General features: G+C 38.2%; 5 protein-coding genes across 7 annotated transcripts; 2 read left to right on the top strand and 3 right to left on the bottom strand.

The window, feature by feature from the left end:
- Positions 1-21449: 21449 nt before the first annotated feature.
- On the bottom strand, positions 21450-24604 carry LOC146625462 (inositol monophosphatase 1-like). The gene is made up of 8 exons (XM_085362100.1): positions 24539-24604; positions 24242-24381; positions 24043-24147; positions 23873-23918; positions 23681-23789; positions 22706-22814; positions 21738-21889; positions 21450-21577 (listed from the first exon to the last, which is right to left on the bottom strand). The coding sequence occupies exons 1-8, from the start codon at positions 24599-24601 to the stop codon at positions 21450-21452; spliced, it is 852 nt and encodes a 283-aa protein (XP_085218226.1). The 5' UTR covers positions 24602-24604.
- Positions 24605-35233: 10629 nt separating this feature from the next.
- LOC146625461 (uncharacterized) lies at positions 35234-41099 on the bottom strand. 3 transcript variants are annotated; one of them, XM_085362099.1, is made up of 10 exons: positions 40969-41099; positions 39428-39516; positions 38953-39071; positions 38434-38850; positions 38125-38350; positions 37796-37945; positions 36883-37100; positions 36641-36794; positions 36450-36559; positions 35234-35545 (listed from the first exon to the last, which is right to left on the bottom strand). In XM_085362099.1, the coding sequence occupies exons 1-10, from the start codon at positions 41097-41099 to the stop codon at positions 35234-35236; spliced, it is 1926 nt and encodes a 641-aa protein (XP_085218225.1). The 3 variants fall into 3 exon arrangements, with proteins under 3 accessions (XP_085218225.1, XP_085218223.1, XP_085218224.1); XM_085362097.1 differs by lacking the exon at positions 40969-41099 and having other exon boundaries at positions 39428-39495; XM_085362098.1 differs by lacking the exons at positions 38953-39071; positions 39428-39516; positions 40969-41099 and having other exon boundaries at positions 36883-37097; positions 38434-38535.
- Positions 41100-41339: 240 nt separating this feature from the next.
- On the top strand, positions 41340-44184 carry LOC146625460 (uncharacterized). Its single transcript, XM_085362183.1, has 4 exons — positions 41340-41731; positions 42717-42815; positions 42950-44050; positions 44164-44184. The coding sequence occupies exons 1-4, from the start codon at positions 41351-41353 to the stop codon at positions 44182-44184; spliced, it is 1602 nt and encodes a 533-aa protein (XP_085218309.1). The 5' UTR covers positions 41340-41350.
- Positions 44185-46780: 2596 nt separating this feature from the next.
- impa2 (inositol monophosphatase 2) lies at positions 46781-55580 on the bottom strand. Its single transcript, XM_085362096.1, has 9 exons — positions 55541-55580; positions 55105-55222; positions 53124-53257; positions 51509-51613; positions 51216-51261; positions 50921-51029; positions 50626-50734; positions 49751-49902; positions 46781-47151 (listed from the first exon to the last, which is right to left on the bottom strand). Exons 2-9 carry the CDS (start codon positions 55165-55167, stop codon positions 47033-47035), a joined length of 837 nt encoding a protein of 278 aa, XP_085218222.1. The 5' UTR covers positions 55168-55222; positions 55541-55580; the 3' UTR covers positions 46781-47032.
- Positions 55581-60616: 5036 nt separating this feature from the next.
- LOC146625458 (ADP-ribosyl cyclase/cyclic ADP-ribose hydrolase 1-like) lies at positions 60617-66160 on the top strand. Its single transcript, XM_085362095.1, has 9 exons — positions 60617-60716; positions 60831-60954; positions 62371-62497; positions 62620-62755; positions 64866-64948; positions 65080-65153; positions 65231-65323; positions 65724-65810; positions 66019-66160. Exons 1-9 carry the CDS (start codon positions 60617-60619, stop codon positions 66116-66118), a joined length of 924 nt encoding a protein of 307 aa, XP_085218221.1. The 3' UTR covers positions 66119-66160.
- Positions 66161-71377: the final 5217 nt, after the last annotated feature.

The raw sequence follows: 71377 nt of genomic DNA, 5'->3' as shown, positions 1-71377 counted from the left end.
GCAAGAAAAATGAGCTTTATCTAACTTGCATGTAGTGTTGGCATCATACAGAGGAGAGCATGCTTGAAACTTAGCTTAGAGGAAATATCACCTGAAGCCCCCTTGGCTTTATTTTCACAACCACGTAGACAGGCTGTATATATATCCAGCTGCCAGCTATCTTATTTTACATTATATCTGAAATCTCAAAAGTCTGAGATTTAATGTGCTCGGGTATGTGTCATATTTTCTAAAGTTTCCCTGCATTTTAATACGGTTTCTGAAAACAGAACATGGTCCACAGAGAATGCATCATGGCACACTGTAGCATTCTTTTCAGAGGAAAGTGACAACCAGCAGGCAACATGACATTTTCTCTACACTAAAACAGGTGGGTTGTACATAAAGTGCATTTCACAGGACAGTGGAGGAACGTGGCATGAAGGCACAATGGCAAAATGGCAAGGGAAAAACAAAAAGGATGCCTCGCTGAGGTATTACGTCTAATCAAGGCAAGAACGGTGTACGACCTGTATGTCAAGAACAATTGTATTGTCCTTGAAAAACACATTCCTCGTTACAATAATAGCTCCTCGGTTGCTCTATGTTTTGATTGTTTAGCTGCCCTTGATGGGTCAGCAGCAGTCACTCATTCATGAGCCACTTTCATCGCACCAAACTTGGTAAAACAAAGTGTAAGGGGGAGAAAATTGCCTTCTGGAAGTAATTAACCATAAACATGCTGTTCAGTAGCAATTGGTGGCATTAGCTTACCTTCACTCTTAATCGCTGTTTGTTTATAAGCACCCAAGGGTTCTCAAAATTTAAAAACAAGCACGCGCCGAAACTTCAGATGTGGCTTTATAGATATGTATGGCACATATAAACAACAAAACAGACCATCCTCACATGGCTTTTTGCACAAACGAGTGCGCTTTATGGAGATTAGCCTTGTTAAAACAAAAAATACAAACACGTTTTGTTATGTATGTGTGTCTCTGTATGTGAGTGTGTGTGTTATAGACAAAACTGCTTGCTTTTTCTTGTGTACTTGGCCAGCATGTCAGTTCAATTAAAGTAAAAGATGTGCACATCAAATCCCCAATCCATTGTTTTACAAATATGTATTCAGTGTGAATCTAATTCTGTTTATTAGCACCAAGAAACCAGGTTGCTCATTACACTCACCTATCGATCGCCTCATCCCCCAGAGAAGGGAGATTAGCGGTCAACTTTCAACACCTCAATCAATAATCATCTCCCTAATTGGGTATTAGCAACAAGAAAGTAGACTCACTTGTCACACAAACAAGAAAATAAAGGCTGAAAATTCAACATCCAGCGCCACAGGTTCAGGGTGTTATTCAGCCAAAGCCTGCTCTCATCACTTTAATTAAATCAGGGTGCGACTCCAGTTAAAGATTTGGTGTTTGCGCTGTCTCGTCATCGCAAACGTACTGAAAATAACACAAGCCCATAAAAATTGGTACATATATTTCCAGGCTTTCTAATGGAGTTGCATTTCTAAAGAATTTCATAGATGAACCAACCAGTCGACAATTATTGCCATGACCCAGCAGCTTATTTTGCGGTGTTAATATGAGCTGCAAAAACAAGAGTTGTTGGTATTGTTCAGATTTTCTCCACAAATGGTCAGTGAAACTCAAGCTGTGCCACTTCAACTGAGTCCAGAACTACTGATAAGCATTTGCATTCTTTTGGTGCACATGGCATTTATCTGTAATTGATTTGTCTCAGCCCCTGTGAATGCCATACACCCATTGGCAGACACTCTGTCTCGCTCTCTCTCTCTGCCTACCATGCTTCCCATCTGGCTTCCCATCCAATAAGAAAAGATTCAAGGGGAGCACAGAGTCACACAGCTTCTCGCTCTATCTAGATAATTGAAACAAATGCCCATTTGAAAGCAAGAGTGTCTGCTTAATTTACAGAAAATGCAATTCTAAAGCATTTTTAGAGGCAAGAGCCCTCCATCACTGTGCCCCATTCACAAGTGTTAACAATGTAGCCGCACTCAGAGGCTGCTTGAAACGAGAAGAGAGCATAATGTTACAGACGATTCTCGTTTCCTGAGGAGTTAAATACAAATAAACAGAAAACATTGATCAGAATACATTAGTTTTAATTGGAGTCTGTTCGACTGAAATTTTGCAAAATGAGCACATTGTTTTGAAATTTAAATACATGCTCTGTGCCCATAGACTGGAAAAAATACATTCTCCCCACTAAAGCTGGTAATAAAAGCAAGATGTAGTCTGACAATGATGGAGGGAAAAAATAGCAGGATTGTAGCTGTGGGGGAGATGTGGGAGAGGAAGCTATTGTAGCGTGTCAGTTAGGTTTAACCTTGAATTTTTTTTAAAATCTGCTTTGCTTAAGTAGACAGTGTTGTATGTATACCATTTTAACAGCATTTTACCAGTATTGCATCTTAAAAGGTCACTGTTGACCAATTAGCCCATGCCTGGCACGTCTGGTGTTTCCCATCCCACAAACCAGTCAGGTCGCTAAAAGCCAGCGGTGACCTCCGTGACCGCAGGCAAAATAATCACAACTCACTGACTTTTACGGCTGTTTAGTTTGTTTCAAATGCCAGATCCTGCATTTATCACAAATACACTCGATTTGTGATATTATCTTTTATATTCATTTTTTAACATAAAATTCTTGCTTCCCAAGTTAGCTTTTTTCCCCCTGTATTGTAAAATGCCTTTCATTATGTAACCATGTTTATATGTTTGAAACTCCTTGAAGACCTCATTAAAAAATTATAGCAAGTACCACAATAAAGGCCTGCATTTTTGACAGGCTTCATACTTAATTTTTAAATGAGATTTCTTGAAACTATGCGCTCACTGGACACTGTTAGGTTCACCTTGCAGGAAGCAGGTTGGGCCATCTTTTGTCTTCTTTACAACATGGATTAACAAGGTGCTGGAAATATTCCTCCGAGTTGTGGTGCATATTGACATGATAGCATAGATGCTGCAGACTTGTTGTCTGCACATCCATGATGTGAACTTTTCATTCCATCACATCCCAGATGAGCTCTATTGGATTGACATCTGGTGACTGGAGGCCATTTCAGTACACTGAACTGATTTTCCTGTTTAAGAAACCAGTTTGAGATGATTTTGGGACACAGTGTGTATCCTGCTGGGAGCAGCCATCAGAAGACAGGTCAAAGGAAGTCAAAGCGATTGAAATTGCTGTCAACAATACTGAGGTAGGCTGTTGTGTTTAAATGCTGCACAGGTGGTACCAAGGGACCAAAGTGTGCCAAGAAAACATTGCTCACACCATCACACCACCAGCAACAGCCTAAGCCATTGATAAAGGGCAAGGTGGATGCATATTTTCTTTTTACTCCACATTCAGACCCTGTACTATGAATGCTGTCACAGAAATGGAGACTCATCAGACCAGGCTACAATCTTCTGTTGTGTGGTGGGTCTGTGGGAACTGGAGCCTCAGTTTCCTGTTCTTAGCTGGCAGGAGTGATACATGGTGTGGTCTTCTGCTGCTGCATTCCATCCGCTGCAAAGTTCAACGTGACGTGCGTTCAGAGATGCTCTTCTGCTCACCTTAGTTTTGAAAAGTAGCTATTTGAGTTACTGTTACCTTCCTATTGGTTTGAAGCCGTCTGGGAATTCTCATCTGACCTCTGACAGAAATAAGGCATTTTCCCAGAAAGCTGCTGCTCACTGAATATTTCTCCTTTTCAGGACCATTCTCTGTAAATCCTAGAGATGGTTGTGTGGGATAAATCCCAGTAGAGCAGGAGTTTCTGAAATACTCAGACCAGCCTGTCTGGCACCAACAAACATGTCTCATTCAAAGTGGTTTAAATCTCTCTGATGCTCAGTTTGAACTTCAGCAGGTTAACCATGTCCGCATGCATTGAGTTGCTGCCATGTGATTGCCTGATTAGATACTGGCATCAACAAGCAATCCAACAGCTTGCTGATGTACCTAATGAAGTGGTTGGTGTATTCACAGAATGTGTATTCTCATATTGATCAAAATATGAGTTGGTTAAATACAACTCTAATTTTCAAGAACATTAAGCAGGTATTTTATCAGTAGTCGTTTTATGCGTGGGGTAATAAGGAGGAATCAAAGTTGGAATAACAGGGAAATATGAAGTTATTAACACTTAAGTGCCAAAGTATTATCCAAGTAACAATCAGTAAGTATCATATTAACCATGATCATGAGTAATATCTCTACCAAACCATCACTCATCATCATGTATATCACATTAAACGTCTAATTCCTCATGTAAGCACAGCTGGTTGAAGTAATCTGCTAGTCACATGTTTAGGACATCAGCCTCTGTGGGTCTGATTATAGTTTCAAAATACCAAGAAAAAAAAAACCTCCACAATTGTTCAGTAAAGCTGCCAGATTAAAACTTGTGTAGCATCTGTTTCTGAAACTTTCTACGTGTTGTGGTGGGTCGCTGTCTGGGTCCACCTGTTTATCTTTCTTTTCACACATGAACTTCAAACAATTTCCTTGTTTCATACATTTAGCACACAGCAGGAAATGGTGCGCTTCAAAGTACTGGAAATAATAAGTGAAATTAGAGCGAGTGAGCTGCTTGGATATAGCATGCAGGTGGCAGTAACCATGACACCCACATAAAGTACCAGTCAAAAGTCTAGACACATATGTGGAGGATAAGAAACTAGATTCCTTTATGAGTTTTTTCATTCTGTTTCTTATGTATCGTGACATAATTTCTTTGTTGCCTTGACTGTGTTGCTGTAGGGAATGTAAAGAACAGAAATGAGCAGTAAGGGTTTTGTTCAGTGTGGGTCAAGTTACTTGAAAAAAGTAATCAGTAACTAATTACGGATTCAGCTTCAGACCAAATCCATTGCTGTGTAAGCTAACTTTTGCTCCTTACAGAGCTCTTTAGCCATTCGTTCACAATTGTTTGTAATGGCATGGCGAGGTGCTTGATTTTATATACAGTGGGGCAAAAAAGTATTTAGTCAGCCACCGATTGTGCAAGTTCCCCCACCTAAAATGATGACAGAGGTCAGTAATTTGCACCAGAGGTACACTTCAACTGTGAGAGACAGAATGTGAAAGAAAAATCCATGAATCCACATGGTAGGATTTGTAAAGAATTTATTCGTAAATCAGGGTGGAAAATAAGTATTTGGTCAATAACAAAAATACAACTCAATACTTTGTAACATAACCTTTGTTGGCAATAACAGAGGTCAAACGTTTACTATAGGTCTTTACCAGGTTTGCACACACAGTAGCTGGTATTTTGGCCCATTCCTCCATGCAGATCTTCTCGAGAGCAGTGATGTTTTGGGGCTGTCGCCGAGCAACACGGACTTTCAACTCCCGCCACAGATTTTCTATGGGGTTGAGGTCTGGAGACTGGCTAGGCCACTCCAGGACTTTCAAATACTTCTTACGGAGCCACTCCTTTGTTGCCCGGGCGGTGTGTTTTGGATCATTGTCATGTTGGAAGACCCAGCCTCGTTTCATCTTCAAAGTTCTCACTGATGGAAGGAGGTTTTGGCTCAAAATCTCACGATACATGGCCCCATTCATTCTGTCCTTAACACGGATCAGTCGTCCTGTCCCCTTGGCAGAAAAACAGCCCCATAGCATGATGTTTCCACCCCCATGCTTCACAGTAGGTATGGTGTTCTTGGGATGCAACTCAGTATTCTTCTTCCTCCAAACACGACGAGTTGAGTTTATACCAAAAAGTTCTACTTTGGTTTCATCTGACCACATGACATTCTCCCAATCCTCTGCTGTATCATCCATGTGCTCTCTGGCAAACTTCAGACGGGCCTGGACATGCACTGGCTTCAGCAGCGGAACACGTCCACTGCGGGATTTGATTCCCTGCCGTTGTAGTGTGTTACTGATGGTGACCTTTGTTACTTTGGTCCCAGCTCTCTGCAGGTCATTCACCAGGTCCCCCCGTGTGGTTCTGGGATCTTTGCTCACCGTTCTCATGATCATTTTGACCCCATGGGATGAGATCTTGCGTGGAGCCCCAGATCGAGGGAGATTATCAGTGGTCTTGTATGTCTTCCATTTTCTGATGATTGCTCCCACAGTTGATTTTTTCACACCAAGCTGCTTGCCTATTGTAGATTCACTCTTCCCAGTCTGGTGCAGGTCTACAATACTTTTCCTGGTGTCCTTCGAAAGCTCTTTGGTCTTGGCCATGGCGGAGTTTGGAGTCTGACTGTTTGAGGCTGTGGACAGGTGTGTTTTATACAGATGATGAGTTCAAACAGGTGCCATTCATACAGGTAACGAGTGGGGGACAGAAAAGCTTCTTACAGAAGACGTTACAGGTCTGTGAGAGCCAGAGATTTTCCTTGTTTGAGGTGACCAAATACTTATTTTCCACCCTGATTTACGAATAAATTCTTTACAAATCCTACCATGTGAATTCATGGATTTTTTTTTTCACATTCTGTCTCTCACAGTTGAAGTGTACCTCTGGTGCAAATTACTGACCTCTGTCATCATTTTAAGTGGGGGAACTTGCACAATCGGTGGCTGAATAAATACTTTTTTGCCCCACTGTACCTGTGGCAACAGTACTGAAACCACTTGAATTCAAAGATCAAGAAGCATGGCTCAATACTTTTGTTCATGTAGTGGATGAGTGTGTCCAAATTTCGACAGGTAGCTGAATGGACCGCACTATTAGCTGTTTGTATATCAGTGGAATCCAACATCTTTTTACTCGGGAGCTGGCAGGTTCAAAACCCAGTTTGTATTCTCACATGCAGTGCTGTCAGGGATGTCTAGAAAAGTAAAGGCCTCTGTACATGTGTGAAAACTGCTTGCCTGTTTAGAGTTAATTTGTGTTATTCTGCGAAGAGAGTAGCTCACTCCATTCAATGAATTTTCTTTCTTTTTCTTTTTTTTTATTAGAATTTTTGTGGAATGGCCTTCGCTTCCTAGAACCAGAACACTTTTTTTTTTCAGAAATGTTGGCATAATGGTCAAATCCAGAAAGAGTTACACTACAAAAGTCCAGCTAAATGATTTTCATGCTTCTTCATTCAGCACACAAAATTGGGTTTTTTTTAATGATCCTTTAACATGATAAAGTTGGATTAGAGCTCACAATGTGCCACTGTAAAACTGAATCAGGCCTCTGAATATCAGTGTGGTTATTTTGATAATAATCATAATTCCCAATTATTGTTTCACTAATCATCAATTATCTTTAACAACATTTCTGATAAACTGTTGTTTTTGTTTAACAGAAGGACGTTTCTAACTAACAAAAACCTTGATTATGATTAAGATTGCTTATTAATCTTTGATTGCTTTTATGTAACCCCTTACACCCCGTATATTTTTGCCTTCCTTTAGACACCAGTCTTACACCTTGCCACACTGTTATCACACAGCTTTCTGTAAGTCACGTCTGCAGAAGTAGTTCTGGGTTCTGGTTGATTTCTTTTATTTCCTACCACTGCATTGTTCAATTCATCTAAGACGAACTACAGAATTTCTAGTTTATCATGAAGCTGAAGCCTAGTTCCTGGCAAGACACTGTGGGGGACAGTTATAAGGACTAGCGGCCCGTGCCTTGAGCTGGCACTGACAGTAGGGGAGCCGCAGAAACCCTTCCCTCTACCGGTTCATCCAGCTCCCAGAGGAACCCTGGTAAACACTGCACATCAACCCTGAGGCCAATTAGCCTGCAAGATCAGCCTAGTGAGAGGCCTGCTGAAAAAGGGAGGGGGACTTAATTCAAAGAGCAGACTCTGCGAGAGTTCAGCTATCCTAATCGCTAAAAGAGCACAGGTCCCAGGGGCAACGTTCAAGCTTACTGGAAATATGAAAGAGTTTTATTGTTTGCAAAAAATTAAAAATTAAAAATTTAAATGGTGAATTGATCCACAATGGAGATTTTACATAATCATGGACTGTTATGTTATGAAAAATAACGAGCTAGAGAGGGGTATCTACAGAGGTTTTTAGTCCGTAAACCTTAAAGGCAGATCCGCCCACAACCTGCTCTTCTATCTACCAGACAGCACACTTTTGTTTTTTGCAATTATTTGAGAAATTTAATTTTATCTTTAGTTTAGCATTCATCACAACAACGAATATGGCTCATAAGCTGTAACAGCATTGCAAGTGTGAGAGACTGAGGATAACAGGAGAGGCTGCAAAACACAAAACTGTTAATTAGAATCATACAGTATCCAGGCAACAGTTACAGTTACAGAGTGAGAGTAGCTATTTAGTGGGGCACCATCCTGCTCCTGTTGGCTCTCCATTTGACCTCTGTCCTTGACACTTACTCTGTACCCATCATGTTTTACTGCCAGATACTTGAGCCACGATGCTCCAGTAAGATTCTTTGTGTGGGCGAAGCTTGTGAACAGATTTACAAGATATGACAACTGTGGGTTTTTTTCCTGAGATGTTTTTCACACTATTGTTTAATAATTTGTTTCTGAATAAGTTTATCTTTCCCCTGAAGTAAAAACACAAAACACACACACACACACACACAAAAAGAAATAAATAAAAACTGTGTTCAGAACAATATTGCAACAAAGATTCAAAATATAAAGTTTCCGTTCAGGGAAATTAATCTGCCACAAACAGATTATTTCTTATTATTAGATCTTATTCATTAAATTATTCTGTAATTTACACTTAGCCTACACAAATAATCCTTGTACACATAACATTTATTGAAAGTAATTAAATAAGCTACTTCGTGTGTTTTAATTCTGTTGCTCTGGATACACAGTTGTAGTTCACTTTACACTGTTTGCTATAAATCCAGTGAACATAATGAACATGATCTTTCAGCCACGATTTAGTAATACATTTGCATGTACTGAAAAGCGTACATGCCACATACACTCTGATCCAGTGTGCATATTTAATATAATGTAATTGCTGCTTGGATTGCCTACAGAAAGAGTGTTTTCCTTAAATGAATGAAGCGCCACATTTGAGCTGATCATGTGGTGGAAGGTGTAGAAAAAAAACACTTGACTCTCCTACCAGAAGCCAAGGTTTACATTAAAACTCTTGGCTGTGGTTAGCTTTCAGCAATAAAAGCACTTATGGCTAAATATACAAAATCAACCAAACAAGAGCTGGAAGTTCCTAAAATAAAAATATTAGTGGCTATTAATCCATTTTGCCATCCTTTTATCCAAACAGTGGAGCTGTAGCCTATCACAGCTGACACCAGTTGGCCCTGGACGGTTCATCCAAGTGATAAACAACCATTCTGACTCATATTCACACCTAGAATAACCAGTTAGCCTAACAATCATGTGTGTGTGTGTGTGTAAAAGCCCACTCCAGTACAGAAAAACCACACAAACTCCACTCCTCAACACATCAGCCCCCCAAAAACTATTTTCGGCTGCTCCGTTATTCACAAGAAGTCACCAGAGCAGGGATTTATTTTTACTAGTTAGGCAAATGTGTAAACAAAACTATGGAGGCATTTTTCCAACCCCAAACCTTCTTGCTATTAGGTGACGGTGCTCACGACTGTCTAACTGTACGGCTCAACATCCAACAAACATATTAAAAGTCAACCAGTACGAGTATTAAGCATGAACTCATGCTGTAGTTTACGTCAAAAAAGAAGCCTTTAAGTCACTGAAACATGAATCTACACTTCAATGTGGGCTCACTTTGTTATGGTATAGTTTCTATAGAGTTTGCGCTAATTCTAATAACTCAGATTCTGTGGAAGCCTCGTTCTTGTTGGCCAAGCACTATTTCAAAACCTTAAATATGTCACAAAATGTTTTTTTTTTTGCTTGTTTGGTTTTTTTTCAAGATTGGAGTGGAAGAACTTGACTCGACACAGACCTTTGACCTTAACCCCATCTGATACCTGAGGGATGAACTGGAACACCACTTGCTAGCCAGCCAGTGAACAGCACAGGACCTCTGGCCCTCAGTGATACTCTTATAGCTGAATTGGAGCAAATCCCTGAAGACAGATTCTAAACTGGAGGCTGTTAAAGCAGTACGTTAGTTCCCATGGTTTTGAAATACGTGAACTCTCACAAGGGTAGCACTTGGATGACCAAGGTTTATTTTGTAGTTCCTAGCTTCATACTGAATATACATTTTTCTGGCACATTATAGTTATGCGACGTTGTAGTTTACTTTTTGCAAACATCTATATTTACCATTATATTACCATCATTATTTCAGCTTCTCTGTGCATGCGAGACTAAATATGCTTATTTGAATCGAAGGTTTGAGAACAATGGGGCTTCTCTGCAATACAGAGTGCAAAACCCTCTGTAACATTTTTTTCTGGGCTGTTTAAATAAAGTTGCTTGAATTGATTTGCCTACCCACAATGTCAAGAGAAAATGCGGTGGCCTTATTCTCACCTCCAGCAGCGTTCGGTTGTTTTGCCCGATGTCATTAAGCGAACGTTTTTGGCAGTTCTTCAAACACACTCAAATGCTGCTGAGAGGATCCATCCAGTGTAACTTCTTTTTGTTATCCTCCGTGTCATAATAGTTGATTGTGGACTTTCTGTCCGACTCAGGCCATAAACTTTCACAGACACAAGAAGCCTAACAAGACCCAAGCATGTCTGCTCCAAGACACCGATTCAGTGGCTTCTCTCTGCCTCTCTGTCTGCTTCAGAAAATGAGAGAAGCTTCTCAAAAAAAAAAAAAAAAAATGTGACTCTACAACAGTAGCCTGTGTGTCCCCAAGGATAGTGAGCTAGTACGGTCTGCCAGTCTATCACACAGGAGCACACTGCTTTTGTGACAAACTGGCAGACTAACATCTTTCATTCCTGTAGCTCCTCTGTGCTCTTCTTCTTCTTCCTAGACAATCCTCACAATAACCTCGGTGGTGAGTGCATGACTACACAGTGCTCCCCATTGCTTTCTGTTGACTCAGTGGTGGATATCAGCGCCTGAACATGCCACATTCATTAAGAAAATGCTTTAAAGGCACACCAGAGAGATGTAAAAACATCACAAAAGGTCAGATTTAATTACTTCTCATTGTACGCCGCACAGGTTTGCAAAGCAAAACGGCAACAAAAAAGAAGAAGAAGGAGAAATATATATATATATATATATATATATATATATATATATATATATATATATATATATATATATATATATATATATATATATATATATATATATATATATACATATTATGGAATGCCCTTTAGGAAAATATTATATATATATTCCAACCAAAGTCTGAATATATAGAATGATCTTTTGAATATATAGAATGAAGCTTGAATATATAGAATGAAACTTGAATATATAGAATGATCTCTTGAATATATAGAATGAAACTTGAATATATAGAATGATCTTTTGAATATATAGAATGAAACTTGAATATATAGAATGAAACTTGAATATATAGAATGATCTTTTGAATATATAGAATGAAGCTTGAATATATAGAATGAAACTTGAATATATAGAATGATCTTTTGAATATATAGAATGATCTCTTGAATATATAGAATGAAACTTGAATATATAGAATGATCTTTTGAATATATAGAATGATCTTTTGAATATATAGAATGAAACTTGAATATATAGAATGATCTTTTGAAAATATAGAATGAAACTTGAATATATAGAATGAAACTTGAATATATAGAATGAAGCTTGAATATATAGAATGAAGCTTGAATATATAGAATGAAACTTGAATATATAGAATGATCTTTTGAATATATAGAATGAAACTTGAATATATAGAATGAAACTTGAATATATAGAATGATCTTCTGAATATATAGAATGAAACTTGAATATATAGAATGAAACTTGAATATATAGAATGATCTTCTGAATATATAGAATGAAACTTGAATATATAGAATGATCTTTTGAATATATAGAATGATCTTTTGAAAATATAGAATGAAACTTGAATATATAGAATGAAACTTGAATATATAGAATGAAACTTGAATATATAGAATGATCTTTTGAATATATAGAATGATCTTTTGAAAATATAGAATGAAACTTGAATATATAGAATGAAACTTGAATATATAGAATGAAACTTGAATATATAGAATGATCTCTTGAATATATAGAATGAAACTTGAATATATAGAATGATCTTTTGAATATATAGAATGAAACGTGAATATATAGAATGAAACTTGAATATATAGAATGATCTCTTGAATATATAGAATGAAACTTGAATATATAGAATGATCTTTTGAAAATATAGAATGAAACTTGAATATATAGAATGAAACTTGAATATATAGAATGTATGAACCTCATTTTTAGAGATGATGTGTTTCTGAATTCTCTGCCTTTACAAAATGGCATCAGCTGAACTATTTCAGTACTTTTTAGAGCTTGACAACTGTTTTGCGACAGCTGTTCAAACTGCAAATGGTAGAAATAATTTGAATTTATACTACGTCACCTTGAAGAACACGTTTTCATTATTGCAACATTTCTAGTGCTCATGAATAATGTTCAACAAAATGTTTCTGGGAGAAGATTATGCACACTTCTTGAGGGAATTTATCAATCACTGATGGAGATGTCAACTGAGCTAACACTTCGAGCAGAAGCTGAAGCACATGTTATGGGCTCATTATATCATTCTACATCTCAAAGAGGAAGGTCAAGGTAAGTGATAAAAATGGAAACAAATTCATTCATAATGTGTATGGCACTTGAAAGAGTCAAGAGATGGCAAACAAGATAATGAATGCAAGAAATAAGAAAGAAGTTAACATATTTCTTCTTTCGTTTCTAACTCTTTTAGGTACAACATACCAGCTACTCAGCTGACTGACATGCGAGACTTGGGGTTTAGTTGGATGGCCATATCTCAAATGTTGTCAGTAAATGTTGGAACACTGTACAACCACAGGATACAACTAGTGGACTATGGAAATTTGCAATTTGAACAGCTGTCGCAAAACAGTTGTCAAGCTCTAAAAAGTACTGAAATAGTTCAGCTGATGCCATTTTGTAAAGGCAGAGAATTCAGAAACACATCATCTCTAAAAAAGAGGTTCATACATTCTATATATTCAAGTTTCATTCTATATATTCAAGCTTCATTCTATATATTCAAAAGATCATTCTATATATTCAAGTTTCATTCTATATATTCAGAAGATCATTCTATATATTCAAGTTTCATTCTATATATTCAAGTTTCATTCTATATATTCAAGTTTCATTCTATATATTCAAAAGATCATTCTATATATTCAAGTTTCATTCTATATATTCAAGTTTCATTCTATATATTCAGAAGATCATTCTATATATTCAAGTTTCATTCTATATATTCAAAAGATCATTCTATATATTCAAGTTTCATTCTATATATTCAAAAGATCATTCTATATATTCAAGTTTCATTCTATATATTCAGACTTTGGTTGGAATATATATATATATAATATTTTCCTAAAGGGCATTCCATAATATATATATATATATATATATATATATATATATATATATATATATATATATATATATATATATACACTTTGGTTGGAATATATATATATATAATATTTTCCTAAAGGGCATTCCATAATATATATATATATATATATATATATACTTTGGTTGGAATATATATATATATAATATTTTCCTAAAGGGCATTCCATAATATATATATATATATATATATATATATATATATATATATATATATATATATATATATATATATATATATCCTCAGAGTCACTAAAATAATTTGCTTTCAGCAGGAACATTATGCTTTGTCAAAGTTTGCCACAGGATAGACTTACATGCAAGCTCTACTTTAAAAGGTGAGCTGCCTGGCCATCCTTAAATCCTTCAGAGGCTGTATCCATTACAGGATCCATGAAAGGTGGGTAAGAGGCAGAGAGCATGGAGGGGCTGCTTCACTGCACACCACACAACCTCTCTTTACACTCAAACTGGCAATTGTTAAATTCACACCCATGTCAGTCTTCTTCACAATTTAGAGCCCTATCAGGCATCTCCTGGTGGACAGAGCTTTCTGCCGTCCACGACGTTTCCAAATGAAATAGCAAAATGTTTCAGCAGTCATTATTTGGCACTCCCCCCACCAACGCGCCCTTTATTACACAGCCTTAAAGATTCATGAAGAGAACGCGCATTCAAATAAGCTTAATATCCATCCTGCTTCATACTAGTAACAACGCGGAGGGCAGAGGGAAGTGAATCATAGTGCCCCAGTGACTTGGAATTGCTGCGATATGCAAATGTGTGAGCTGGTGCAATAGATTATTCAAATGCATGAATGCTTTGCCTTTGGGGTCACCCTACTGCAGAGCCGTGGTCACTCCCCGTGTGTAATAAACCCCTTGTGATGTGTTTCCTCTCCGGATTCTGGGGAGTAATGACCGTGTTCAGACATATGGGTGACACAGTCTAGCCGGTGGTCGTGTAGACCACCCACATACCAACGGATGAGTGGTTACTTGACATCCTACCTAACAACCCCCCCCCCCCCCCCCCCCCCCCCCCTCCTAAGACCACTGGAAATAAAATTGATTTTGAAATGTAAATAAAAAATGTTTTTAATTGTTTTTTTTTTCTTTACATTCTGGTTGATCAGAAAATACGTCTGGGGAAATTTAAAAAAACGTAAAAACAAAGCTAAAATTATTGCGCGAACCTGCAAATATTTCATCATTTTGCTTATTATTTCCAAGCATCCCTGGAGAAAAATCTCTTGTTTGAAACTGGAACACAGATTTACTGAAGAGAAGAAAGGTTAAGAGTTGTGGTTTGCGTGAAGCTTTGAAGCAGTTATGCCTTCCACTCTTAAATGCATTGATGTTTGGCAAAACAAGCCAGATTTATAATGCACAGTGTTCGTTTCTAGCTTTATTTACAAGATGTATCCTGGAGTTTACAGGTAGTATCTCTAGTCGCTGTTTTATACCGAACATTATTAGACTGTGTGTGTCGTACACAAGTCATGAAATCGCTATAAAATCTTCTAAAACAGCACGCTTTTTATCCAGAATTTATTTAAAAATAACAATGGTTAAATATGAGCATAAAGTAATCTGGTTTGTGTGCATTAGTGGTGCCATGGGTTTATGAGCCTCACATATGCAGGGAGCAGGAATGGAAAAAAAGCAAAAAGAAAAGAGATGAATAATAAATAGTGAAGACAAAACGGTCCTCTGACTCTGACTGGTCAAGGTTTCCTTTTGTTCTCAAGTTAAATCATCTTTTGAATATCTTGAACACAAAAGATTTGAGAGGAGATTGGAAGGTTAGAAACTTGTGGATTGGCTTCCTCGGGCTTCCTTTGGCTGTCAGCGCCAAGCAAGCTTGCGCTTATGAAAGAATCTTCGTTCCTTTTTTTAAAAAAAGAAAAAAAAAACAGGCAAAATAATTCTTGAAGCAGCCCTGCACACTCCTTTCATGCAACAGTTGGCACTGTAGTTGTTAGCAAATATTACTCTAACAAGAGTATAAGTGCATTCATCGAGGGCTTTTTTGAGCCTTGTAAATAGCATTGTCAACAGCAATCACAGAAATGAAAACCCACTTTTCGTGCAGAAGAAAGAATCTCTCCGGGGTCCATCATTTTCTTTTGCAGACTTTTCAAACACTGGCACACTTGAAATCATGTTTATGAACATTGCTCATAAGATTAATACAAAAAGAAAATTCAAGCCTTTTTCACAAAAAAGAAGAATAGTTGGACTCCTCCTTAAAGTTTTTCAATAACAGTAGAAAACTTTCACCCACCTCTCCTCCATGATTCAAAGTGCCAAAGTGTGAGGTAAGTCAGGTAAATTTTGCATGCTATTTGTTAAATTAGCAGCTAATAAGAAACCATGCCCCACTGCGGTTTGATCCATCTGCCACCGATCTAAGGCGGCAACTGCTAATTGCTAACGCCCACACGAGCATCAGGCAGGCGTATTGATTCCTCATTCTCACATCTCAAACATCTTGAATGACACTGAGAAGCCAGTTGCAACAGACCAGGGTTTTACAGGGCACCATATTGCTGGAGGGGGGGGGGGGGGGGGGTAACTAACTGGGGCCGTGCAGTTACTGCTGTGCTTGCACTAAAAAACTCCTTGGACTGTAACATATAAGGACAAGGGACAGGTGGCTAAAGCGAGGAAGGATGAAAAGTACATCACCGGCAGATATAATTAAACCTGTGGTTTTAAAAAGCAAAGATTAAGTGTGTTTAATGGATCAATAACGATGGACAGACAAGACAAAGAAGATTAATCAAAGTGCTCAGAAAATAGAGCACTTAGGCAAGCAATTAATATGTCAAGGGAACCTCGCAGGGACAAAAAAAATCAGTAAAAATAAATGTAAAAACGAACGGCTTCGAGGGCTATTACTTAGGATTATCACCATTGATTTTGTCTATAGCTGCGTGCGTGTTTGATGTTAATATCCATATTGATTCACCACTTTTTAGCAGCTTTTGATAGACACCACTCACACATTCCCCCTCATAAAACTTTCAGATTTAGATTTCATTACAATGTCCAGACCGTTCCCTCATTTCCTCAAGGAAGGTTATGAACATCGATCTGCCCTAGGTAGAAAGCATAAGTTCAGCACATGCTTTGGTGAAGTGTGTCTCAACTTTTATATTAGCGTAATAGTGCATCAAAAACAACAGGGACTGGAAGCCCCCAAGTCAATATGGCTGCCGGCCAGGACAAGCTAATTTCTTTGGCTTTGCTTCAGATGTTTTGCATAACATGACTTATACTGACTGACAAAAAGTAGGAAGAAGAGGCACAGACAGAGGCAGGAATGGAAGTAGAGCTTACCGTGCATAATAACCCATGCATATCAGCGAGCCAGAGCTGAGCTGTACTGTACAGGATGTACAGTGCTGTGTATTTATTTCGGTCACGCATTTAAAGCAACCACAAGCCTTCATTACCTAATGATGACAGATAATGGTAACAAGAATAAATTAAAGGCTTCCTGTCTTTTCCATTTTGATCAGGGCTGTTGTTGTTGACTGTGGTTTTATATGCCGGACCCTCAGGACTCACAGACTCAATCTCATGCAGCCAGCTTTGTTCCTGGCTCTACTGAAGCAGAAAAGGTGGACTCTTACTGGAAATCTCCAGGCTTTTCTCCTTGCGATGGTCTCCTCCTTCCTCTGTGTTCAATTTCACTCCACTTGACTAACACATTTCTAGACATTTACAGTAAGAAATTAGCAAATCAAGCAGCAGTGACATCTTAGACGGCTGTTTAAAACTCCCTTTTCTCTCCCAGCTCTATTGATTGCAGTGTAAAATACACAGGACACACTCCTCAAGATTCTATTACAATCTGTTTCATCATGTATAATTTCAACAGATTGGATGATTTCTTCTTCCTCTTTTAAAAAAGAAAGAAAACCTATTTTGTATAATTCTACCTCAAGTGTCAAATTATCCTGCCTGACAAAGAAAAAAATATCTTAAAATGACTGGTGCACTTAACTTGAAAATGTTTTCATTTTGACACCATCTGCACTTACAATATGAATAACGGCGTGCTCCCCCCTCCCACACACACACACACACATCTCTATCAGAAATTTCTTGTTATTGCCACTTAACAGTAACTTTATGGACAAACGAGAAGCTACTGCATCATCCAGTTCCCCTTTTCTTTTTCTTTTCTTGACAACTACACCTCTCTATAACCGTCTGCACAAAGATCCTTTCCTAATCGAGCACTAAAGAATAATAAAAAAAAAAAAACAGATAGCATAGCAAAAAATGATGGAGGATCTGTAAACCTGGTACCTATTTTCTTGTCATCATGATGCATGCAGAGGCAGCTGCAAACATCCATCCATCCATCCCTGATCCATTCATCCAAAAGCTATGCCTGCTTTACCCTGGGAAGGGATGGAGTTTATCCCAGGTGGCCAGAGGATAAACTTGTCAACATACTGTAGTCCATCTTTAAATTATTGTTGTTTTTAAAGCAATAAAAATATCATTACAGTATAGGTGACTTCTTAATAATAAAAATAATTGTCTAACTGTAACTGCCACCCATGGTAACTTTGCTTTTATCCATATTAAGCACTTTGCAGTGATTAATATGGCCTTTATCAACGTTAAAGAACCAGCCAACATCTTATGACCACACTAATGGTCCAAATAAACTTCTATTCATTTCTGAGTGGAACAGTGAAGGTAACCTGATAGGATGAGCCACAAAAACTGCATCTTACATTACGATTAGGCTCAATCTTGTTAGACAGGGCCTTGTGCTTCTTCTGGTGTTTTTTTCCTTGTCTTTCCACCCAATCAGCTGCAGTGCATTTATCTGCAGAGCCTCCTAAAAAACATCTGCTACAGAGCAAAATATGGGGGTACTAAGAGGAGTTTTGAAGTCCATCCATCCATTTTCTTGACTGCTTATTCATTTCAGGATTGCAGGGAGTTTTGAATGGGATATCTGACGTATGTGAAAAGATAATGGACACAAGCTTTGTGCGTGAGCAGTGTATCAGCAGATGGTGGTTACTGTAATCCACTTGTGTGAAAGAATGAGGCATCATTTCCTTAGAGTCTGTTTGGGTCTATGTCTCTTTTCTATCTTTTGGATCAAACACTCTTTTTACCTCCTCTGTTACTCTCAATAAGCCACTGAAATCTTGGCAACATCACGGCAGATGTAAATACTGCTAAAGTAAGTCATGTGGTCATTTTTGTGCATCCACTACTCTTTAGATTGCGCTGTCCAAACACAGTTTCCTTCTCTTGATGTGTTGCTCTCCGTTTTGTGGAGTGGTCAGGTTGCAATCCTGTCTAGACGACTTCAGCTGTGATTTTGTTACACGAGTAACAGATTAAAACTATTGTTGGTGATCTGAATATCACACATTGTTAATAACACAGTTTGTGTAGCTGTTAGTAGATGTGTGGATATTTGTAAATGCTTATTAAAGCTTCTCTTCTGTTATTAGTGTATAAACACCAAATAAATGAATGAACGGGTAACCAAATTTCACTTTATGTAATACTATTAACATGTTCGTATACCTCGAAAGTGAGAAACTCAGTGTTAACTTACTGAGATGCTCGCACTATGAATCAAAAGACATTGATAAATTAATAAACTAAATTTCAAAATATCCTTATATCAGTTTATAGCTCAGATACACTGAATTAAAAGTCATCTGACATACATTTAATAACATATATTTAACTATGGTTGTGTTCAATATATGCCATTCCGTTAAGATCAACACGGTGTAATGCATCAGATGTTGCTGCATAAAAAGCAGATGGAAAACAATTTAATTATCAATACCCCTAATGGCCTTAGATTATGAAATAAGCTCATTTTACAAGACAGAAAAAGCTGATATTTTCAAGTAAATATGCTAAATTGACTTTTATGAGCTTGTGTGAGGCTCTCTGACCTCTGTGGCATTTACTGTATTGTCCTACTAGGCAATTTCCAGCCATCTGGTACTCCAGGCAAGTTCAAGTAAATGTTAAGATGTACTGTATTTGCAACTATTATCTGCTAGCCTGTCTCGCAGCACATAATTCCTCTCCGTGCTCCCTCATGACAATAATTTAAAAAACAAAATATGAACATGAGATGGTGAAACGTGGAACTGAAATGGATTCTGCCATTTGAAAGAGTGACGAACAACATCTCTGTTAATTCACATACATCATACACTACAGCAGCGGCAGATGTGTAGGGGCATAATTACACACAATAACTGCAGTTATTTATTATTCAAAGTCAGCAGTGTAAACATGTTCATAGACCCCTCAGCCTAGCACTCCCTACCCCAACCTCCTGCTGTTGTTGTTGCTGCCGCCGCTTCAGCTGCCGTTGTTCCCGCTGCTTTGTCTTGTTGCTCCATTCGCCATTCCTGCTTCCTTTCACCCTCAGCTTGTTCTACCTTTCTCCCACTCCCCCCCACTTTCTCTCCAATTCATTGTGAAGCCAGATGTTATTTTACAGCATGAGCGCAGACGAAATATTAAAAAAAAGACTGGAAGTTGGGAAACTTCTCATCATGGAGGGAAAATGTAGAAGTTTAGCGACACAATGGAGAATTTTGTCTGTTTTTAAACCAGAGAACAGAAGCAGCCTTTAATTTTAAGAAATGCAGCAGCAGGTGGGGAGGGGGGGATAAAATAAATAAATTTAAAAAAAAAAAAACGTCCTTGAAGATCCCACTGAATTCCTGATGCATTATTGACCTCTAGTGGACGACGTTTATATGAGGAATAAATTGTGTGAACAGCAGCAGTGTTAACCACATTAATTATATGACACTTGACCAGATCAGTGTTTATCAAGTGACTCCAACATGGACTCAATTAACTGCAGAGGACCATCATCTCCACTGATAAGAACCTTAGATTAAATTCACCCATTTCCATCGGATTGGTACAGAGATAAACAGCGACTGGAAATCCAGCCAATAAGCCTTCAGCTCTAAGGCTGAATGCTCCCCATGTGTTATATTATACAAATGGAAAGCCATAAGCAAACCATGTGCAAATTATGCAAGTATTCAAAATTATAACCATTTCATCCTTCAGTTGATGACTTACTTTGAATCTATATGTAAAATCTGCAGCCAGTCAAAAATCCAGCACTCATCCACACCTGCTTCATGCCCTGGAGGACGGGGCTGTGGCCCCCACACACCCTCTAGCAGATTATTACATGAAGGAACCTTTTAAAAAACAAAAAACAAGCGCGTCCATGCTCACAGGTGTACACACGGGTGATCACACCCACAAACTACACCCTTTTTGGCTCCTACCTCAAAGCACACTGTGTTCTGTTGATCTTATGTGCTGCACAATAATGTTTAACATTTAGTATTTACTGTCATATTCCCATATATCATTGTGATGTTGTTTATTCTATTACTCTTGTTCTCTTCTGCTTGCTTTCTTTTTTCTTTCTCAGCAGGTGATCCAGGTGATTGATATATGCATTTTTTTTCTCTGCCCGTTCTGTTGTTTTTTGTCTTTTGCCCTTCTCCCCCGTCCCTCTTCTCAGCTGTTTCTCTTTCCCTCTTTCTTTCTCCCCTTCTTTCCCCCAGTCAAGTCTGTCCCGTATTCAGTAAGTGAAAATAAAATAAACAATAAAAGGTGAATCAAATGGACCATTACGGCAAGGCTGGGATGGTCAGTTTGGTAAAGTAAATCCGTTGGGCATCTTTCTTTGCCTTTAGACAACAATTCTGAGGGCAAAAGAGCCAAACGGGACAGGCCAAAAAAAAAAAAAAAAAAAAAAAAATCCAGCACTCACATTAAGAAAACCGAGTACAGCAAAGAGATTTTTATTCTGACAAAGGTGTGAAAGAGCTTTTCTTGTTCCCATTTTGCAGCAGACTTGAAATTCAGTATAAACGATCATCAAGCACCTTCACTTCTTCTCTATTGGAGCGTCATCCCTCACCACTGGGAATATTTCTATTTCCTTGATGATCCGTTTAGCAATAGTCTCATTGTTTGCTGAAATCATCCTCCGAGACATTAGATCGAATGGTTCCCCTATATTGTCAAAACAAAGCCTTTATTGAGAAGGACTCCTGCAGTCAGTGTTTTCAACAAGTAACATATTGCTTTTTTAATGATATTCATTAACACTCATTTCCAAGCACATATGCTTCATAACCAGCTGTTTGAGAAGATTTTTAGAAATCATACAAACCATCAACATCCAGGAGGATTCCTCCAGCTTCTTTGACTATAACTGCACCAGCGGCAATATCCCAGCAGTGGATCCCGATCTCAAAGAGAGCCTCAACTGCCCCGGTCGCCACAAGACACATGTTTGTAGCAGCTGTTCCTGACCCACGTAGCCTGTCAGGACAAAAAAAAAAAATCAAAGGGATACTGGGAATTGCAGTAGCAGTGAGGAAAACATACCACCGGTCAACAACAGCAACTTTGCTGCCAAGTTCAACACTGAGTGACACATGACTCTTCATTTTAAATATGATGAAGCCAAAGTTATGTGGAACAATCCATCATGGTACTTTATATATTTACAGATAAAAAGGGGAAATGCAGGTTTTGTTGCTCTAAAGCAGTTTCATCATCTACCTTGAGTTTGAACTTATTGCATCATTTTAACACATTAAATGTTTTGGTTTCACCCTCTTTACTGTTGGTGTTCCTTGGCATACAGTATGCCTTTCACCACCCTTTACCTTCACTAGCTAGTTAGGAATTTTAAAGTTACTTTGTAAGGTTTAGATAAAGATGGGACTTTGGCTGAAAACACTCCTTTAAAAATCATCCTGTTTAACCTCTGCGATTAAAGCTGAGTCTACAGGTCCTTTACAAACCTCCATATGGGACTTGTCTCACTATTGCTTCATGGCACAGACTTAAAGGACACCTTGTTTATGCGAGATGCCAGCTGCTTAGACAAAAACTAGACTATTTGACACCTAATCAGAGCAGGCTGTATTGATCTGCATACAACAGGCAATACGCCTGTTCCTTTGACAGCAATTTATGCATTTCCCTGTCATGTTGAATATACATAGATTTAAAAAATAAAATAAAATAAAAAATTCAGGCAATTTTGTTGAGTTGTGGCTGCAAAAATCCCTGTGGAAATGACTTTTGACTGCAATGCACAGTATAGCGTTTCAATCCAGGCCCACTTACCCATGCACTGGGATGCAGAGGTTCTTTTGCATTGTGGAGAAGATCTTTGTCACTTTTTCTGGGCTTCTATCAGTTCCATGTTCAGAGATGATTATTGACTGGTTAATGTCTGCAATGAGAGCAAGTCTAACATTCTTAGTATGCAACAGTAGATATACACCTTATTACTAGATTCAGAAGTTTCAGAAAGTGGTACATTGGGAATATTGATAAATCTGGACACAAATGTTCATTTCAAAATGTTGTTCTTAAATCAGGGCACATTTCGTCTTAATTAGAAATTGACCAGTTCTGCTACTTTTGCAGTACATATTAGAATTTGGGGTTTGTTTGTTTGTTTTTTAAAAGCATCTGATTTGGTATTCAAATCAAAACAGGGATACATGAATTTGTATCTCATTTTCATCACCAGTTCGTTCAAAATCATTAAAACAGTGTCCTTAAAACTCATTAATATGCATCAAATTATTCAGTGTTTGAGAAGTCTGTCAACTGTGTCACCCTCGGACAAAACCCCGATAGCTCAGCAACACTCGTCCCCAAAGTGACACAAACACCAAATGTCAATTCCATTAGTAATGTAGCAAGTAATACAAAAAAAAAAGTTTAAGTAAAAATAAATAAATAAGTTGGGGAACGGTTCTAAAGGAATCTTGGATAAGGATGTTAAATCACTCCAGAGTATAATGCAGATTTATGTTTAATTAGTCATCCTTGATAATACCGATGCACAATCCTTTATCAAGCTCAAATTTCCTATTTTCCAAATCAGTTCGATAAAACATTAAAAGTACTGGTAAATAGACTCAAATTTGCTCATGTAGGCAATTTTGTTGGACAATTTTTTAATAAAGAAGGGGGATAAGATTTTACTGGAGAAGTCCATCATGTTACTGCACAACAGGGGTTTAATACGGTGTCCATTTGCCAGTTTTTACATAACAGACTAAACCGTGTGTCATGAGGACATTGTACCTTTCACATCAGACACCTGAATGGGTTCGTCATCACAGAAAGCTCCCTTCCCCCGTCGTGCTTTGTACATCTTGTCCTCCAAGCAGCTGTATACCACACCAAACTCCAACTGAAACAGATTTCATTTTTAAGATTGACTAATCCAGAGATCTGTGCGCATTTTCTCTAATATAGTAGCTTCATTTGACATACCTCCTTATTGACAGCAAATGCAATAGAGACAGCCACAAATGGGAATCTGCAAGCAGTTTCATGTGTATTGCATTAGTTAGTCAGAAAAGCTTAAATAGACACTCTTATCAAAAGTTGTTTGAGCCTAGAAAGTTATATGCATCTTTCCTTACATCACTTAAAAAGCTTACCCATGTACAAAGTTTGTGGTGCTGTCCACTGGGTCTATGATCCATGTAGGTTTGTCAGTCAAGATACATGGCTCGCCTTTGGCAACTGACTCCTCCCCAATGAAACTGCAGAACGAAGCAGCAGTGGATCAGTGAGGAATACCCACATACAACAACAGATATATATAGAAATAGGGGATGGTGGGTATGCATGACTCACCAGTGCGTGCCTTCTCCGAATTCCTCTTTAAGAGACCCGATGATGATTTTCTCAACCCTCTCATCAGTCTTGGTGACGAGGTCCACAGTGGAGCTCTTTGTCATGACTCTGATTTCACTCTCTCCAGCTTTCCTAATTTCCTGATTAAATTAAATTTTGGCACATTGTCAATCCACCTTAAATTGTTTTTTTAAAGAATGCCCATTTCAGCTTTTTAAACATTAGTAGTGTAATGTTTAATGCTGTGTGTACACTTGAAGTTAGTCACCAGACAACAAATGGGTGTTCAAGACATACCGCTCCAGCTTTTCTTGCCACTGCAACAGCAAAGTCATATGCCTTCTGCCATGGATCTTCCATTTTGCTTTTATATGGAGGCTTGCTTAGGAGAGTTTGAAAAAGAAAACCAGCCTGTAAAATTGTTACAGCCAAAAAACATTAGAGCATCCACAAGGCAGAGCTAAACAATGCAACAAATGTCCAAGTTATTTTGTCCATCCTCATGGGCATTCACAAAGAATGTGTCACTATCAGAGTAACGCGTTACTGTAATCCAATTACTTTTTTCAAGTAATGAGTAAAGTAAGGGATTACTATTGCAAAAACGGTAATTAGATTACCGTTACTTTCCCGTAGGAACGCTGCGTTACTGCGTTACTAAAACCCTGATTTTTTTTTTTTTGCGAGAATGTCTCATGACAGTGACATAAGCAAGTGCGATGTTCGTGACAACAGCTGTGTGCAGATCAACAATGGATCATATATCGAGTGCGGGAGAGAGCATGAGCGTGCAGCGTTTAAAGCGTGGAAGTACTGACCTTACTTTGAGTTTGATTCCATAAAAAGTGACAAAAACATTAGTGTCCGTTGTGCGTGGAAAGAAAACGTCTTTTTACAGCGAAAAAAACCCCTAAACTTCCAAGCAAGCACCGAGTGCGCTATGACGTAATGGGAAACTCACAGAGAAACTGCGGATTCTTCAACTGACCGCTGCGGCACACCTGCACCAGGGTAAACCTCCGCCTACCGCAGTCCTGCTTTACAGGTGAAGATAGAGCAACAGGACCGCTGAGTCTTTGACTTTATTTATTTTCTGCTGTGTTTTACTTGCATCTATTTGAAAGACTGAGTGTAAACACAAAAAAATATTTTATTTTATGTTCTGGAATTAAAAGATTAAAACTAATAAAACAAGTTTTAAAAAAAGACTTTTCCATTTGATTACATTTTGTATGATGGATTATGCAGAAAAAGTAGAATTGGGCTGAAAGATCTATCGCTTTATCACCTATTCAGGTTGTAAATCGTGTTTTTAAAAAGTAACTAAGTAACTAAGTAATTAATTACTTTTAAAAATAAGTAATCAGTAAAGTAACGGGATTACTTTTTTGGGGAAGTAATCGGTAATTAGTTACTGATTACTTTTTTCAAGTAACTTGACCAACACTGGTCACTATACTTAAAGATGATGTTTCAAGTCTCTCTAAAACTTCCAACTTTGCAAAACATTTAAAATGCACATAACCAAAATACAAAAGACACAAAAATTGGAGGTACATATATTCAGAGCGTTGCTATGAAATGTTTAAAGCACAATATCTGAACTGGGAGTTCACACACTTAAGCAAACCACTCTTTTCAAATAACTCCTTTAATTTGTGTTTCAATAACCAGTTACCACCTTTCTGCTGGAGGTGCCTGCTGAATTGTGTTAGAAGGATCAAAGCTGCATTACATCAGCTGCAGCTTAAAGGGTGCTGATTGCCAATTGGACTGCACCATGTTCCTCTGGCATTATGTGGAGAGGAAACACTTTCAAATTTGACAGTAGAGACTTTAATCACAACATCAATTTATTTTCATGTAATACTAGGGAGCAGGATACTGACAGGTTTTGTGGTTATCACAGGTGTTTGAATGGCCCTGTCTTTGTCTCTCCCCTTGTGCACCAGAATGGCCAAATCCACCACTATTTACTGCTTTTTTCCCCCCTTTTGGTTTGTTTAGTGGGTTCAAACTCAGTTTTGTTTTTGGTCTGTCAAACCAATAAAATACTGCTATAAGCCTGCATAATTAGCAAACTGTTTATACAACAGTAGATATTTATTGGTGTAAGACTGAAGTTGTGAGCACTGTTATGCACTAATATCAACAACATCAGACAAATGTGCAGTAGGTGTGCCACATATATTGTACCAAAACATGTCATATGGCTGCTCTTAATGGCTGCTGCAATTAGGCATCACTACCTCATATCACATTTTGGTTTTTTAAATATTAATACATAGATATTGTTGCCTGACCACTTTCACCGTCTCTCTCACTTTGGCATTGTTTTGGGGGGTTTTCTTCAAAAAAAAAAAAAAAAGAAAAAACAGAAAAGTGTCCCAGCTAATCCATGCTGCTTCCACCTATCAGAATGTCTGTTTTATAGCACAGTATATCTGTGCTAAGAAGGCTGTAAAAGGAACTGAGCGTATCATTCCTATCATAAATGAAAATTAGTTAGTAATGCACTTAGGGATACATAAATTGCATCACATTTAAATACACTCCCAGCTAAATTGATTTGAGGATTTGCAGACAGCATGCCTGCAGAGAGAACTGCCTGTTACTTAAGGACAAGACAACACCCTTGAGTACATTGTGCCCTGAGGTACTACTGTACTGCAGAACATATAGTGTCTAAGCTCTTCTGCTTCACATGGATTAGATCTACTTCTAAAGTGTGTCCAAGCAGATCAGAGAATGCTTTGTAAAAAAAAATCCAAGAAAAGTTTAATGTGAAGAATTTAAAAAATAAGAAGCCTTACCTTGCGGAGTCAGGTTGCCTCGAGATACTACTGCAAGTTCTTTAGAAAAGCCTAACTTTAAATTGCCTCATTGAAGAGATGAAGCAGCTAAAAAGGCTGGCATGACAAAGTGGGAAAAGTACTGGGACCGCCCTCAGATGGTTCTCACAGCAATCAGAGGAAGAAAACATTCTGTCCCATCTCAGGGAGACCTACAACAACCTGATGGCACATTCACCATAGAGTGAGTGCATCCTTATCCTTAAAAAAGTAAGTGGAAAATTTTGAGTGTCTCCCTAATTCTTGTGGAGTCCCATAGGAAAACACAGCCCGCTGCCATACATTTCTGTGAGTTGTAATCGAATACAGAACAATGCATCCCAGAAAATTCCCACACTCTCAGTCTTGATATGACTGATTTTTAGGGCTCGAAATCTTAGGTTGCTTTTTTGGAGGAATCAAAAATTACATTCCAGCTCTGGACTTTTAACACATGATTTGGTATGACAAACAAAGCTTCGCTTAGTTTTATATTTCCTGGCAGTTTCACATCCATTGAGCTTTCTCTTTATGTCCTTTTATTGTATTCCACTGGTGGAAAATAGTTTGAAAGGTCCCCTGGTGAGTCGGTCTCAATTATGTGTGCGTGCATGGCTGTTGTTCAATGTGCCTGCTGGAAGTTGGATAAAGTCTTTACAGTTTCCCCATGAACTGAGTAGAAGTAAACACAACAGATAAACACATCCATAAGCATCAATATTTATGTGTCTAAATGTGTATATCTCAGTCAGATTTTATATCCAACTGTACTGTGAGGCAACTTAAATGTGAAAATACTCTCGTTTTCTGTTGGAATCATCTGTTTGGCACAACAGCTACAAGACGCTCAAAATGTCTAATAAAGTCTACTTAAGTCTGGCAAAACCAGTCTTGACTGTTTAGACTCAGACATGTCATAATACATATCCTATCTATCTTTCAAATACATGCTGCACTCAGGTCCTGAGGCATTACAAAACACTTTTTGTGCTTTTTTTCTTTTTACAAAGTCATAATGCCACTTCTCGCCCTGACAGTGGTCTTGCGTGGAGCAATTCTTTGCAGCAAGACAAATTGTTCAGTTAAATTTTGCACGTCTCAAGGACGTGATGTTGCATCTCTGTCTGCCTTGTGATTTCAAACGTGACGACAATGGAGACATGTGGCTCGTTTATATCTAAGGACAACAACCCCCGACCCTGGGAAAGTGACCTTCTATATACTAAACAGGGCTAGTAAGACATAGCAAAATATGTGCTGTCTTCTACATTGTGTGATATGTCTGCATGAAGCAGAACAGTCGTTTTTTTTCCAGGGCACGTTTCAGCATGATGCTTGACGTTGCCACACCTTCCATAACTTGCGTTCATGGGTGTTGAATATGTTCAGCCTGTTTCTGCAGTTTGCTAATCTGCAAGTCATGACAACATGAGTGGTGACGCAAATGTTTGGAAAAAAAAAACTACATCTGCAAGGATCCTTAAGGTCTTCACATGACAACAGCTTTGTTAAACAATCTGCTTCATCGTCCCCTTGATGAAGTTGTGGATTTGCTACCTCTGTTGAATTAAAACAGTTCAGAGTGGGATATTACATGGTGGGATTTGTTGAAAGTTTTATTTGACTGGGAGCTGCAGGAGAGCAGTTGTCACCCCGATGTCTCCGTTGTGCACTAAATATAAGATGTTCTCAGAAATGTTGGGAGACACACAGACGAAAGTGACAGGACAAGCAAAACAAATACATCAGTCCTGCTGTCTCCCTGGCAGGTCCGTTATGAATAATTTATCCGGGATGATGGATGTTTCGGATGTTTGGTTGCCTTGAATCACAGCTGTAACTGAGGCCTGCCATGAAGGTCAGCGGTGCACCCTGAAAGATGAGGCTTTATCAAGTCACCAAGCCCCTTTTGATCTATCAATAAGACTTCCAGCTGTACTTGGGGACAATGGGGCTCAGTAGTAGGCTCCAGAAAGACAGCATGCTCACAGTTAAATTTTTAACACATTTTCCACCTTAGTAATATGCTACCCTGATGCACATGGCAAAGTAATTGGTGTTGTAGTAATTTGGTAAAATTAGTAATTCTACCTCATGATGATGCTCAGTGGATGGATTACTGCCTACCAGGCACAAACCCAGCATCCCAAAGAGCAAAAGGCCCCTGATCTAGAGCCTCAGTTTGAAGTGATACTTAACATTTCTTGGTGGCAGTTCAATCTCAGAACCACAAAGGCACAAAACAATGAGACACAGAAGTACTTAAAACTGCAAAGAGACACAAATCTCCTTAAGACTGGGTGTGTTTCTTCTTTGTAAAACCTGTGGGGGACCTTTTGCAAGTTTGCCCCCAGAGACCTGCTCACTTATCCATCCAATATAATACCAATAAGGAAATGATTTCAGTTCATTTTATAGCACCCAGAATATATGAACCACATCGTATGGGAATCTGTCAAATAGTTGGTGGGATTTTTTATACCTGTTGATGGTGCAATAGGAGTGAAACTCTGAGGATTACTAAAGGTATATTCTTCTGGGAACTGTGAGCAGTTCTTCAAAATACTTTATATTTTAGTTTTGTCCAAAGTGGTGAAGGAACTGATGACATTATTCCACTTTTTCAATTCAGGTGTTGGGGGGGAGGCTGTAACTATCCCAGCTGCCATAGGGTGAGAGGTAGGGTACAAACTGGACAGTTCACCAGTCTGTCTCAGTGCTAACGCACAGAGACCAACAGCCACACTCACATTCACCCCTACATCCAGTTTAGAATTAGACTTAACTTAACCCCATGTCTTTAAACTCCGGGAGGAAGCTGGAGTACCCAGATAGATCCTACACAGACATGGCGAGAGCTGGATTCAAACCCAGGACCTTCCTTTTGTGATATGATAGTGCTAACTGCTGCCCACAAAAAATATAAGTATAAAATATAAAAAATGAACCATATAGTAATTCAGTGTTATCATAGGTTCAGATTCCTTTAGTATTTCCATGTACTGAGCTACTTTTTACAAGCAACTTTAGAAATTCAAATTAGCATGGTAGTAGAGCTACCACTAGAGCAGCGGTCCCCAACCTTTTTTGCGCCACGGACCGGTTTATGTCCGACAATATTTTCACGGACCGGCCTTTAAGGTGTCGCAGATAAATACAACCAAATAAAACTAGTACCGGTACCGAAAAAAGAAGATTTATTCATAACACACGTGAAACGACCCAGAAAAAATGAGTAAACGACAAAAACGATAACAAAATAATGCTAAAAACCGATAAAAACCCTGAAAACCACACATTTCACACCCGAACCTCAACTCTCGTGGCCCGGTACCAAACGACTCACGGACCGGTATTAGTCCGTAGCCCGGGGGTTGGGGACCGCTGCACTAGAGTATCTTTAGCGCAGCAAAGTACATTTTCTTTGACTGTAAAAGGCAAAAATTAGGCCATTAAAACATGAACAAGTATTGTATGCTGTCAGCTGGACTTTTGTAAATGTTAAGGATTTCCTGTGAAGTGAGAAGAAATAAGCTACAAATTAAATGTACAGTCAGGGAAGCCAAGATCTAGATTGTTCTTCATCACTTGATTGGAATTTGCAGGCCAGCAGGAGGGCTGCCTCCAATTTCCCTTCTCTGAACAGCAGAGCAGTAGGAGGCTAGAGACCAGTGGTTTATATTGCAGCAAGTGGGAATTCTTCCTGATGGAGGGCTGCGGGGTGTCTGTTAGGTTGCCATTATTCCTACAGGGATCTGCTAAGTGGACTTGCATTGCACGGTCTATCATCCAAATAACTGTGACTGAAAGTGCTTCACATACCCAAATGGTACACAGTATCCATCATGTGATGATGAACTAGCATGAGTTGGTGCTTTTAGCTCTGAGAGGATGTACTTAAAACAAAGCAGTGATTTAAGCTAATGCCAATATGTAAAGATAATAATTTATGATCTTAGTCTATGACATAAACATAGCTGTGGTTATCAGGTTAATGTTCAGTTAAAGTATGTGGAAATTAAAAAATATGGACATTGCAGTTGTACTCCAATTTTCTCCCAGTGCTGGCTAAGGAAGCCACCAACCCCCATCACCATGGCTGGAAACCCAGTTAGATGAATGGGTGAATGAATAGATGGATAGGTGTGTGAAAACTATATTCTAATAGTACAACGGCCATCATACATTTTTTCTTTTGACAAAGTGCCAGTGCTTAATCTGAAACCACTTCTACCCATTTCCACAAAAAAAAAAAGACTTGCTGAAATTGTTCTGCCATTACCCCAACTTCAGCTATTTACACCGTAATGTTCAGCTGTCGACCCTGTCGAAGTCTAGCTGTCGAAAGTCACAATGGCCTCAGAAAAAAAGGCAAAAGCATGACCAAGTTCTTTCTCAAACAGTTTAACAGTGGGAGTGTCTCTTGATGTCAGAAGGGAGGGAAGGTCTTGCCATTGCTAAACAATAACTACAATCACAGTCATAAACAGAACACAAAATGATAAGTAAGTGACTGAAACAAAGAAAAAAACACTAAATTCTACATAAAAGTCTAACTAAAGCTGTTTAAACATGTTTGATACAAAAAGCACAGCCTCTGTATTTTTTTTTTTTTAAAGAACAATGGTTGGCATTTCTTTACTGTCAATGAGAGCCTGTAATGAATCTGTAGTCACTCTACAGCTAAAACGGGGGGGGGGGGGGGGGGGTATTTAAATTTTAAAGTTGCAAGAACTGATTTGTTTAACACCTGCTGGTGTAAAGGTGAAAGCTAGAAGAGGAAGCGCTGGCTTTTAGCTGACTGACTTCGGAAGCCATTCCCAACACTGGTGATTACGTCGCTACCCCCTGTTGTATACAAACACACACCATTGATTTCTGTGGAAAGGGGGGTTGCAGCACATACAACGGGAGTTTGCTCAAGTAAAGTGTTTTAAAGCCATTTATTAGCCATCAGCTGAAAAAACAGCCCACGGAGAGAAAAACTCTGGACTATTTTATAGAGCTCATCAGCCCAGGGGGCAGTCCACCACTCTGCATGTGCAGTCTCTGCAGCACTGGCTGAAAGGGCAGGGGAAATGCAGCGGAGAATTTTACATGGAGTAATGGCTGCGAATGCTTTTATCTCTCCACTAAATCACAACGATAGCAGCAAGTGGTTTTTTCCCGTATTTTATGGAGTGTCAGAGGCCTGTTTTCTGTTTATTTGGTTTCCTGTTTGCCGCAAGAGACATTTTTCTTGCTCACACTTTTATTTTATAGATTTATCATTTTTCTAGGTCAAAGCAACACATCGCTGATTCAGAGCCCTTTTAGGATGCCACAGAGGGGTTTGGGAGCCTTTCCGGACAATGGATACAGACAGTGGGTTTTTTCTTCTTTTTGCAATAATAGCTGTACATAATAACGTATGAGCAAGCATGGGAGCTTTTTGTGTTATCACAGTAACATAGCGTAACTTCACATAACTGTCATGCTGCATTAAGCAACACACGATGGGAGGTGTCTTGACACATTCTGCCATTTTCCTTCTTGCGGTTTATTAGGACATTTCAGAGGAAGCAAGTCCAGACAGTAAACGTCCATATCTAGTGCTGGAACCGTAAATGTGCACAAAATAAGAATTTTTCAAATGTAACTTCTTTTTTTTTCTTAAACCAACATTTTCAAAAAGAGAAAAACAATAGCGCAAGACACATTAGGACAGACACGGTATCTATGGAAACAAGACAAACAGGTACACACATTGAGACAGGGTTGTGGGGGAATGTTAGAAAGTAGATAAATAAATAAATAAATAAAATACAAATGAATGACAAAAAGACCAGTCACAGGAATACTTACAACAATAATTATCATGGTCATACAGGCTTCAGTTCTGTTGCCATTTATTGTCCTTTCTCACTTCATGACTGAGGCATCTGCATGCAAGTTGACATCTGCAGGACCTTCATTACATCAATTTAACCACCTGTGTTAAAACAAGCGATTTCAATGGTGCTTTAATTTTCTGTCTTCCTGTTGGATTCTTGTGAAAACAGACATGCGGTGACTTCATTTTGGCTCTACAATAAAGACATTAAGCAGTTAAACAGTACATTAGTTCCATAAGATGAAAATATGCTTTAATAATCAGAAGTTAGAGCAGCCAAACAATAAAAAAAACAATGTACCTCAATAAAATAATTACAAAATCCCAAAAGAAAAACAGAGTTAAAAAAAATAACTACACAAAGGAAGGAAATGTCCTGTATCTGTCCTTGAGGCAGCAGGGTTGAGGCAGATGTTAGAGAAAATGTTTAAATTCCTGTCCAATGGGTGTGCAGAGGGTGGGAGTGTACACAGTTACGACTGTGCATGCAGACACTTCATAAGATACACTCTGCTAGTAGTAGTTTTGCCTCCAGACGTGCTTAAATTGTTCATGGCACAGGTTCAACAAGGTGCTGGAAACAGTCCTTTTTGGTTCACATTGACATGACAGCATCACACAGCTGCTGCAGATTTATTGGCTGCAAATCCATGATGGGAATCTCCTGTCCCATCACATCATAGAGGTGCAATGGTGGATTAAGATGTGGTGACTGAAGAGGTCATTTGAGTACACTGAACTCACTGACATGTTCAAGAAACCCATTTGAGATGATCCGAGCTCTGTTACATATTGCATTTTCTTCATTTTCTTTCAGCCATCAGAAGATGGTTACACTGGTCATAAAGGGATGGACAAGGTCAACAACAGTACTCAGATAGCCTGGGATGTTTAAACAATGCTCAGTTAGCACTAAGGGATGCACAGCAAATCAAAACTTATCAGACAAGGGAACATTTTTCCAATCTTCTGTTGTCCAGTTTGGAAGAGCCTGTGCAAAGTGTAGCTTAGCTGTCAGGAGTGTCATCTATCCTGGTTTTCTGTTTTAAGGTTCAATGTACGGCACATTCAGAGACGCTCTTCTGTATGCTTTGGTTTAATGAGTAATTATTTGATTTATTGTTGCCTTCCTATCAGTTCAAAGCAGTCTGGCTATTCTCTGGATTATGGCATCAACAAGGCATTCTTGCCCAGAGAACTGCTACTCACTGGAGACTTGCTCTCTTTATCATACACTTGCAAAAACACATTAATTTACATTTTAAAAAACATATACATGTATAAACAGTTGGAAAATGGATGGGTGTGTGGAGGAAATTTACATAGAAATGTATGTTAATTCAGTCTATACAGAAAGGCCACACTACTGGTCAAAACTTGAACACTTGTTCCAAAGTTTCTGTACACTGCAAAAATGGCTAGTCTATATTTAGGAAAAAAAATACATTTGATACAAAAAGCACTGAAAACAAGTGAAATTATCTGTCCATGCAGCAAGTTTATTTTACTTAATAAGAAATCTTGAAATAAGATTTTTTAATCCAGAAATAAAAGAACACATTTGAGAATTGAAGAGGGTTAAAATAAGCTTTAAAAAGCTCAATTTAAGATAAAATTACTTTATATCAAGTCCCAAAAGTAAGTTAAATATGCTAAATTACAGTCTTTTTTTATGTTTTGAATTCTTACTTGCAGCAAATGAATGCACTGCAACGAGAAAAATAGTTCTAATACTATGAAAAACTACTCAATATTAGTGAAGTATGATTAATTTGTTTCTTGATTCAGGTTGGCTTATCTTAAAATAGAGCTGAATCAATATTAAATCCAGGCAAAAAAACCTTAAAACAGACCTTTTTCCTAGAATACTCCTTGGCTTCTACTGAAATCACAACCAGGACAGGAGTGATATATGTCAACATTTATTTCTCTCATGAGAACAAAATTCTTTTTTTAAACAATATAGGGCTGCTGCACAATCCCTAAAAGTCTAAATCAACCCTTTAAAAGGCCTAAACAGAGAAAAGAAATTACATTTTTGGCCTTAAACTTTTGTGACAGTCACATAGTCTCACAATGTTGTAAATAATGGCATTACTGACTTAAAACTTTACATGCCTCAGGTAAAGTGTCACTAAGAAAAAAAAACAACAACTTTCATTTGTAAAGCATTATAAGTACAGCCGTTTCTCAGGACATTGCTAGGCAAATTAGGAACAAAGTTGTACAAACGTACTACAAAACTAAACAAACTGCAAATGACCTGATAAAATCCTGCTTGGTATTCACCTATTTTTCAAAGAACGACTTCCACTCAGCTATTGCTTTCTTATATGCACTAGTGGCATCTTGATCATGGATGGCATCAGTTATTACCTCAGTTTGTATGACAGAGAGGACCGTTGCAACACATTTTGGGTATGTTAAGTGCAAGGTGTAGTAATATGCCATCAACACCAACATTCCTTCCCAGAAATCCTCCAAGGAGAGAGTGGTCACTGGTATGTTTCCTACAGCAACAATGCTGGTTGTTCCATCAAAAAGCAGCACTGGGGAGGAGAGAGGCCGCTTCTCCAGGTATAGCATTGCATCTTCACCCGGCTAGAAAAGCACAAAAAAAGGACAAATTCTTCAAGATTTTCAATGAAAGGGTTGCTGTGCATCCAAACAGCTTAAGACACAAAAAGCAATATCAAGAGTTTAGAATGCTCCAACTGATTTACTGTTGGAATAGAAGAAATAAATGTAAAATATCTGACTTACATAAATATGAAATTTTGGAAATGTACACAGCAAAATCTCCAGTGTTAAATTAACACTGGAGAGTGTCTATATGGGTCCACTCCTCTGAGTGTTAAATACAACACTGTTGAGTGTTAAATTAACACTTTGACAGTGTTATATGTTTAAAAGTAACCTAGTCAGTTTTGAAGATTAACAATGGCTAACACTGAGCAGTGCTGATTTTCTAACACTGGAATATTTCTAACATTTTGATTTATTTTCCAGTGTTAGAAAATCAGCACTGCTCAGTGTTAGTCTTTGTTAATCTTCAAAACTGACTAGGTTACTTTTAAACATATAACACTGTCAAAGGTGTTAATTTAACACTGGAGATTTTGCTGTGTATTAATTCTGAGCATGAATTTTCTCTAGTTTGCAGCATTTTTATCATGTCTATTTGTGCTTTTTTTCCTCATTTGTTTTTTAAAACTATTTCTTTTAACTTTGTTACATATTCTAGTTTTTGAAGGCCTTTTTAAATATATCATTTTACTGCTTCTACTTGTATCCTAACTGCAATGTGCTTTTGCTCTGTGCTGCCTCTCTGGAGTAGGTTTTGAATAACAATTAAGAAATCCTGAATAAGGAGTAATTTAATCCCTGCTGAATTGAACTTCAACCCACTCTTATTAAGCAGGAAAAGCAAAATAATAATATTAATAATAACAATACAAGTAAATGGAGTACAAGTTACAGTGGCTGGTATTGCAGCTGTTCGCACCTTGAGGATATGAAGGAGAGCCTCACTGGCACTTCCCAGCCGCTTTGGTGGTGTAGTTTTTGAAGGAAAAAGAGATGGAAGTGCATTGAAGAGAGTGACAGTAAAATCCACTGTGAACGGAGAAAAGTATCTCAACAAAGCAATCCGAACATATCTGATGTGTGGATTTAATGTATGAAAAGGCCACTTACCTCCACGTACATCCAAGGGGAGAGGAGGTTTCAGGACCTTCTTCCAAATGCCATAGAACTGCACCTTCGAACAAAACTCTGCCCATCGACCCTTCATTTGATCTATGTATTTGCAGTTGGAGCCACCAATGATGCGACGCAGTTCATCCATCGCCTATGACAAAGTTGTGCTCAGTTAGTCAAGAACTAACTAAACCTATCCAGAGAAAGCAAGGAATTTAACTGAAGGTAGTTGAACTTACATTTCGTATGTCTTTGAAGCACGGGTATGCTTCAAATATTTTTCTAGGCCTGTCTTCTTCCCTTGTAACATCTGCGTCAATAAAAGCTCGTCTGGCCTCAAACTCCAGGTCCAAAATTTGAGCGACGTCACTTTGGTTGGGTTTTGCATTGGGTTTCCTGTACATGTTGCTCAAGGTTTTGTAATGTCTTGCCTGCATCTTCAGGCTGTCATGGTCTGCTAGGGAAAGCAAAGAGCAATTGTAAGACATGGTGTAACTAGACTAAATTCAGATTTTTCTAATCAGTCATTTCTAGTAAGGTTGCATGGTTGTTTTTAAGTATAATATTTATGAGAATTAATGTTTAGGTTAAATATGTTTGAGTAATGAACTGACCCTATATGTCCTAATCATTTCCCTTTGTGTCCTTTTCTTATAATGATCATGGATTTATGTTAATTGTTAGTTTGAACAGAATCAAATATTAAAACGACAGTTTAAGATGCCCGTGAATAAAACTGTGGTGAAAATAAGGTAAAGGTTGTTTACTGTGTATATCGTTCACATCAGTGTGAACAGTGATTATGAGCTGATGGATAAAAATCTTTTAGGTAATTTGATCTATGACAGAAACACTGTGATAAGGCATGATAGATGTGACCAGCATGAGGATTTACATGTGTAAATAATCAGCACTGAGTAACACCCATTACAACACAAAGTGGTAAAATACTTACTATGGCTAACTGGCAAACTGGAATGAGGGATCTATCATATGTTGATTTTACACACCAACTCGAGTTAATGCCAAACCACTATGATTTTTGGAATAAACACTTAGAACGGGGTTCATTGCTGCAACCATATTTTGGAAAGAGCTGTAAGAGGAACCACAGTCAGACTGAGAGGTAGATAAGGGTGATGGTGGACTTACCAACAACATCATCTGGAGGTGCAGTTGAAGGACCTATATCAGACCTGGGTGCAGAGCATGAGGCTGACTTGGATAATAGTGGTAAAGCCAGCGTAGTATTGTTTGACGTAGTTGGTACAGTGGAGGGTAGCGGCAATTGGGATTCTTTCTCTGAGGAAAAAACAGAAGATGAACAGAATGTAATAACAGGGAATAGCTAGAAAGTTAAGGAAAATACTCAACACTGTATAAATCTTGTGATGCACTCTGAACAGAAAACTGAGGGCAGGTGGTCTCTTTGAAGTTTTAGATGTCCAAAAGTCATTAGTACAGCAGACCAAAGTACACACCTGCATTTGAGTTATCCTCGCTGAGGTCATCATTGCTCTCAAGAAGTGTGGTATAGTCACTTGAACCACTTGCTTCACCACTTAGGTCACCTTCAGTCCCATTGTCTGTGTCATCTGAGCTGAAAAGAGTCTTCCTGGGCCTGCCTCGTTGTGGCATGGAGCCCTGCCTCTTCCTTGGAGACTTCATATTTTGGAGTCGTTTGTACAGTTTGGTGTAGATGGTCAGCTGTGGTAAAATAATATATATTTGTACATCATTTTATTATCTCACTCAATTTTAGATATTGTAGTGGGTAAAGAATGACTTACGTATGGCATGTGTGTGTCAGCATCACGTAACATGGGGTAATAGTCGACAATCTTCTGTGACATTGCTCTCATTTCGAGTTTGGAGGGGTGTCTTACTTCTTTCCCCATGGGACTAACACGGAGGATTGCAACCATGCTGGTGACTGTGTTCCTTACAAGTCTGCAACAGAGCTCCTTCGACATCCTGCAGTCCTTTTCCTTTCCACTGTGGAGCAATGCAAAGTACTGACTGCGCACCATGTCCAACTCTGAATCTGTATACACCACATACTCTGGTGGGTCTGGCATTTTCATTTTTTTGTCAGCAGTGTAGGAAATGGGAGTGGAAGTTTGAGGCTGACATTGTGACACATCAAAGCCGAAGGGGTTACTCTCGCTTCGATGGAAAGTGTTGGCATCTTGGTCAGTACTCTTAAACTATAACAGTTGTGGGATATAAACAAAAATACACAATTAGGCAAATTAATGCTAGACAATATGGACAGTAATCATCTTCTTAGTGGTATAATGTGTATTTACCTTTTGGCTGATAAAATCCCAAATCTTCTTTCTACGGAAGAAATTTTCATGGCCCGGAAAAAGATCCTTTAGGTCATCCCGGGTAAAGCTTCTCAAAGTTTCCTCATCAATATTCGCAGCTGTAAAAGAGAAAAACAACTTCAAAAGTGATATTTATTTCTCTTTTCCTGGGCGTGGCTTATTACATGTCGAGGTCATTTTTTGTCAATAAATGTATTTTAGCAATAAGTAATATTAACAGGATAAAATGTCAAACTTAAAACAGTTTATCAAATATTTGGGAATGCAATAAAACTATTTTTGGGTGTCTTCAAGAATGATGTTCCAAGTCTATTTAGGCAAAGACAGCTCAAGGCTATAATGTGGATAAAGGTCAGAGTAGAGTGCAATCCTAGCTCCAAGTTTCAGAAATGATGCTAACAGATGCTAAGGCTGCTTAGCTAACGTACCAAAATAACTGAAAAATAAGACTTACCCTGCAACACAGACAGTATGGCATCGTCAAACTTGTCCATGCCGTGACAGCAGTTCTCTAGTTCGTTCCAAAGCCTCCACTCACAGTGCCTGGAAATATCCTACAGCTTAAATAAGATCATTTAGCTAAAGTTAACACATTAGCTAGATTGCTAACTAGCAGCAGCCCTCACAAAACACGACTTTATCTTAATAACACCGTTGTACCATAGTATTTTTCAAATCAACTTAATGTTAGTGATGGGACGTTCTGTATCGAGGCTTCGGAGCGTGTGTCGAGTAATGGAGGGGGCGTTTCCGCGAAGCGCGTATCGAGGCTTGCTTCATTTATGGGAGGAGCTGAAAATGATGACGTCCGAAGCCTCGCTGCCCGGCTGTACCACGTGACTGGTTCATGAAGTGGTTCGAACTTTGCCGCGAGATATGACAGCGATATAAACCCCTCAGACTTCATTCAAAAATGTGGGTGTTTGATGGAGAGTTGCGGTTAGTGAGAGTTTGGAGACCGTATGGAGGTTTATGAGAGTGAGGAAAGTCAGGAGAGAATGGAGCCAGCTAAGAAGAGGAGGATGTCCTCCCCTGTGTGGGAACATTTTGATCTTATTCCTCCCAACAAGGTATTTCTACAGAAGATGTATTTTCATGATACTGATGGTGCAATACAATTTATGTTGAGCTGTCTTGACTTTTGTACAAGGTGAAGTGTTTTCTATGTGCCAGGGAGCTGGGATATAACAACAACACCTCATCCATGCTTAGGCACTACAGAGCTTTGCATGAGAATAAGGGGGACACCGATTGTGGAGCAAGACCAGGTGAGCCATCAAATGCAATGATAATATAGGATGCAGTAATGTTACTAAATGATATAACAATATTATACAACTGTTATAAGTTACGTGTGTGATATTTATATTTGTGCTTTATCTTTATTGTCTTTCCTCAGGAGAACAATCTCAAATAGATGAAGACCTGGTCAGCATGGTGATTGAGGACTCCCAGCCATTTAGCATTGTGGAGGACAAAGGATTCAAAAGATTTGTTAAATCATTAAATCCTAGCTATGTTCTCCCCACTAAAAAGGTCATAAAAGCAGTGAAAATTTAGTTTTTACAGAATAAAATGTGAACAGGCAGGACTGAGGCTCAAAGCCTCAGTGTGTAGCTGTCCATACCTCAACGTTACAAAAGCACAACCACTGTCCACACCCCAACCACACCTCACCTCACAGTAAATGATCATTTCCATTTCAAGCATTTCCAAATAATCATTTCCCATACTGCCACTATAAATATACACAGTATACTGCCATCACTACAATATACATGTTTTACACACTCCTTTTGTTGTTGACATTTACAGGCTGTGTGCAAAATGCCACACTCTTCAAATTCATGCCAGCTATTATTTTTTACGTCCAGTAGGTGTCCTGCTAGAGCAAATGAAGCTTCATGAAGCTTCGCGTTGGGGTGAACCAATTGGATGAAAAGCTTCAGTGCTTCATGGGGCTTCATCTGCCCATCACTACTTAATGTTACCAACCTTAAATTACTGTTCACTTTGTTTAGATAAATAATTTTGATCTTCCTAACGGTCCTGATGGTTAACAAAGCAGGGGAAAAGAGTTTGTCCCGCGTGAAAGTAACGTCACGACAGGAACTGAGAATGCGCATGCAGAAAATTATTTATATTTAATTTTTTTTTAAGTAAAAAAAAAGAAAAGAAAAATATAAATTCAGTCTTAAACACTTATTGCCTAAAAATAAATATAACTGATGTAATTTAAACCTGAAAAATTGGATAATTAAGGATACATATATTTTAAAAATTGCCTACCTTTCCCATGGTCCCACACTCTCATCTGTGGCCTTCAGTGGAGAGCGGTAAAATATGCTGTATGGCTACAGCGCGAAAACAGTTCACCATGGCGCTCTGGAGATGTATGATCTGTTTTATCTTTGTTTCTTTAACTCTGAAGGTGCTCCTTAGCCACATAAATGCAGCTCATGGTCGAAGGCAGGATTTTTGGGTTTACTGTGGAATAGATGGCTGTGAACAAGATTTCAGAGTTTTTAACTCATTCTTTCGCCACATTAAACGGACGCACCCTCTGTATTTGACGAATGGAAGCCCACCAAGAGGATGGAGGATCCCCCCAACATCCCACTCTTTAGGATCGGAAAATGTTGGTGTTTCAGTCTTTGCCAACTGTAGTACTGCAACAACAACCAGCACCGTGGAAATATCAACTGGTGGATCTTTGGCTGAAGTGCAGGAGCCTCAGGTTGTTGACAGCCCGATCACGGTAAGTGTTAAACTAAATAAAATGTAGTGTGGCTTCTGATGACAAATTTAGCTATGTCTAACTCCTCGTATTTGGTCCTATATTACTTTTAATCCTTTTCTCCATTTTTAGTCAAGAGAAATTTAACGAGATCTCGCGATATTATACCGCTAGATATTGTTCTCCAAACTGTTACAAGCGATTTCCACTATGGTTGGATTTTAAATCACAATTTCATCCTGCAGGATGAAATAAAAAATAAATAAACAGAATAGCAATTCAGTGTAGATAGTACAGGCTATGCTGCAGCCGGAGAAGGCACACACTCTGCGGCTGGCATGTCTCCTGGTGAAGTTTGCATCAAAGACACTCTCAGCGCGCTTAAATCTTTCAATGTGGCAGCAATTTGGGTATCTCGTAGGAATTATAAGTGGTGAATACGGTTTCAGGTAAGACACAGAGTATTTGGAAGCACTGTAAAAAAATCTGTTGGCCAGAAATACTGCCAAAACATGGATAAGAATGATTTTCTTGAAAATTAAATAAATTAATAAATGCATACAATAAAATATATCCATATACTAATACTAACATAAATTCTGAGTGCAAATCTAAATTACGTGATTTAAAAATACATAAATAATTTAATAAATACAACAAACATGTAAAGAAACTAATATCTAAGTGCAAACAAAAATTCATTATTTAAAAAGATAAAATCTCATTCTCATGAATCCAATCCCTAGCCTCATCAAAAAAATGGACAACCCCTTTTTTATTGTTTCTTTGTCTTTGATTTCTTTTCCATTTCTTTTTTCTTTATTCCAAAGAATGAATATTATATTATCTTATATTATATTGAATATTCACAACTGTAACACTAGTCACTGTCATGCACTTTGTTTTTTAATGGACCAATCATTAGGTGTAACTGATTATACCTGTTATGTAAGAATTTCTATAATTGGCCAGGAATTTGGAGTAACTTTGTTTTTCTGCTCTAAAGGAAGAAGCTGTTGCTACAACATCCTTTACCAGACATGATATTACCAGATCTGCTGCAGCTTTTGCTATCTGTGTTCAAGAACAGTGCCACTTATCACAGGTATGTTATAGTCTTAATGGATCAATACATTACATAAGGCAATCAATGTCTTACTTGTTCATAATGGAATTCAGAATTATTATTATTTTATATAAATGCAGAATAAGTTACTTTTATTTCAAATGTTTTCACAGAGAACGGTCAAACATATCATCTCAGGAGTGCAACAGTATCAGGCTGTTCTTTTGGATACGCTCAAGGAAAGAATGAAGACAGTGTTTGAAGATAATGCCGAGGGAACCACTCAGCTTCAAGATGAGGCTTTGGCTACATTTGATAAATTCATGGATCCTTTCTCCACCATTGCATATGGACAGAGTAGAGCCATAGGGGAAATGTTCTGTCCAGTCAACGCAGAGGAAGTAGTAGTATCCCAGAAGATATGTTGGGTAAAGCAAGGTCTTTCAAGGGTCATGTCTTTAAGGAACAAAAGTTTTTACTATGTACCATTAATTGAAAGTCTAAAGCAGTTAATGACTAATGAGAGAATCTTTACCATGTTGAACACTGCACCACAAAGAAGCAGAGAGGGATTCTTCTATGATTTTAGAGACGGGTCCCTCTTTACATCTCACCCCTTGTTTTCTCAGAGGCCAAATGCATTGCAATTAATACTGTACACAGATGAAATTGAAATATGTAACCCCTTAGGGTCCCATGCTTCTGCAAACAAATTGGTCATGTTTTATTATACTTTAGGAAATATTGATCCAAAATTTAGGTCAAAGTTAGCTGCAATACGACTTCTTGCTATTGCTAAAGCAAATGACATTTCTCAGTGGGGTATTGATGTTGTACTGAAAAGAATACTTCAAGATCTATCACTGCTTTACAATGGTGTAAGGATTAAAATGTCAAATGGTGAAATTGAATTGTTTGGTGCTGTTATAGCCATTTGCGGAGACACGCTAGCCCAGCATGAGATTGCTGGCTTTAAAGAAGGGATTGGTTTTGCTTATAGCAAATGTAGACACTGTGAATGCAACTTTGATGATATGCAAAGTGTTTTTGAGGAGAAGAAGTTTGTTCACAGAACTCTGGAGAAACATATCAGGCAGTGTTTTGAAATAGATAAAGCAAGCACAGATTTATTGAAAGCGTCCCTCAAAACTACTTATGGAATTAATAGAAGAAGCAGACTAGTTGATGTTCCTGCATTTGACCTGATCAAACAAACTCCACAGGACATAATGCATGTTATTTTTGAAGGTGTTGCATCAATGGAAGTTAAATTTGTATTAAAACACCTAATTCTCTCAGGACAATTAGAATTAGACAAGTTTAATTCAGACATTCAAAATTTTCCTTACTCACCTCTTGAAATACGGGATAAACCATGTCCTATTAGCTTTGGCACTTTAGCGGCTAACGACAACAAATTGAAACAGTCTTGTGGACAGATGCTAATTCTTTTAAAAATATTACTTTTTCTTTTGTATGGTGTGGAGAGTGAGTATGTTGTATTTATTAGAAAGTTAATTATGATAATTCAAATAGTTCTTGCTCCCATTATTTCTTTACAAACTGTATTGCAACTGAGAAGTATGATTGAAGAACACCTGTATCAGTTCAAGCAACTTTTTCCCGAAGCCAATATAATACCTAAGCAACATTATATGTTGCATCTTCCCAGTCAAATCTTATCGCTTGGACCTTTAATAAGGAGTATGTGCATGCGCTTTGAGGCAAAGCACTCCTATTTTAAACAGTGGGCTTCTAAGTTAAATTTTAAAAATATTTGTAAATCCCTTGCAAACCACAATCAATTTCTTGAGTGTTGTCAAAATGAAATAGGCACTGAACATCCTATTTTTGCGAAAGAAAAGGAATCCGGGCCAGTATCAGCTAAAAATAATGAATATGTTAGGAAAAAAATTAAAGAATTTTTTGGAATAGATGTCATGCAGTCTGTTGTCTCAGTGAAATGGTATGTTCTAAATGGCAATAAATACATTGCTGGGAAGTCCATGATTATTGCAGATGTGGATGGCACTTTCCCTGTGTTTGGACTGATAAAGGATATCTTTTTGATTGACTCATCTTTTATTGCTTTTGAGTACCAACGCTATGAAACTTTGAATTTAAATGAAGACTTATTGGCATATGAAGTAACTGTGCCCATTGTTGCTCAAGCTACAGAATTAGCCCATGAGCTCATTGATTATACTTCATACTTTTCTATTAGTTTTAGGGACAGTGTGTTTGTGCCAATCAAATACAGTCTTTCTGATATTATTTCCCATAGAAATCACCCTTAAGATTAGGGTTGCACCAAGTATTGGCTTAGTGTAGTTTGTGATGATATCAGTTGACAGTCATTAAATGTTCCCTAAACCAATGTCAATGTTGTACCACATAATGCTGGCATGCTGTGACAAACAGCTGTCTTTGAAATGTGATTTGTATCATAAATTGTGGTTAATTTTTTTCCTTTATATGTACAACTTTGAAGTCAGACATGATTTTGAATAAATCATATTTTCAACAGGTGCCTTGTGTGAATTTCCTAAATCAAGCAAATTGAGTTTGTCACTCTATCTTGAAACAAGTGATATTTTGAGAGACATCTGGTGAGAGACCTAATGTAGGCTATTTTAAGAGTTATTCTTCCCATTTCTGGATTTCTGTACTAATATAGACACAATTATATGGTTATTCTCAATTTAAGTTTATTATCTAAAATCCAGACTTAGAAACAAGTAAATCTTTTTTAAAACAAGGCAAATAATCTGGCCTGTCTAAAAATAGGATTTTAAATCATGGCAAGCACCAGATAATTTGCAGTGTAGTAGTGCAGTGTTGCAGTGATTTATCAAATTCCTTCCTCTTTTCTAGCTTAATCATTCACATAAATATAAAAACAACACCATAAAAAATGCAGACAGTAGTCTTTCATCACATCTGTTGAATTTGTTACAGCAGAAAGGAAAATGTGTATCTTTGAATGCCAATATTTCCACACTCACAAAAACAGAACGATGGTTTAAAATTGAAGCTCTTAGTATTTAACACTCGCTCAGATCTTGTTCAGAGGCATTTCAGAGGAAGTTATAGATTTATCTTTTCTTGAGGTCAAAGCAACAAATCACTGATTCTTGTCATTGTTGAGATGCCGCTCAGGTATTTAGGAGTCGAACAATGCGTACAGAGAACAACTGTGGCACATATTGGCAATATAAGTTTTTTACAAAGCGGAATAGCATTTTTTAAAAGGACTGTCTGACTGAGGCAACGCAACATGTGAGGTGTCTTTATACAGATTTTGTCATGTTAACTTTTGTGGTTTATTCAAACACTTCAAAAGAGGCAAGTCAAGACACTGAATCCCACCCTCCCTCCATATTGTGCCATGCATAATTTGCACTGTCAGCTTTTTTTTTTTTCCCCAGGAGAAAATATTCATTCAAGTTCTGTTCTCTTTAGTTCTGTTGCCATTTATTGTCCTTCCTCAGGTTACAGCTGTGACATGCTTGCATGCTGATGCCTGTCTGCAGGGCTTCAGTTCTAAAACTTTATCAGTGCACCACAAAAAAATGAGAAGAGTCTTGAGTAAGAGATATTATTTGCTTTTACAGCAAGTAAAAGCATTTATTGCATTCTTACAAAAGCACATAAAACAAGCACACATTTTGAAAAACATCCTTGGATTGCTCCTTAGCCAAAAGGACCCTTTATCCTTTGGCTTGATAAAGAAAGCAGATATACAGTACAGTTGTAGGTACACATATACTTGCATTACACATTGTGCAAACCAGTGATGACTCTAAAATGTAATAGTTACTCATGTATAAGTAAAGTACTTTATACTTCAACATTACATTTGTTTTAATAGTGCTGTGTTGAGGAAGAATAACCATGAGACTTCTTTATCTTCTCACGAATAAATAAATACTAAGACACTGTTTAGTGATTTAAAAACATCACAATAAAAACTAATATGAACAAGGGCATACACTCCATCGCATCTGTTTAAATTAAAACGCAATACAAAGTCTGTATCTGAACCGGTAAGTCCTGAAATGTGAAAACACACAAAAAAAAAGCAGAAAAGAGGCTGAAAGTGTAAGCTCTGAACAGTTAAACTCTCTCAGATGCTCTTCAGAGGTAAGTTTACAGTTGTTGTTTTTAAGGCAAAGACAGGCTTGAGACCTTCTATGTACAAAATAGTTGAGGGTGTTTACATGAGCCGAGCAGGCTGAGAGCAGTGCAGCAGTTAACTAGTCATCAGTGTCATCCCTGCCAACGTGAAACTCTGTTATCTCCTTTGCAATGCGTTCTGCTATCATTCTGCTGCTGGCCACAATCAGCCTGCGAGACATCAAATCAAATGGTCCACCTGGTAAAAAAAAGACAAGTAAAAATTAATGTCGCATTCTCTTCTTTCTTTCAATGTTACAGTATACGTGGTTAAATTATCAACTTGCTTCTGACGATGCATTAAGCAGTGCATGTTAAAAATGTGTGTGGGAGTAACAGCTGATAGCCCTGAAGGTGCTTTTCTGTGCTGTTATTGAAGCTGAATGTTAAAAAAGGCCATTATCTTATCTTGTAGGAACTTCTAAATTGAAAATAAAAATGGAAATTGGAGGTTTTTGGAGGACAAAAAGATATGAAGACTACAGACTACCATGCGGTGGTTAGCATTGGCGCCTTGAAGCCAAAAGGACCTGGTTCGAATCCATTTCTGGATGGTGTCTGTGTGAAGTTTGCGTCATCTTCCTGTTCATTCATAGATTCCCTCCAGGTACTCTGGTGTCCTCCCACAGTCCAAAGACTTACAGGTTAGGTTAACTGAAGATTCTAAATTAGTCGCAGATGTGACTGTGAGCTTGAATTGCTGTCCGTCTCTTTGTGTTGGTCCTGAACACAAGCTGTCTAACCCCACCTCTCTTAATACCACAACCTTGGGATAAGCTCCAGTTCAGTGTTGAACTGAGAGACAACAAAAATCCATGAATACATCAGGAATACATCAGGCCACAACTGATCACATGCTTGGTGAATACCTCAAGCAGCAGAAACCCAAGAAAGAAGAGGAGGAAGAAGAGGAGCCATCTATTTGCACGGATTAAACCACCAGCAAATAGAAGAAGTGGCTGATATTGAGATATCCTACCAATAGGTGGACAAAGCTGGATTGAAAAACAGCACAGACGCACTAATAACAGCAGTACAGGACCAAGCGCTAAGCACTAAGATCAGTAGAGCCTGGGGTTTACCACACCAATCAAGACCCTATGAGACAATTTGACACATAACAGCAGGGTGTAAGATGGTAGCAGGCAGAGCCTATATGGAATGGCATAACCAAGAGGCCGGTATAGTATACAGGAACATCTTTACAGAGGATGGCCTGGAAGTTCTGAGGTCAAAATAGGACACGCTCGCCGGGGTGGTTGAGAATGACCATCTGAGGGACTTCCAGATAAACACAGACAAACTGGTGATGGCTAACCAACCGGACATAGTAGTGGTGTACAAGCAGAGGAAGATGGCTGTAGTGTTAGAAGTAGCTATAATAAGTGATAGCAACATCAGGAAGAAGGAACATGAGGAGGATGGGAGCAACAGTGGTACCCGTAACTGCCCCAATCGGAGCACTCGGGGCAGTTATGCCCAAATTGGGCGAGTGGCTCCATCAGATGCCAGCAATAACATCTGAGATTTCTGTCCAGAAGAGCGCAGTCCTAGGAACAGAAAAGATACTGTGCAGGACCCTCAAGCTCCCAGGACTCTGAACCCGAACTAGAAGGATAAAGACCGCCCGCAGCGACAAGTTGGGAACCCGAGAGATAGTTGCAAATGAAAATCTCAGCAGATCAGCCATTTCTGAAATCCTTTATCAGCCTGTCTGCCACTAATAACCACATTCAAAGTCACTTAAATCACCTTTCTTCCCCATTCTGATGCTCCGAATGAGCTTCAGCAAGTTGTCTTTATCATGTCTACATGTCTAAATGCACTGGTTTTATGCCATGTAATTGACTGATTAGGCATTTACGTTAATGAGCCACTTCTGTTGGTGTAGCTAACAAGATTTTCAGTGTGTGTGTGTATACACACACACACACACACACACACACACACACACACACACACACACACACACACACACACACACACACACACACACACACACGGGTAATAATAATAATCGTTTTTTTCCTCCCCAATTATTACTCATGACACACTACTGTCTAAACACAAATACACACATATTGTATGTTTGCCAGTAATCTGACTTACTGCTCCACCCAATCAAAGATGCAAGCTGGTGACAAAGATAACACACTAATAAGCTCAAGAGAAAAATAGATGGTGAGGATGTTATTGATGTATATACAAGATCCAAGCACCTTACTCATTTTCAGATTTTACAGTAAAAGGGTCACGTTTGAAAAGACCTTCAGCTAATCAAAAACTAAATAAATAAATGGGACTCTGAACAGTAAGTAACTTAGAAACTTGCTCCACCAACTACATGCTTTCTGTCACAGCACTTTTTAAATAAACAGCTTCATAAATCAAGACTGTGCCTACTCTTAGGAGCATTGCAGTTGTGAAACTAGAGAAACTCCAGCTTCCTTAACACACTAAATGTCAGGGTAGCAGTTACGTCCTAATTTAAGATCAAAATTCTCTGTATCAAGTGCAAAGCCAGGAGCAAACCTTTCCTCATCTCTTGCTGTGTTTCATGGGGCATTTATAAGCAGCAAGAAGGATAAAAACCAATAACAAGAACTATTGACCATAAATTATTCATAAACAATAACTTCTGTTGTGTTTGCACTTGGAGAACAGCAGCCCATTCTTGCTGCTTTGTTCTGTACAGCAAACTCCTACAGCAATCCTTCCATTTTTCATTTCATCCAGTGACTCAGCAGCCTTTCAGTGTTCAGTGTTGTTTGAGGAGACACATTGTCTCAGTGACTCACCTGAAATGTCCATGATGACTCCTCCAGCTTCTCTGACAACTGCTGCCCCTCCAGCCATGTCCCAGCAGTGGATGCCCATGTGGTAGTAAGCATCAGCCGATCCGCACGCTACCAGACACATGTTGACAGCTGCGCTGCCTGGGGAGCGGATTCTGTGGATGGAAATGGGATGTTTGCTTTCAACTTCCAGATGCTCTGCTAAGAGTTAAGTATGTTTTTTGGTGCATTTGCAGTTATAATTCTTGATTTTTTTTTTTTTTTCATTTTTGTAGGATAAGCAATGTGTTTTTTTAATGGTAGGAGATAGCACTTCAGCAAAATCCAGTCAGTTTTGCAACATTCTAGTTACCCCTCTATCTAGTAGATTTGATGTTAGAGGTAGAATCTGACATTCAGTGCGGCATTCAACCCCTTTTCATTTGATTTCAAGGCATGATATGAGGTTCTCTCTGTTGGGTGGCTTTTCATTGTGAAAAAGTCACAGAAAACAAACTTATCGGTCATCGAGGTTAGCACTGACCACAATCATCCATAAAAGAAGTATCAAAACAAACACCGCTGTCATTTTCAGGATGTTTCACCACCTTTAGGGGCAGTAATGCAATAAGAAACAGCTGCTACAGGAAGCTCTCACTTTGCCCTGTTGCTGCTGTTGTTGTTGTTGTTGCTGTTGTTATTGTGAGAGAGAACACCTGCATAAGATCAGATTGTGGTAGCAATTTCATGCACTTCTTAATTACAATGATTAGGCTTTACTGTAAACAAATACACCAGCTGTTCTGTATATCTGAATAAGCAGCTGTTCAGGGGGTGTCTGGTGTACTATTAAACTAACACTGGATGTACAGCTTGTACATATTGAAGTGCATATTTACCCATGTACAGGGATGCTGAGGATGTTTCTGATGTTGGCCATCATTGTTTGAAATTGCTCGGCGTCCTTCTTGAAGCCCATTTCTGTCAGCACCAAGGATTTACTAATATCTTGGAAGGAAACAAAAAAAAAACAAGTATACTAATAAATAAAATATCATTATTCACTCATTATACAAACAGCTGCAGGTTTGCGCTCTCTGAGAAAAACAGAAATGCAGTCTGTTGCCGGTACAGGGAAAGGATTTTAGCTCCATCTGGTGGATTTGTTTATAATTGCAACTTCTCAATATTCACCTTCTTGTCCAGACACCTTGATTGGGGCTCCATTGCAAAATGCTCCCTTTCCTTTACGTGCTGTGTACATTTTATCTTCGATGCAGCTGTAGACAATCCCAAACTCTATCTGAGACCAAGCAGCAGCACAGAAAACAGCACCGATTAATGTGGGGCTGGTTAAAAGACAGCAGCTTTATAAAAGGAGAATCTTTAGATATTAACTGGGTTAATGGTCTGCAATCATGTTAATGTTTCACATAATCAAAACATCACAGTTTAAACACATGAGTGGTTCGCATACAATAAAGCATACCTCTTTCTTCACTGTGAAACCGATTGATACAGACACAAACGGGAACCTGCAAAAGAGAACGTTACAATATAAAGCATTCAATTATGGAACTCCCTTCAGGTTTAAACTCAGAGGAATCCTTTTCCATTATCGGTTCAGTTTCATCAGCGTTGTCTAATTATCCCTGACAGAGAGGACAATCCAAGAAAGAATCTAATTAAAAGATAAAAATAGTTGAAGAGCAACAAAGATAAAAACAGAGCTAGAACTGTAACGCAGAGATTTTTACAACATTTAATCGCAGACCGTGCTACCTGTGAACAAAGTTGGTGGTGCCATCGATAGGGTCGATAATCCAAGTGGGACTGTCAGAGAGGGCGCTGGGGGCGCCTGCTGCTACGGACTCCTCGCCTATAAAGCTTCAAAGTGAAAAAAAGAGAGAAGAAGTGAAAATAAGAGTATGATAATTCTATGCATCGTCTATCAGGTACCTCAGCTGTAAAGTAATAACGCTGCACTTGACACGTGCTCTGTTTTCTTTCCAACCAGAATATGTGATATTAGATTTCCACCACGCTGGACACAAGGCTGTAGCAACATTACGGAACCCTGGAATTTTTTCCTGAGTTCTTGTGTTTCAATTTCTCTTGGAAATCTTTACATGTATAAACATTTCATATGCTGGTAGCAGTAATTTAAGACTTGGTAGAACAAAGTCTTAAGCAAGCAAAGTAAACAAACCAACCAACCAATAAATATCTTTTTTCTTAATATTTGCAGGTATCATGTTATTAGGGGACTAGTGTTATTAGGGACTACATGTAACAAATGTGACCTCCGTTTTAATACTACTAGCGTAAAAATAGAGGTCGCATTCCAGTTAAGATTGGATGGTAGGGCTGTGCTATATTCACAATAATACCGGCATACATTTGTTCGTTTGTGTTTTTACTTATTTTAAAAAAACCAAAAAAAAAACATGTCATATTGCTTAATCAAGGATAGCAACACCATACGTTCCCCAGCATGGATAACAACAAGATAAGCCTAGCCATGTCTGAGAGCAAGAGCAGCATGTCAGCCTCCTATAACAACTTAGTACCTAAAAAGGGAACTACTTCAACAACCTCAAAGAAAATACAGGACTTTAAAAAAATAAAAACATGCCTGGAAATTGTCCCTGCTAAAAGAGGGAACATCAGTGTGTTTACCACTAGAGGCAAAAAAACCCACACAAATAAAAAGGCCCTCACAGAGCATTATTATAGCACTCACTAGTTAAACTCCATATGACAGGAAAAGTAAATGGTGGATGGAAATTATTGATGTGGTTACGTGGTAGCGTAAGCAGTTGGTTAAAAAGCTGTAAGGCCCAAGATACAAACTCCCACATAGAAAATATAATGTGACAATATCAAGCAGCTCCTGAAGACTTACAAGGTTAGGTCACTTCTGTTATTGTTAAATTAAAAAGGTAAGCAGTTATTTTATACGTTTTTACTTAAAATTTCCAGGGAAAACACTACTGAGGATGTGTTTGATATAATGCTGTGTCACCATTAATGCTGCTGCTACTGCTGGCACCTTGTTTCATTAGACTCACACTTGGAATAAGGTAGTCTGTAATCAGTGACAGCAGCTTATTGGAGAGAAAGGATGAAACATGCCCTTCGTTCCTTTGTACTAATATATGCTGCTGGCCATAAGCTGCAATTACTGATAAAACATTCAGCAATTTTTTCCTCACAAATATCATTAATGGAAATTTCCTTATAATATCATAATATACTTTTGAGGTAATATCTCCCACCCCTACTAGATGGAAAATCGTTAAACCATAATAAATCATGCATACTTCTCACCATGTTCTTAGACCAATCAGCTCACATACCCTCTCTCATGTCCATGTTTTCTAATGAAGTAGAGTACCTGTGCGTTGGGTACTTTTCCCTGATGGAAGATATAATGAGCTGTTCCACTTTCTGGTCCGTCTCGGTCACCAGGTCAACCGCTGAGCTCTTGTGCATGACAGCGATGTCCTTTTGGAGCGCCTCGCAGATCATCTGGCAGAAACACAAAAGTGAGAGGGGAAAAAAAACAAAAGATTTCTTGGATGACTGACTACATCTGCTGCTTTAATTAGCTTCACGTGTTGGTGTTAACATATGTTGGTGCCACAGATGACAAGATGTCTAGGCTACAAAGTCCAAATATATTTATGAGCTGTAATTATTGTTTCTAGTGTCTGGATAATGTGACTCTTCACAGATGGAAGCCTCTGTATACATTGGAATAACACACAAAAAAAATTAAAGATAAAAACAACCCACACACACATTACGCTCAAATGTCGAGATACGTAAGCAGCAGTAAAATAGATTTTGATGAAAGCGCCCACACGGTTGCTTCTTCAACCTTTGCTTGATTTAAACAAACATTTACCTCAGTATTTTATTTGCATTTTTAACAAGTACCTACCAATTTTATTTGGGCTCATCAATACTTTGCATTCAACTATTTCTTTTTTCAAATCCAACACTGAATAATTTATGATCCAAACTATATCACCGATACATACAGCTGACCTCTGTACATTATGCATCTGAGGTCAAAAGTTATTGTGGTACATTTTTATATGATACTGTTATAAGTTCTTCCATGCCTCTTCTAGGGACAGCTGTGGCCAGAGGCATAAAGAGCCATTTCTCAGGAATAGTTTCTTCAATTTTGGCATAAACAGAGTCGAAGAATAAACAGATAAGAATCTGGTGGTCAAAAGCCAAGGTCAACCGATTTTTAGGCATAACTCGACAATTTACAAATAATGATACAATTTCACACAAATGCCTAGGAGGATAAAATGATAACACTTTGGATGAGATAACTTTACTGCAAAAACATCATATTTTTTCTAATTGTTTGAGTGTAATGTGTGTGGCCATTATTCAAGGGCATCACTCAGGAGCATCAGGGGCGATTGGGACCACAGTTCACATTTGGCCAGATACTGAATTAGGGACACTGATCACGTGAAAACTGTGGACACTGTATACACCTTCTGAACTGCCAGTGTGTGGGAAGTGATTTATTACATATCTGTCTGCACAGTCATGGGTGTAACGTGCAATTTGGCTTTTTTGTTGTTTGTTTTGGATTATGTGCTAGTTTCTCCTTAATGGCATATCTCACTTTAAAAAGAAAGACATGTTACTGAGGTTATTATTTGCACTCAAAGTGCATTTCCATACACACTGTTGTCAACCATAATCAAGTAAGTGTAGCATCAGTCGTACCTCCTGAATCATTCTACAATTGGAGGGAAATTTAGGCTTCAAAAACGGTAAGATAATGATATTATTAAAGAAAGGGTGCACTATGTATTTAAGAAAAACAACTAATAAATATCCAAAATTGATATGTCAACCGTAGGCATCAAAGGAACATATCATGAGATACTTTAGTTGCATGATTAAAATGGTTCAGGACCACAGAAATTATATTTAATAGCCTCTTTAGTTTTTTTTTACTTTCTAATGTTTGTTTCACATGTATGGCAACATGGTGGCAAATCAGAGTTTTCTCAGAAAAAGATTCAAGCTGTGAAATAAAATAAATTGAATTTGTAACTTATATTAAATTTAATATTTTTGAGTAGAAGTTTGGTAATCAATAAGTTGGGACAAGAAACTAAATAAAAATCGCATCTTGGGAGGTTTCCAAGAGTTTTATTGCATTTCAAATATTTTTGACAACTAGGTTTACATGTTGTCCCAGGAAATGTATGACTCAACAAACGCCAAACGTGTGTTTTAGTAATGTGTGCATGGATTATTTTTTAAATATTTTTAATACATTTTCATGGGTGGAAGAAAAAAAAAATAGTCCTGAAATGGTAACGTGGCCCTCTTACCTTTCCGGCCCGTTTAGTGACCTCTATGCAATAATCCATGCACTCCTGCCACGGATCACTCATGCTGATAAAGGGGAGATGAGGCGATATTCAGAACGGAAATACGGACGGAAGAAAGCTGTAGGAAGAAGCACAACTTTCGTCATTTACAATAGCAAGGTGCAATTATATACCGGCATATGACGGTACGTTGCGATTACCGACATATGACGTGAGTTAGCTGCTGGAAAGCTAGCTGCGTTAATTTGAAGAAGCAATGAAATCTGTCAAATAGCATAAATTAGCCCTCTATGCTAGCTTTTAAAGGGAGAAAAAGGGATATGTACACTGGAGGTAACGCTGATGATACCTAATGACAAACATACGCTTAACGGCTTTTCTACAGCGCAATATCATTACATTGATTTGTGTTTGTAAAAAAGATATAGTAGCATACCAGTTCCGGGAGCTAATTTAACGCACTTCTAGAGATGAATGACTTCTAAGCAATGACATTTCGCCACTGAAAGGTGGGGCTAAGCCGAACTCTCAGCCTAATTGGTCAATCTGTGCCGTTTGATTTAACAATCTTCGCTATCATTGGCTAGAAGGCTGTCATGTGTTTTCTTCAGTCGCGTTGTTACAGGAAACAGTGGGTCTGCTGGAGAAAGGAAAATGTCTTTGCGAGTACCCAACTTTCTAACTTGAACAAAAGAGGCAGAAATAATGGCTGAAATTTGCGATTTTAGATTCAGAAGACAAAGAAAACTTATCAAACTGACAAAAAAGTAAAATAAATATTAACTGTAAATAAGTACAATTCCCCAGACTGACCTCGCCGGCTTAAAAAGTATAAAGGCAATGAAGCACTGCAAACAAGGCATAACGAATACTTGCTAAATCTGAAGAACACAGTTCAAGGTGCTTTTGCTTTCACGCGAAATAAAACTCACTATGCAAAATGACAGAAATCAGTTGAAATAGTGTCATTTCACTCCAAATTGATGTGAGATCATATTTCTTATACCCAGCTTCATTTTCTATTTATGTATTTTTAATGGAGGTAAACCGATTCAGAATGCTTTATTGTCATTATGGAGTCACATAGCAAAATTCTTTGCACTACTTCTCAACTTAAATCAGACAGCATTTACAACACACAAACATACAATAAATAATATCACATAATAGGGAAACAGTATATGCAATATTAATGTAAGGCTAGGTCAGGTCAGCTGTGATGTGAATGTTCAGGAACTTAGTGTTGTTCGCCTGTTCCACCTCCTGCCTGTGTCTGAGGACAGACAGGAGCATGTTGTCTCTTTCCGGACACAACATGTGTCTGTAATGACCTCCTTAGTCTTGCTGGTGTTTGGGAACAGGTTGTCTGAACACCATTTGGTCAGGTGCTGGACCTAGATCTTTGGAAATATCTGCGAAATACATTAAAGCAGAAAATTTGACTATATACTATTCTGAAAGTCTGACGTGGTGTTACACTCTTAGTATCGATCACAGCCAATAAATATTTAGCGCCCTTTTATGCCAGAAGGTGGCAGCAGCAACACTCTAAGTGACGCAGCAAGCAGCAAGAGCACTTTCTCTCATGAGGAAAGGTAAACTCCTCAAACATTAAGGTTTTTTTTTAAATTGTTTGTTGTTGTTTTTTTGTTTTTCAGCTGCATGCAAATTCTAATTGTGAATTACATTTAATGGTCCACATCAGATTCTGTTTAGTCTGGCCTGAAAAGCTTAAGGTGAACATCTGCATGCAATTCCTCTCATTCAAACTTGAGAAACAGCTTTACTTATCCAAAACAATTGGCAGCCTCATACATCCAAGGAAATGCCTGCTTATCTGCATCTCACAAAGTTTTGTAACTATGCTTGCAGTAGCCACCTTGTTAAAGCGCTTTCGGAAGTCCAGGGTGTGCGTCTTGAGTCTCAGTTTCACACACAAAGAGAGAAGAAGAAGAGCATACTTAATAGGACATCCCGTAGGTCCGCTGCTGAAGAGAGCAGCAAACACAGATCAAATTAGACTTCAGCGTCATGCTTGGTGACACTTCATCTCGACACAGGTTAACACTTCAACCCTTGCACCCTGTCAGCCAGTAAATTACTCAGCTGATAATGTCTCCTTATAGCACTGGTTCCTCTCTAGCCCACAGCTAATTTCCATACACTAACTCACATTCTCAGATAGGAGCGCCTTACCTCAAGAGGGCAAGAAATTGCCAAATAATACCGTCCTCATTGGGGGGAGTGGAATGCAGTGAGAATACAAATTGTGGTCTCTTGAGCTATCGCTAGACTGACTGTCTGCATGCAAATAACTGTTACCGACATATTTCTGTGAGTTGTTACAGAATCTACAACCCACATCAAGTTGATGAGAGCGCAGTTTTAAAATGTTAATTCTTCCAAAACATGGCATAAAATATGGTAATTTAATCAACTTTCTATATCTATGTAAGAGATTTTGGATTATTCTGCTTTGTATTCTGTTTTAAATGCAGCACAGAAGGAAGTAGTCTGTATTTAATAATATTTATTTTGGTCTGCTTTTATTTTAGCAAGCTTCAAGAAATATTGGCACATTTGATGTAGGAATGGAATTAGTGCTTGCTCTTTATCTGCGGCTTTCACAGCTCACAGCTCTTACTTTAACATCTGGATTAGGTTTAGGCCTTGTTTAGCATCATTTTCTCAGCATTTTTCTTTCTTTGGATCATTAAGCTCAAGCAGTCACGTGCAGAGTGCTAACAGTGCAATTAGCTCGAGAGGCACGAGGGCACAACCTCATTCATACTGTCTTAAAGATTTAACCTTAAGTGACCCTTTCCTCAGAAATTGAAAATCATCATTTTCTTAAAGCAGTTAATGTGAATGTCTGGCAACAGTTAGGGATGCATTATACTTTCCAGCTCTCTACATATTTTCTGTGGATGCTGCATATATTAACGTTAAACAGAATCAGTGTGTGTCACTGTTGGAAGTTCTCACATCGTTCGGTGTACAAGACAAGAAGATTACCATTAAGACTGTTCATGTATTTGACAATATTAATAGCAAACAGGTCATTTAAAAATCAGTGAAACAGAGTTGTAACAAGCTGAAAGTCAGTTTTTGATATGACCACCTTTATTCTTCAAAACAGCCTTTCTCTTCTAGGCAAGCTATTTTGTAATTTCTTTAAATAGTATTCAGGAATAGTTCTGCAGTTTCTTTTGTTCTTTTCCATGATTCAGTAATGTTGACACTGGGACTCTGGGGAGGCCAATCCATCACTTCTACCCAGATACGCTTTTACTGCACTGGCAGTGTGTTTGGGACTATTGTCATGGTGTCACTGGGACCATTTCTGATGAGCCTTCAGCAGAAAGGCCAGATGCATCTCTCGAGTCATGCGTTAGGTCTTTGCTGGGTTTTTTCTTATTTCTTAAGAGTACAACTTACAGATAGTGTTTATCTACTGTAGATGGTTTTAAGGCCTGAAATCTCTTCTTTTGTCTTCCACTTGTTCACTTTCCTCAATTTTTTAAGCACACACTGAGAAAACCATGCGAAGATGAGCCAAGTTTTCTGCTAGTAGCTCTTTGGGGCTCACAATACTGTTGCAAAAATATTACTTTATGCCTCCACTATGGCGTTTATTTGTATATCCAACTAAAAAAAAAGCTGCACATAACAAAGTGCCTAAAGATAAATTTTAAATGGGATGTTTGCAGGCACCTTTCACATTAGGTACCTTTTTCGTGCTTGAATCACTCATGGTTCAGTGTTAATTGGCTTAAAAAAAAACTTTAAAAGGACTGGGCTGAAAATTAAAAAGCAACTAATGTCCAAAGAAGAACTTAAGAACCTTCAGAAATAGAACTATGGCTACACTTTAGAAAAAAATACATTAAAGTTTGGGTTCCTGGAAGAAAAATATCATCACTTTGGCTAACAGTATGGGAACAGAAGTGAAATGTATCAGTTCCTCAAACAAAACTGGAACAATGGTTCCAAACTTAAATGGGTACAACAGTAACTTGGGCTAGTTTGGGCTCATGATGACAGTCATGTTCGTGTTTAGCTGGTGGAATTTTCCAGTTAGCAAAAAAACCGCAAAGTAAGTAAATGAAAAAACCTGGACACTGCAGCATATTTCATGTCAGTCCATCCAAGTAGCTGGCAAGTGAAGTAGCAGATGTCTGACTCATAAAGGTAAAGTCGGGGAATAGTTGTTGAGATATTTCAGTCTGGAGTAAAGTGGGTGTTACTGCCAGAAATGGAAAACTAACCACATACTTTACATTCCTTCTTCAGTCAGACCAAGAGGCCTAATAAAAACTGTAAAGTACTCAAACTGTAAGTATCATGAATCAGTAACAAAACCAGGCAATAAAGTTATGTTACATTCATAAAAGTAGCAGCATTGCAACAAACTTAAACACTATTTTATCCTTAGGTTCTGCATGATTTATTCGTTTCATTTTTTTAGTAGTAAACTGCAAAACTGTTACATTGCAGTAGATTTTCACTATTTGCAATGTTCCCATGTTTCATAACTGTTGCACTATCCAGTGAGACGCGTCAGATGTTTATGTTGCAATAAAATCATGTTACACCCCATAGACATCTAACTGCACACTCATGAGAGATCAAAGTTTCCGAAAATTAATAAAGCTTCTTATTCTGTATCTGTTTGCCAGAAAAGTTTCACCCATCTGGCTATTTGACAGTTATTTTCACTTCTTACATCAGGCTTATTTTGATAAAAGCTTATTTAAACCCTTACAACTAAGTTCACATATGTCCAATGACATAAACAGCAACATATTTTTCCCTCTAGCTCAGGGGAGCCATGCCACAGAGAACACTGCACTCTGTGTTTATCAAGATTCCTAACGCCACTATAATAAGAGTCATGTGGATCTACTCTTCACAAGAGGAGCCTGGAAGGAAAAAAAACACATGCACATCTCTATTTTTTTTTTTTAAAAAAGGGTTCTCAATTGTAGATGGGATGTGCTGCCGACCCATTAAGACCAGGCTTTTGAGCATGTTGTGGAAAGAGGATACATTCTGACTCCAGTTGGCAAAAATCCGACCGGAGCCAACCAACAGCATCACAGCCATGGAGCCATTTGTTGCAGTTTGAATTTATGCAATGAAAGAAGTAAGTGAGCATTTCTACACTTTTTCATTTTTATTCACACAAGGTTTTAAGATTGTCGCTACAGCCTGTAGGTGATGATCTTACTGTGTGTGATATTTAAATATATAGATTTAGAGTTGCCTTAACATGAGCTATCTTGTTTCTTAGAAATTTAATCTATGGTGAGTCAGTGCTTGACTTACTTTTGTCAGTGTGCTGCTCAGTTTGATCCACTGATATAACTGTTGTCTAAGATTTGAGGAAGCTGTTTTGTGCATGACACAATATAATTTACCATAGAACTATTTATGTGAGGTTGATTTGCATCAAAGGTGATATAAGTTATTTATTTATTTATTTTGACTCTTCTATAGGTGGAAAATAAAAATGTATAAACACGAATCTCTACTGAAGAGCACTGAAGCACAGCAAGTTGTCACTGTCACAAAAACATCTGTGTCCTTTGCAATAACCAGCATCATAATTTGTAAGCAATTCTTTCTGATATTCCTACATTTTTTTCTGTCTTCCTTTAAATGTGCTGCTCCGAAATTTGATAGATTACACCCTCTTTTCTTTTATCTCTTTCTCCATTTCAAAGGTTTTATTACGCTTCACTTCTGTCCGAGTCAACTCAGAGCACAGCTCGGGACAACCCCCAACATTAAACACATTGTGGTTGGGAGGTGTTACACTTACACCACACTAGTTAACCCCAGCTTAAGGTAAATGTGGACTCATCTGTTGTCATGTCATAACATTTCCAGTCTTGATTGGGAATCCGTTTGCAGATTTGTCATAAATTCACAACTTATCTGTGATTTGAGTCAAGCCTCAGAGCTTGAAAGTTCTGATTTGCTCCTAAAGGCCAGAGCAAAAGAGTTTGGGCTGTCATCGACAGCACATTATGAGGCTAGCGCTCAAGTACAAATGAAGGGAAGTTTTGATGTGGCGTTCAATAAATGATGTTTAGTGAGTTCCTTTCTTTTTATCGGTTTGACTTTTCTAGAAAGGATGAAAGAAGCTGAGACAAAGGCCATATACGTGCTTTGCAAAGAAATTTCATGGGAATTTCTAATATGTTTCACTGCTTACTTAAAGTATACAAAAACCAATCGCTATTGACTCTATTCATGGCAGATTTAAAAGGCTGAGGCACATGGATTACACTTTAGCAGTGTAAAGCACTGTTACTGAATTTTTGTTTGCATTTTGTTCATTGTGTAATTTCATAGTGTAACCGTTTACACAGTTAACTAACAAGCAAAACATCCTCGTTTAATCCCAGGAGGAAAAACCAATCTATCTGTGGTTGTGTCAGGAAGAACATCTGTGTAAAAATTTCACCGAATCAACAAGGCAGAGCTTCCTGATGAACCCTTGTGAATAAAGGAACAGCCACAGTAACTGCTGGCTCTCCTTCCTTCCTTCTTTTGTTCATTTCAAAAAGAATCCCACATAAGTAATAAAACTTTGCATTTAGTTATTCCAAAGGTATGCAGGAGTTGAATGTCAACAAATGATTTAAAATGTACAGGTGAATCCAAATAAGACTCCTTTTCCCCCCAAATCATGACATAGATCCATCAAAGGCTGTTATTTTCATTATTGCTTAATCATACAGTTGTTTGCCATATTAATGCACCCAAGTTTACAAGGAAAGTGCCATTTAGTTCCACTGTATTCAAGAGACTTCCTACATTTCAGTTCAGTTCAGTTCAACTTTATTTATATATTGCCAAATCACTACAACAATTCGACATGACTTATATTGTAAGGTAAAGACCCTACAATAACAGAGAAAACAGAGAAAACCCCAACAACGAGCCTACGTTGGCAACTGTGGGAAGGAAAAACTCCCTTTTAACAGGAGGAAACCTCTGGCTCAACCAGGCTCACAGAGGGGTGGCCATCTGCCACGACCGGTTGGGGGTGAGGGGAGGAAGACTGAACAAAGATCTGTGACAGATATACAGCCAATATCTCTAAAGCTGTGCAGTTCATGCCGAATTCATGTATACTGAAAAAAATAGCACGACAGGCCAATAATAAAAAAGACTTTGACTTTCAGCGAACTGTCCCTTTAAAAGCCACACATCTCAAAAAAAAGCTTAAAGTCATATTCTGTTTTTTATGTGTAGGTATGACTGTGAGGAGATCTGGAGGCAGTTTGAGGAGGCCGTTATCAGTCATTCTTCTTGCAATGTGACCGTCGAGGATTATTTTCACATGTTTAACGCAATGCCACAAATCTGGCCCTGTGATAATGTGAGCTGTGTTGGCATTTTTGTGCCTTATATATACATTTTTTTATTTATATTAATATAATTATGCTACTTTAAAGTCTAGTCTTTTTGTTAACCTGCTTTGTATTTACCTTTTTTTCTTAGTTCCTCTTCTGGAGCAAAACCAGGACACTGATGCACAGCTATGCTGCAGTTTTTCGTCACTTCTGGACACTGGAAGACACGCTGGTTGGCTACATGTTCAACGATCTCATCTGGTGTGGCCAAGAAGAGGATTCTGGTAGATGTTTGTGTTTTGTTTTTTTGTGTTGTATTGTATTTTTTATTTTGTTTTGTTTCAACAAGAGAGAAATCATTTCCGATTGTGTAATTTAATTATTTTCACGAGAAAAATGATCAGAGACATAAAAGGCTTTGACCTCCCCAAGTTTTGGTGCCGCTGCATTAAATTGGTCCAAGTAAATTAAAAAAAAAAATCAAGTAAATACTTGAATTTTACATACATATTAATATTAGAATTTTCTCTCACTATATATTATTGAACAACAATTCATAAAAAGATCATCATACCAATGGTCAAGCTTTGTGGTGGTGGTGTGATGGAGCGAGGCTCCATCCTCTCCATCAGACAATCCTAAAGGAGGATTTCTGGCCATCAGTTGGCACCTTGAAGTTCAATCACATTTGAGTTACGCAACAGCATTAGTCAAACACACCAGCAAAAACCAACAAGCAAAACAAAAAATACAAGCATATACTGGAAAATCCTCCAATGTGCTGAATTTAAACAATTCTGCAATGAAGAGTGGACCAAAATTCCTTTATCACAAATGCTTGATTGCAATTCTCGCAATTCATGCAGTGTTGTGAAAAGTGCCCCCTTATTCATTTATTATCTGAAACGTAAGTATGACAAATATGCGAATCGGGACCCTTCCTGGCAAAATCTTTTTTAGAGCACTGTGTTTAAGATGGGCAGTGACGGTCAAGATGCTTATCAAAGCTGACTACCCGATCAAAAGCAACATTTCTGGCAGTTAGAAGAACTGAAAGTGAAATTGCATGGGCACAGATAAGAAGGACAGATACTTGGCTGCCATCCACGTCTTTCTAACATTAATGCAGTCATAAAGGGCAGCTATATTCTGGGGTTTGAATGACATTTGCAACTGGATATCATCTGTATAAAAAAAGTAGTATGAGATGGCTTCAAAGGTATTGACGATGTGTCCAAGTGAAAGCATAGACAAGGCAAATAAGATGGGCCTGAGGACCTAACCTTTGGGCACACCGCAAGATAAAGTGACAGAAGATGACACAAACTGAAAAGCAGATTCCCACCCAAGTTTTTAGTCTCTCAATCAGGAGACCATGATCAGCTGTGTCAACGGTAGCAAAAGATCCAACAGTACAAAAACAGAATTTTCAAATGCGTCGTTATGTAATTAAATTTTATTTCAAACTCTAGGAAAAGCTATTTCTTAGAGCTGTATGAGTAAAGTGCATGTGATGTTAATTAACATGTATCTAAAACATTATGTTTAGTTACAGCCACTCTAAGCTGGTTCTGGAGATAAAAGGCAAATTTATCAATATAAAATTCTGAGCGAGGTGATGGGTCAGCACTGTGCTTTTTCAAAAGCGGATGAATAACCGCTTGTTCAAAGTCCGTGCTATGATGATAGCATCACAAAGTTACTGCACATTTGTCAGCTGCACAGTCATGATGCAAATCTCCCTCTTCACCACAACACAAAGATGCGCTATTGGACTGAAATCTGGTGACTGTGGAGGCCATTTGAGTACAGTGAACTCATTGTTGAGTCCAAGAAGCCAGTTTGAGATGGTGGCTGCTGGCAGCACGATGGGCAGCATGTGATTGGCTGATTAGATTTGCATTAATGAGCTGAACAGGTGTATGTAATAAAGCAGCCAGTGAGGTGTTGAAGTTGGTAGCTTCAAGGTTTGATTCCCAGTCTCAGCCTCTCCAGACGGTGAATTTGTATTCCCTGCTTTCATAGCCCCTTTATGAAATGTGTCTGGCACCCATATTCCTGTTTAGCTATTTCACTTTACACTTTTAGATAAACAAAGCTAGCAAACTGCTGGGTGTAGATTCATAATTTCCACACAAGCATAAGAGTGGTATCAAACTCTTGCTTTAAACATCGCTACGTGGATTGAATGATAACAAATTAAGAAAGATTGTTTGGTAGCAACGGGATTCAGCAAAAGCATTATAACTCAGACAGCTGCAGCTGTGTTCCCAAACGTTTTGCAGAACTTTTAAGACTTTTCTTATATAACTAGTCTTCTTGCATGTCAACACAGCACATGTCTTTCTTGAATATCTCATATCTCAAGTAATGACACTTGTGAATTTGACACAGGTTTTGATTTCAGCTCTTGTCCGGAGTGGTCGGCCTGTCGAAGTCATCCGGTCTATTCCCTGTGGAGGCAAGCTTCACAAAATGTGAGTTTAATATCCAAACTCTGGAATGGCTCCATCTCTGTTCTGCAAACAGCTGTGTTATTTATCATCTACCTTTCCAAAACCGGTAGTGCTTTATTGCTCTTCTGTGATTTTCCTCATCCATTTGCTAGTTTGCAGAGATGGCGTGTGGCAACATTACTATCTTACTGAATGGATCTATTGTTAATGCCTTCAATAGGAAAAGGTAAGAAATAATGAATAATTCAGTAGGTTGGTGCAGGTTCTGAACTACATATTAAATCAATCTTTTTTCTCATGCAGCATGTTTGGAAGTGTTGAACTGGACAGTCTGGATCCACAAAGGGTGAATTATGTCAACATTAAGGTGGTGACCAGTCTAGACGGACCCCATATGTGAGGATAATAAAAGGATATTCTTGTGTTTTAAAAAAGTAACTACTGATGAGTTCACATTGTCCAAATTCCATTAATTAGCACCTTAACTGCTATGATGATAGAATGACATGTTATAAAGCTTGAAACCCTCAGTTACCCATCATTTATGACCTCACTATAGTTCAGTGATCCGAATATATTATCCTGCAGTTGTATAACAGCAACACAGTTGAACTTAAATGAGAGAATAACTATTTTTCAGGGCGTGACAGCCCAAAGGTTGTCTTTATGTTTGGCAAATTACTGATATGATTTACTGCTTAGGGACATTGTTATCCTTTAAAGCTTGTGAATAGCAACCTATCAGAAAGTTGCAGTGGGCCTGAGAGGTTTGTGTTGTTGTTTTTTTCTTTGACAGAGAGTCATGTAGTCAAGGATCCATTGTAGACCTGATCCAAATCCTCCGATCCAGAGGCTTTCACTGGACCTGTACAGACAATGACCAGTACGTAATGTTCAGTGTTTGGAAGTTTCATGACATCAAAGTTAATTATGGATCTGGAATAGTGGTCTTAGATCAAAGCATCACATCATGTGACAGTTGTTAGTCATCAAGTGTGTTTTACTGCTCCTTTTTTACACAGAGACCCATGCCTTAACAGGAAACACTTTTATGAAACCATCAATCAGTAACAGGTCTTTTTTCTTCACAGGACCTTGATGGTCTTGCAATGCATCCGAAACCCGCAACACTCATCCTGCCAGACCTGTGCAAACACTTTGTTAAACAGAAACGGCCTTACGTCTAATTAAATCACAGACTGCTGTAAAATCTATATCTTTCAAAGTAAATCCAGAGTGCAAAACAAGGAACAATGAATACTGTAAACACTGTCATTCTTAGATAATACAGGCTTCTCAAAAATCTAACTTGAATAAAATGCAGTGTGCATGTGTGTCTTTTGCGTACCCACTACACTTCACTGATCCCCACAAATCTGCAAGCAAAATGCAGCTGAAACAGGTGCTTCTCATCATGGAGAGGAGGAACTGATAATTTTACAGCCTTTAATGCTGCAAACAGACTCATCTGTCAGTACTGCTGTGAGAAATGTTTGTACATTTGTTGAATTAAAAGCTGCAAATTAATCACAGCATTGCTGACTGTGCTCCAGTCCTCTGTCCTCTGAACTGTACTGATGCCATTTAATTAGCAGGGTTAGTGTGCTTTCTGAAGACAAGATTTCCTGTTTTACTGTCAGGGTTGTGTTAATTTAACTGAAAACTAGAGCTCTGTCTTAAAACAAGACACATGATGATGACCTGTATGTGGCCAGATATTCACAGCATAGAAAAAAAAGCATATTTGATTTAACTGGGTCCAATAACCTCTTTTTTGACTCAGGGTGCCTCAGCATTGTAATCTCAGAAACACCATTCTGTGCATCTATCTTTAAGGGATCACAAAGAAAATATAAAAATCTATGAAGTTATTGCACTGTTTAATTGTGGTTTCATTATTAGCATTTTGCCTGTGTAGTGTGCTCAGTGTTCATTAAACACCCATTAACATGAGTTTTGTGATTTGTTTTGTTGTGTCACAGGAAGCTGCCAAGGCTATACTTGTCGTTCATATGAGTATACATCCACAGTTTAACATATAATTGCATTTATCATCACTTTATGTGTGCTCCAATGTAGAATTTCAGTAGGCAATTCATGTCTGCCAATACGCCCACAACAGGGATGACAAAAAGGTTTTCTGCATTCTTAAACATTTCCTTTGAATTTCCTTCTTTGTACTCAAAGGTCATTGCCATTTCTCAACATGTTTATAAGTATCACTTATTCTGTGACATCTAAACTAGAGCCCATAACCATCTTACAGCAGATGATTGACATTTAACTGCTGCTATGAACGTCCTTATTAACCTCCTTTTTGTGCATTTTGAATTAGTTTCACACTGAATGCCCATAAGAGGTTCATGCATTTAGTGCTGCAGCTACGCTTGAATTTAATTGTTCAATAAGGAGGAATGAATACCAACCCCAGCTGCTGTTTAAATCTATATAGCAAGGCAGATCACATGGTAGTAATTCTAAGCATTTAGGCATGGTGACAGACTAGTAGTAGTGGTAGTCTGAGTATTTAGGGAACTCCTGATCCACTGGAAGTTTAGCACACAAACACCTCTAGAGATTACACAGAGTGATCGGAAAAACAGAAAATATCAAGATAGCAGCAGTTCTCGGGAATCCATCTTGTCTTGTGTCAACAGTTCAGGCTGTTGGTGGTGTTGCTGTGAGGGATATTTTTTGACAACTTTGTACTAACGCTGTGCAACTTAGTACCGAGCATCGCCTAAACTCCATATGTAAAGGGATGGGCAGCTCAAATAATCTTAAACTGGCTCCTTGAACATGACAGTGAGTTCACTGCACACAAATGGTCTCCACAGTCACCTGAGCTCAGTCTACAAGGGCACCTGTGGCATGTGGTGAAACAGAAAATTCATATCATGGAAGTTGCAACAACTGTGAGATGCTGTCATCACGATCTCAGGGGAATGTTTCCAGCATCTTGTTGAAAGTATGTCATGAAGAACGAGGGCAGTTCTGAATGCAAACAGTGTAAAACCCAGCACAAGCAAGATGTAGCCTAATTGTGCTGTCAGCGTTAATCTCGTTAAAATGACGTTAACGCCATAACCGCATTAACACGTCAAATCTCCTTTAGCAAGTTAACGCGAATCGCATGTGCGGTCAAATAAAGTAGCTTTAGACTTTGGCATTAATTCAGAGAGCACAGAAATACCATAAATTAAGGAAGAGATAAAGCTGAGTAAAAAAAATCATTAAATGTTTTTATGAATGAAATGCTATTTTTGTTGGATTATACCACTACTACTAAACAGTAAATACTCCTGAGATTAGAGAGGGTTTATACTGGAATTTTACTCCTAAATATTTGTGTGTGTAATAATCTTACCAAAACTCTAGAATTGTTCTTGGAATGATTTTGTTGTTTCTTAAAGAGCGTACAGACCCGTAAAGCCTGGATGAATTTGAGATTTTCACAAATAATTTTGTTTTTAGTTGTTTACTACGAGATGACTGAGTGTTTCTTCAGAACCCTCTTTGTGTGTTTATAGTATGCAGATGCTTCCTGTGGTAATGTGGTAATTTTCTTTTATATCTCAGTCACACTAGAGTAAAAAGAAGACAGCGTCTAGGAAATAATTACATGGATTGACGGTTGAGAATGCATAGCCCACAACCTCTGGGGGACCAATTTTGATTGAAAGGCAGTTGCAAAGGTCACCTGCTGATGGCTGACCTGACTCTAAACAGTCGCAGACTCAGACAGATTGGCAAAGGTTTACAAATAAGTACCACCTAACTTATGAACACAGACGGATTCTCACCAAGCTGCAGTAAGTCTGTCTCTTTCCAGTAGAGGACTCGACTCACCTGTTTGCCTAAGGGTTTTGTTCTGGATTCCTATATAAAAGCAAGGCTGACTGGACTCTGTATGTAAGTAGTTAATGTAAATTTTTTGCTGCTTTGCTGCTTTGAAGATGGCAACTAGCAGGAAGCGGTCACAGACCCGGTCCTCATCTTTAAAGCAATCATTTTAAAAGCAGTGAGACTGCAAGATTATTGTAAACAGTCACGATACATCAGTTTGTGTTTTGAATTTTTTATTTGTTTTTTTTTTCTCTTCAGTATTTTTGCAAGCATTGAGGTGACGAGGCTTAAAGCCCCTGGGGTCAGTAGCCTGAATGTTGTTATGGTCTTGAAGAAGAACGCCAAGTAAGATTTCGTCTTTTTGCACAAATCTGTCATCACAATGTTGTCCTTTATTTGTTTGATTTAAATCAGTGAAGCCAATCGGCACATGAATGTTTTTAAACTGATCCTACATTCACTGCTTCTGTTCCATTTTTGTTTCTAACATCTTCAGATCAGACTGTACAAATGCATCCTTAAAGAATTTACAGAATGAGTCAGATCCAAACATAACATACATATGCAAAGTGTCTGAGGGGTTGAGCAATGCGGGTCCCAACCAGAGATAACGTGTGGAGCCTGCTGGTGAACATGTCTGATTATATCAGACACAACACAGTACCACTGAGTATTTTTGTACATGTGAAATATATTTGTCTAATCAACAATTCTAATACTGCTGCTATCTCCTGGTTGGCAGAATATGCAGTATTTTAAAAATAAAATCTTAACATAGAAGGTTGTAAACTTTATTTAGACTCCAAAGTGTAACACTGACTGTTGTGCAATCACATCCTGATCCTGCACCAAGTGCACCATGTCTTTGTTGTTTTCTAGTCATTTTAAAGTCTTGAGGTGTTTTCTGTCCAGCAGGAATAATTTAAAAATGTATGCCGTACTGTGCAGAAGTCTTGAGACTCCCCTCATTTATTCATTTTGGTTCCAAGAAGGGAGAATTTCTCTTTATTTCTTCAGCAATTATTTTGCAGACTTTCTGAAGGCCTGTCAGAGTTTTTCTTTGGACATACTTTGGAACCACTTACTAACAGTGATGCTTCAAGCATAAAAAAGCCACCTTAAGTAAGGGGATGAGCTGATCAGCAAAGTACCCATAGCAGACTTTCTGAACAACACATAATTTCTTCCCATTTCTTTATATTTTTATATTAAGTCTATAAATTCCAAACATAACACAGTTTGGCTGAAATATAATAGTATTTTTGCACCAACAAGGGGATTCACAAAGCAAACTTGGCACATGTCTGTGGGGTGGGCAATGTGTCCTTAAGAATTTGTTGTTGTCATAGGTACCTTCACTACTGGGTGTCCTGGATGGTCAGAGTGTGAAAACAACCCTGTTCGCTCATTTTGGATTTGTGCCTCTGCTGCTGTAAGTTTTCAACATGAATTTACTAACTTTTCTTTCTCTCTGTTAAACAGGATTGTCTTGAGGTCATGCATTGGTTAAAATAATACACAAGTGGGCCGCAGAGTGCAGCAAATCCCTCCAGAGTATAAGTGATGGCGATGGAGAAAAGCAATCTTCACGCTGCCTCGTTGTCTGTCAATGAATCTTCGTGTCGGTCTCCATGGAGCGCTCTCCTTAGTGAGCAGCAGCCCACACATTCAAAGGAGCCCTGCTTTGGTTGAGTTTGGCTGGGTTTTACTCTGTTGTGCAACAACCAACTTTTCCCAACAGTTGAAAAAAAAAAAGCAAACAAAAACACAAATATTCTTTGATTCATAATTTTTTCGAGTTCAGTGAATTGTGCAGCAGTCCCAGAAAAATTGATTTGTACTGTGTGTAATTGTAGTAGAAATTTGAGTTTAATTAAAAAACAAACAAACAAAAAAAAACATTTTGAAGGTCCTTATAAAGCACAAAAGGAGGAAAAAAGGAAAAATACCAAAATGGTCACTTAGATGCTGTAATTATGTGGATGCATTGTGCAAATGCAAGTAACACACAGCTTTAAATAAAGTAGCTTTTGCATTACTTCAAAGAGCACATAAATACCATAAAGTAAGGAAAAGATAAAGTTGAGTCAACAAATTGATTAAAGGTTTTTATAAATGAAATGCTGTTTTTTCCTGGATTACTGCGCCACCAAACAGTGACATCTCCCGAGACTAGCAAGTAATTGTTATGCTTGGAATTTGTTACGTTTACCTCCTAAATCTTTCAACAGTGTGTGATAATGTTAGCAAATCTTTCCAAAGCAGTATAACTTGTTTTGCTCCTTTGTTGTTTGTTAAAGAGCGTACAGACCTGTAAAACTTGGGCGAACTTAAAGGTGAATATAAGAAATGACTGGAAAAATAGCCACAGTCGCTTTAAAAATGACATCTGTGAAATTATTGCAACATTTGGACAGTAAAATAATTTTAAATACAACATTGCATCATAATGGTAAAACCTCAGTGATATGTGGCAGCCTCATACTTCCTGTTAAGAATATAATGATGTTCACATAATATTGATCTTTGGAATATGAAGTGCAGTCATTTCTCTGAATAAGGGACTTTAGATATGTCCAATGTTCCATTATCACATTTATAGTG

Source organism: Diplotaxodon limnothrissa, linkage group LG9, assembly GCF_057381915.1.
Source record: "Diplotaxodon limnothrissa isolate DT_005_m linkage group LG9, D_limnothrissa_male_GT1.1, whole genome shotgun sequence".
NCBI lineage: Eukaryota > Metazoa > Chordata > Actinopteri > Cichliformes > Cichlidae > Diplotaxodon > Diplotaxodon limnothrissa.
This window is presented reverse-complemented; position numbering and strand designations above follow the sequence as displayed.

Bases quoted from the DNA above. Each gene is read 5' to 3' on its own strand.
- LOC146625458 (XM_085362095.1), top strand. From the start codon at position 60,617: ATGTATAAACACGAATCTCTACTGAAGAGCACTGAAGCACAGCAAGTT. The intron at 62,756-64,865 runs GTAGATGTTTGT...AATTTGACACAG, and splicing joins TGGCCAAGAAGAGGATTCTG to GTTTTGATTTCAGCTCTTGT. The intron at 65,324-65,723 runs GTGAGGATAATA...TTTCTTTGACAG, and splicing joins AGTCTAGACGGACCCCATAT to AGAGTCATGTAGTCAAGGAT.
- LOC146625461 (XM_085362099.1), bottom strand. From the start codon at position 41,099: ATGCGCATTCTCAGTTCCTGTCGTGACGTTACTTTCACGCGGGACAAA. The intron at 36,560-36,640 runs GTAAGTGGCCTT...CTCCGTTCACAG, and splicing joins CCCCTTGGATGTACGTGGAG to TGGATTTTACTGTCACTCTC. The intron at 35,546-36,449 runs GTGCGAACAGCT...GTGCTTTTCTAG, and splicing joins CTCTCCTTCATATCCTCAAG to CCGGGTGAAGATGCAATGCT.
- impa2 (XM_085362096.1), bottom strand. From the start codon at position 55,167: ATGAGTGATCCGTGGCAGGAGTGCATGGATTATTGCATAGAGGTCACT. The intron at 51,614-53,123 runs GTACTCTACTTC...TTCACTTTGAAG, and splicing joins GAAAAGTACCCAACGCACAG to CTTTATAGGCGAGGAGTCCG. The intron at 51,262-51,508 runs GTAGCACGGTCT...TCTCTTTTGCAG, and splicing joins ACCACCAACTTTGTTCACAG to GTTCCCGTTTGTGTCTGTAT.
- LOC146625462 (XM_085362100.1), bottom strand. From the start codon at position 24,601: ATGGAAGATCCATGGCAGAAGGCATATGACTTTGCTGTTGCAGTGGCA. The intron at 22,815-23,680 runs GTACAATGTCCT...CTCTCATTGCAG, and splicing joins TCAGGTGTCTGATGTGAAAG to ACATTAACCAGTCAATAATC. The intron at 21,578-21,737 runs GTTTGTATGATT...TTGACAATATAG, and splicing joins AATCCTCCTGGATGTTGATG to GGGAACCATTCGATCTAATG.
- LOC146625460 (XM_085362183.1), top strand. From the start codon at position 41,351: ATGGCGCTCTGGAGATGTATGATCTGTTTTATCTTTGTTTCTTTAACT. The intron at 41,732-42,716 runs GTAAGTGTTAAA...TCTGCTCTAAAG, and splicing joins TTGTTGACAGCCCGATCACG to GAAGAAGCTGTTGCTACAAC. The intron at 42,816-42,949 runs GTATGTTATAGT...ATGTTTTCACAG, and splicing joins AACAGTGCCACTTATCACAG to AGAACGGTCAAACATATCAT.